This window comes from Macadamia integrifolia, unplaced genomic scaffold (assembly GCF_013358625.1).
Source record: "Macadamia integrifolia cultivar HAES 741 unplaced genomic scaffold, SCU_Mint_v3 scaffold746, whole genome shotgun sequence".
Classification (NCBI taxonomy): domain Eukaryota; kingdom Viridiplantae; phylum Streptophyta; class Magnoliopsida; order Proteales; family Proteaceae; genus Macadamia; species Macadamia integrifolia.
In genome coordinates this window covers 136900-208988 of record NW_024870530.1, presented here as the reverse complement: position 1 = coordinate 208988, position 72089 = coordinate 136900, and the positions used below count along the sequence as shown (strand labels likewise).

The 72089-nt window shown below is 40.7% G+C and overlaps 1 protein-coding gene and 2 non-coding genes across 11 annotated transcripts in view; 1 reads left to right on the top strand and 2 right to left on the bottom strand.

Moving 5' to 3' along the window:
- Positions 1–27234: 27234 nt before the first annotated feature.
- Positions 27235–27341, bottom strand: LOC122069877. The gene has a single exon (XR_006137575.1). It is a non-coding gene; the product is annotated as a small nucleolar RNA R71 (small nucleolar RNA).
- Positions 27342–45487: 18146 nt separating this feature from the next.
- On the bottom strand, positions 45488–45594 carry LOC122069876. The gene has a single exon (XR_006137574.1). It is a non-coding gene; the product is annotated as a small nucleolar RNA R71 (small nucleolar RNA).
- Positions 45595–68239: 22645 nt separating this feature from the next.
- The window catches only part of LOC122069875 (pentatricopeptide repeat-containing protein At1g63400-like), a 17289-nt gene continuing 13439 nt past the window's right edge, over positions 68240–72089 (top strand). For 7 of the 9 annotated variants that reach the window (XM_042633965.1, XM_042633964.1, XM_042633963.1 and 4 more), the window contains exons 1-3: positions 68241–68999; positions 69182–71335; positions 72087–72089. The exon at positions 72087–72089 is cut by the window's right edge and continues 253 nt beyond it. In XM_042633965.1, the coding sequence (XP_042489899.1) occupies positions 69281–71200 (1920 nt within the window). In that variant the 5' untranslated portion in view covers positions 68241–68999; positions 69182–69280 and the 3' untranslated portion in view covers positions 71201–71335; positions 72087–72089. Of the gene's footprint in view, positions 69000–69181; positions 71336–71967; positions 72037–72086 lie in introns of all 9 variants that reach the window. The other 2 variants (XM_042633961.1, XM_042633967.1) reach the window with 2 other exon arrangements.

Below are 72089 nucleotides of genomic sequence, written 5' to 3'. Positions count from 1 at the left end.
ATGGCCAACGCCTTTAATAAAAATGTGAAGCGCCATCACATAGAGGTGGGAGAACTTGTTCTTCGAGAACAAAGAGTCCCAATTCATGACCCAAGAGAAAAATTCATTCACTGTCAAAGAAATTCTACTAGGCAAAGCTATGAAACTCATAGACCACAATGGTGAAGAAATACCTGGACTGGTCAACATGGATCAACTCAAAAAATATTATGTTTGAAAGAGTGAAGAGCTTGAACTATGTCAAAGCTGATTCCTTTTGAGGGATACGTAGGCAACTTGACATGTGCAAGTGCGGTCTCAACCATCTAAAGGTAATAAATTGGTTCCTTGATTAATAACCGAAGTATCTTAAAATATCATCAAAGTTTGTATCCCCCAAGAATCCCCATTTGGCATGCAAGGCAATTAGGTATCTATCATTCACCTATAGCCCATCCACTCTTATCTAGGATTCTATCCCCTAAAAGAAAATCGCCACCTGACACCAGTTTATCAAGGCCAGTTTATTCCCCACCCTTGATCAATCAAAAACGAAGAGCTTGATGCAACAGTGGTAAAGGCTTGTTTGAGTAATTAGCTTATGAGTAATGCTTTGACAAATCATCATATCTCGATGTTTGTGATGGTTTTAGGAAAAGTCATGGGCTCGTTGGATGAGACGTTGAGGAAATGGACCTTAGACATGAGTATTCGGGCACTAGGATTGCTCGAATCGATGAATGTGTCATTTCTTAGCTGGATTGGTTGTGTGAAGCTACATCACCAATAACTCTGGCAGATGCCTCAACACTGAGATGCTAACCTGCATGTATTTCGGTTTGGATTAGTAGAGATCTGCCCAACTATTGAAGAATTCCATATTTGTATGGTATCTTCACCCAAAGGCAATTTGTTCCAACCATCTTTAAAGAAAGATTACTCAGAGGAAATTCAGGACTTCTTCGGATGGAAAGAAGAGAAATTGAAGCAATTTGTCAAGTATGGGAAGATTGACATTCTGAAGGTGGCCCTAATCTTCATCTAATATCTACCAATGGGAGGAATCCATCAATAAAGATTATAGGATGCTTATTTACTTTGCATGATAGCTTATTATGTTCTCCACACTCCTAGACATGGTGGGCCATCCGTTCTGATTGCGGTAGTAAAACAATTGAAGAAGGGAGGTGACATCATCCGTACGGTGCTTGCAGAAACCTTTAAGGGATTTGATGACATGAGCTATGGCCACAAATTCAGACTAGATCATTATCAAGGAAGTCCTACTATTTTTCAAATTTGGCTCCTCGAGAAATTAAAATTAATCAAGCCATTAAAAGGAGGCCCACTTGGAGCTCTTTGCTACCAGAATAAGAGGGAAGTTCCAGAATTCAACCTTATCATTGATTTTGAGAAGTACCTGTAGGAAATTACTGTGCAAGATATCGTATAGAGGTGCCCAGGGAGGCCACAAGAAGATTTTCTGATTAAGACCCCTGGCTACAATTATGTTAGGCTAATGGGATTAACTCACACGTCTTTTCATTTTCCTACATACATCAGCTGACAATATAGGCTCGAGGTGATGGACCCAGAGGAGCTAGTGAATTTTCACCCACCTCAAGAATTGTCTCCCCACCTTGTTACTCACCTATCCCATCTGTGGTAGGAAGATTGTTCCCCTTTTCGTGTAATTCACTTGGTAATAAAATGAGAAATATTTGGATTTTCATGTTGTCCCGATTATTCTAATTATGACTTGAGTTATGGAATTGATTATGCCTACACATTGCAAATAAACAAAAACAAAAAAGAAAAGATTTTCTTTGTACCAAAAGTAAGTTTTCATTCATAAGATGTTAAAATAAAATAATGAACAAACAAGGGGAGGGAAACAGAAAAAGGAAAATATACTTGTGTTTGTGTTTACAGGAAATACAAGAACAAATCCATATGGGTTAGAAATCATCATCTGAACTGTACTCTGAACCATCCCCATGGAAAACCGGGGAACCTCTGGGTCATGTCCTGAATCAATGCGTCCTGTTGTGTGATTTCTCGCTCAATGGAACTAACTTGGTTCTCCAAGGTGGCAATCCTCCCATCCTAAGGAATATAGGAAAGGATCAAGAAAAAGAATAATGAAAGAAGAAGGACAAAAGGAAGAAGGGGAAAGTATGAAATACCTTGGCAACAATTGTCTCGCACAGGCCATAATGGATGCTTCTGATCTCAGAATAGATCTTCGAAGACATGTGAGAAAGAGCATATCAGCCAAAGGAAGTCAAGAGTTAATTGAAGGATGATCAGATTCTCACATAACATAAGGAATGGGCAGCCCAAGGGAAGCGTCTACATCTGTGTTCCGCTCCAGAAGATGTGGGAGACTGGGGTTGGCCACGTTGGGATAGTTCCAAGCAAGGAAGCCACAGAAGTGGATGCTAGCAACTCTGAGAGTCCCACCTGCACTGGTAGAGGGTCCCGCTTGTGAAGGATCAATGGCACTGACTTGCGATCAAATAGTAGAATGGTCTACACGTCGTACTCTCCCCTAAATAAACATCATTCAAGACCAAAACAAGAACGAATTTGAAGGAAATACTCAATAAAGGGCAACATTCCAGTAGACCATTAGGATTAAGAGGGGTGCATACTGTCTCCTCCTCCAGGAAGGCTCTATAGTCCCTATCCTGGTTAAGAAAAGAGTCATCCCATACGCTATTAGCCAAATGCTTCATCTCATCTATTGGGATGATCTCAGGGCAGTGCATAGTGGGTGGAGGAAGACCGGGAGAGGGGTGTGACTCGATATCCGACCACTGGGGTACTACGCTCTCTCCCAAATACCAGACATGGCCCCAAATACCCTGAAAAAGGACTCAGTTCTCGGGCAAGTGTTTGGCCAATGCGAATACTTCAAAATCTGGGAATATGTGGTAATGAAATGGTCTCCAGGTGACCTGCAAATCCAAGGAAAAGTAAGTACAACACGAGATTGAAGGAATTTCAGTGTCAAACGTGGCATACCTCAGTGAGATCATTCAAAAGAGAATGAGTAGTGGTCCCCAAAGGATGGCATCGAGCCCTGATCACTTGATTGTCCTCCCACTTTGTGGCTAAAGTGAAGAAGAATGCATGAGGGTCCCTCAGTCTGGGAGCTATAGTCTCGAAGTGCTCAAAGCACCAGGGTTGTTTTAAGAGATTAAAGTAAGAAAGTGCAATCCAAATGAATGAAAGGAAATAGGTACAAGAAGGAAAGTTACCTGAAGAATGTAGCCTGCCCCCTTGAGACCCCTATCTCCATATGACAGTAAGTCTAGGGTCCATAGGAGATATACATAGGCAGCCCACCCTAGTCCCAAGAATCTACCTTACGAAGATCTCGGAGGAAGAACACTAGGTAGATATCTACTCCCCCTCAGAGGTCATTGAAAAGGCACTGACCCATAGCAAACAGCAAGAAAGAATGGGCCACCTACGACATATTTCTTGGGTTCTCCCCCAGATCGATTTTCCACCATCGGGCACTTATCTCCCCTAGATGGATGTGTGTCTAGCCAACCACAATGGTAATGTCGGTCAAGTCTACAAACTCCCTGATAGTTGGAATCTTTGGCAGGGTCATGGGTCCACCCCCCAAATGGTATGCCCATCAAGGCATAAAAGCACAGAGGTGTGATGGTGATCTCGCCAACAGGGAGATGAAAAGAATGAGTACTCGATCACCACTGCTCCATCAAGGCCCCCACTAGTGCCGAATTGAATTTTTGGGTCTCTACAAAGGCTAGCCGGCACAAGTATGATGCATCAACTACCTCCTTCACTCTTCAAGGAAGCATCCTATGCCATGATTGAACCATGTTTGGATTGCCATACAAGGCCAGGGTAGGTGGTTCCCTCCCCTTATGCTAATGGAAATAAAGAATGTATAAAAAAAAAAAAAAAGAAAAACAAAATAAGAATAAAAGATGATAAAAATAATGAATAAAATGTAAAGACTTACCCAAGAACCCCATACGGAGTTGTGGATGTGGTTCTGACTGTTGTGAAGAGTCTGCCTGGAGTACCAATCGGTCAAGCTCTCATCCCTGTGGGAAGAACTGTTGCAATTCTCAAGCTGGACTTCTCCCAAAGTCTTTCTCTTTCTCTTTTCAGCCATATTTTTAGAAATCATAAAAAGCCCCAGAATTTTCCCAATTTTTAAGAAGCCCCATAAAGTTTCCTAATTTGTAAGAAACCCCAAAAAGTTTCTTAGGCTCATAACCCTAGGTGGTGACTCCAAACCCCATTTGTATGATCTCGATCTCCGTATTGGACCATCATCAAAACCCCATCTCAAATAACAAATTTTACATTCTTGTGAAATTAGCCTCCACATATCTCTGAGCGACGTTATGGCAGTGCGGGGCCCGTAAGCAAAGTACACATGACACGAACCCCTCCCCTCACATGAAAGAGAAGGAAAGAAGAGAGGATGGGATGCAAGTCCATCTCCAGCCATTACCCTCACAGATAGCATCTAGTGTCAGAAGCTTGACAAGTCCCCAATGGAGTCACCACTGTGAGGGTAGTAAAAGAGACTTTCGGCATTCGACCCTCTCTCCTCCTTTTCTCTTTTTTTTAGGGTGGGGTGTGTCATGTGTACTTACCCGCGAGCCCCACACCACCGTATCACTGCTTGGAGATACGTAGGGACCTATTTCGTAAGAGTGTAGGGGGTCATCATTGAGATGGGTACTTGATGATGGTCTAATACGGGGGATTGGGATCATACAAAAGGGTTTTGGAGTCACCACCTAGGATTATGGGCTTAGGACCCAAGGGTGGGCCCAATTCCTAAGAAAAAGGCCAGATGGTACGTGTCAGGTTGTAGAGTTGGGAAGGTGTTAGGCATCCAATCTACCTGGTTCAACCGATCTTCCTACTAGATGCTTGAGAACGAACATTTTTCATAATTATTCTTATTCCACATGTATGGCTAGATTATCACACATATATACATAAATTGAATTTAAATAATTGTGTACACTAAAGCAAGGTCAATATAAAACCTACATTGTGCTGATTTGGGTGAAAAATTATACTTGACCATAACCCCTATTTTGGGTCAAGAGGGTTGGACCCCCTGATTAGTGTTGGCATGAGCTTTCTTGTGGATTCTCCAGGCTCAAGGGAAGATGGTCTTGACCTCCAACTTACTTTTTTTGAGAGATGCTGACTGTGGTAATATTCGGACAAAGTTTCAACTAGGAACAGTTACTTTCGGATTTGAATTTTGGCAGAGCTACGGCTAGGGAAGGCTACTTTTGGGTTTTAGTTGAGGTGGCACTTTGATAGAGCTTCCACTAGGGAAGGGCTATTTCTAAATTTTAGTTGAGGTGGCACTCCAATAGAGCTTCTTATAGGGATGGGCTACTTCCAAATTTTGGCTGAGGTGGTACTCCGACAGAGCTTCGATTGGGGATAGGCTATGGGAGGGCTAAGCTGAGGTGGCACTCTGATAGAGCTTCCGCTAGGGAAGGGCTATTTCTAAATTTTCGTTGAGGTGGCACTCCAATAGAGCTTCTGCTAGGGATGGGCTACTTCCAGATTTTGGCTGAGGTAGTACTCTGACAGAGCTTTCACTAGGAATAAGCTATGGGAGGGCTAGGATGAGGCATTCGAATGATTGAAAAACTTTTAAGGCCTAAAGAACACTTTAAAGATTCAAAGAACACTATAAAGATTGTTTTGAAGACTTAAAGAACCAAAGGCAAAGTTTCTCCTATAAAAAATTCACTCACAAAATTTTGGATGATTAAACAACTTTGAAGGCCCGAAGAACACTTCGAATGTTATGAAGATCCCTTCGAAGACTTGAGGAACTTCAAAGGGGGAGGGGAGGAGAGAGGGTAGAGCTTCTTTACAAATGATGCTCACTAGGAGGCTTGAGTGTGAAAAACCATAAGGAGGAGGGTATTTATAGATTTTTTAGGCCAATGGGGTGGAAATGGGGATTTCCTTGGCCAATGGGATAAAAATGTAGATTTTCTTGGCCAAAGGGGTAAAAAAGTAGATTTTTGGGCCAATGGTGTGAATAATGAATTGTGTTAACCAATGGAGAAAAATGTGTTTTTTTTCCAATAGAGTGAAAAAGATGCTTTTTTTTCCAATGGGAAGTTATGATGGAGGGTATACTAGTGGGGAAGTGCAGAGTACACAAGCGGGTGAAGAGGGAATCTCATCACAAATCCAGTCATTGGAGTGAGGATGTCGATGGCCGATGGGAAGCATGGGTGAGTGCAGGGCAACATACACGACAAGCGGGGGTGCCTGTCTGCATGCAGGGCCACCTACATGCACTAGGGGTGCCTGTATGCATGCGAGGGTGCCCAACAGTAGGCGGGGGTGCAAGGTGGTAGGTAGTGGCACGAGGTGACAAGCAGGGGTGCAAGGTGGCAGGAGGGGAACAAGGTGGCAAGCGGGGGTGCATAGCATTAGGCGGGGGCACTAGGTGGTAGGCAGGGGTGCGAGGTGGTAGGTAGGGGCATGCGAAGATAGGTGGGGGCACGCAAGACTGGTGCACGTAGGGTGCAAGGAGGGTGTATGCGGGGTGTGCAAGGCTATGGGCTAGTACATACGATGGCACGCGAGGCTGGGGTATGGGTGCTTGCATGGGTGGGATTTGAGTGCTTAAGGTAAGTTGTGGGTGCTTGCATGGGCAGGGTTTGGGTGCTCAAAGTGTATCTTCTGGGAAAGATTGCGGGAGATCCAAGGTCCAATTTTGAGACACCATATATCATTAGAATTGTGATTTCGAGTACTATCCATCCGTATGGTTTCTTTGGACCGGATTGCTTCGTATATGAGAAGTCATAGTTGGACCCTTTATTTCTCTCACATGGGATTTTTGGGATTTTTGGGTGAGTATGGAATGTTTCTGGGTTGGGTCACCTCAGTCAATTGTCATCTCTGTCGATCGAAAACGAGAGGTCACATCCACGATCCTTTAGTCATCATAGTTGTGGGAGGGTGATAAAATTCAATGTCTACAGTAGTATATGGCTTGCTTTACCCCCTACTTTGTTTTCTTTTGTGCTAGCAATGAGCCCATGGAATACTTACCCACTGATAAGTACAACAGAAGTGGTTCCCCTTCCACCGGTGGTGTCAATTCTAGTGGGTTCATAAGATATCCTTTTCTCTTATCGAAAGCTTGTTGGCAATGGTCATTCCATTCTATTGGCTGATCCTTCTTTAGGAACTTGAAGATTGGCTTGCAGATCATAGTCAGTTGAGCTCTGAACCTGCTGATATATTGAATATGACCTAAGAATTCCCGTATCTGCTTCTCAATGAAAGGTGTGGGCATTTCCTAGATTTCCTTGATCTTGATAGGGTAGATTTCAATGGCTCTTTCGCTCACCAAGAACCCCAACAATTTTTTCCGCTGCCCTGAATAAACACTTTGAGGATTCAACTTCAGATGATACTTCTTAATCCTTTCAAAGAATCGCCTTAGTGCAGGAATATGCCCTTGCCGATCTCTCGACTTTACTATCATATTGTCAACATAGACTTCCACATCTTTGTTAATCAGGTCATGTAGTATGGCCGTAGCTACTCTCTAATAAGTTGTCCCAACATTCTTTATTCCAAAGGGCATCACTTTGTAGCAATAAGTTCCCCATAGAGTGGTGAAGGCCATCTTTTCACGATCCCCTGGGTGCGTGCTCACTTGATTGTATCCTGAGAATCCATCCATGAATGATAGTAAGGCATGCCCTATCGTGTTGTCGACTGTTTGAGGTTTAAAAGTAACCGCAAGCGTACAGATCATTGTAGCTATGGGTCGAACACAAGGAGAGCAGCCACTTAATTTCTGGCTTCTTTTAGTAAGGCGAAAGTGTACCAATTAATTGTGATGATCTACTTCTAACTCCTGCCCTAAAACAAATTCATCTAAAAGCATCTTAATTAATACATCTAGGAATTTAAATACTTCAAACCATGCAGATAAAAAGTAAATAATTGAAAGTAAAAGTGTAAAAATAAAAACCAATAAAGTCAAAGGGCTGAAATAAAATAAAAAGGGGAATAAAGATAGAGAGAAGCACACAAGTAGGTTTCTCAACTTAGCTCGAAGGATGCACCACAAATAATGCAAGCTTCCCTACTTGACTGGAGAATAACTCTTACAAGGGCTTCACTACTTAGCTTTAGGGAAAGGGAGGCAAAGTAAATAACTGAAAATAAAGGCAATAAAAGAATGGTTCTATAGCTAGATAGGGGCAAAGCCAACGTATCATCTGGCCAAGGACCTTGGAGGAAAGCAAAAACAATAAAGTAAAACTGAAATTAAAAACCTAAGTTAAGAATGAATAGGTATCCAGAAGAGGGAATGAGAGGGTGGTGAGAAGACTTATGCAGAAGCTTACCTACCTGAACTTCAATAGTTGAACTTGAAAACTTGGTTGAGATTCAAAATACTACCATCCTAAAAACCAGATCTAGAATAAACCAAATCTGAAAATTGCTAGGACTAGAGAAGACAAATCTGAACTTGAAAAGAGATGCTCCACACTTGGTTCTTGTCACTTAGAACTAAACCTAGAACTAGAAATTAAACTTACAACTTCAATTGCATAAAATAATAGAAATAAAAACTTGCATTAACAAAGAGAGAGACTTGTATTAATTAAATAAACATCCATTACATAACTCTTAAACCAAAAAGTAAGAAGAAGACTAGAAGAAGAACTAGAGAAAGCCTAGAGAAAAACTAGAGAAAAGAAAACCCTAAAAGTGAAGTGCTAGAGAAAGAGAGAAACCCCAAAAAAAATAGTGTGCCCTCTCCCTCCTTTGGTTGATTTTTATTTATAGGGAATAGGGGAGAGGGGGTCCAATGATTAGGGTTTGATGAGGTAGAGGAGAGAGAAGAGAAAATGGGGAGAGAATCGTAGGAGAGGAGAGTCTCCAAAGAATTGGGTTTCCTAATTAGGGTTTGTTTAGATCTAAGGTGCTGATGTGGAGGAGAGAGGAGAGAGAGAGAATGATAGAAAGGAGAGGAGTCCAACAACTTGGGTGTGATTAGGTGGAGGAGAGAGAAAGAGAGTGAGAAAATCATAGGAGAGAGGAGTGTCTCCCACAAATTGGATTTCTTTCCTATTTTTTTCTATTTTTTTATTTATTTTTCTCTCTCTTAAACTTGTGCACAAACCCCTCTTGGCCGAATTTCTATGACTTGGACATTCTTCTAATTTTTATTGGAAATTTTGTCCATGCCCCTTGTGCTTTAAGTAGGTGGAAAATAAGAGATCTTCAACAAAATCTCCTAAAATATAGGAGAGAGAAAGTCTTCAACGCACAAGGGGGAGAGTGTGTCGTCCAAGGTGCGTCCCTCTTGCTTTGTTGGCATCTGAAATATTCTCTTGTACCTTGGGACAATTGCAGAAGGGCTGGGCCTGCATCTCGGTTCTCTTCTGGTCTATTATTCTTTTTCTGAATCAAAAAGAATAATCGAGTGTACGGGTGTCTAAACGAATGTGTACTTTTAAATACAACATGTACATTTTGCTCAGAATTTCATCCTCTTCGTAACCATAAAAATAAATAGGAGTTCTTTATGTGTAAAATTAAAGATATGGCGTCCTATAGTCCCTAAGACATTTAAAATACAAAACTTACAAAAAGAGAGTAAAACCCAAGGTAGCTCCATTCTAAGTATGTAAAAATGCATGCTTACATCCTAAGATTTCACATATAAATGTGCTCATCATCGACCAATACATCAATGTGAGGTAGTGGGAAATCATCTTTTGGGCTCACTTTGTTAAGATCTAGGAAAACTATGCACATTCGTACCCCGCCATCTTTCTTTGGAACTAGTACTATGTTGGCCAACCAATGGAGATACTTCACCATTTGTAGAAACCCTGGATTCTGCTATTTCATAACTTCTTCTCAGATCTTTTCACTCCATTCTGGGTACATTCTTTTGAGCTTCTGTTTGACTGGATTTGCCCGGGGGTAGGTTGGCAAAATATGTTGCACGATGTTGGGGTCTATCCAGGCATATCCTCATAAGACCAAGCAAAGACTTCAGTGAATTCCTTCAGAAGACTGATCATCTACTCTACTTCTTCATCATCCAGGGTAGCACCAATTTTTACTTCTCAAGGGCATTGGTCGGTTCCCAAATTAATAACCTGGGTACCCACGGATGGGTTGGGCTTTCTTTTGTTTGCATTATTTTATTAGATCATGATATTTACTAAGATCATCATTGAAAAAAGGAGGCAAGTCATACTCGGAATCAAAAATTTCATTCATGAAAGGAGTAATAGAATTGACATACATGGACTTTGGACTTTCCTTAAGAGGGAAAATAAACACATAATCATAAACAGAAGACTCAACAATAGAATCGACTATAAACTTGACAACTGACTTGATGCTTTTATCAGTGGTATTTCAGTTGGTTGACTCGGCAGCATAAGCAAACTTGAAGTTCTCTCCAATGCTTGTCCAGTTCAAGAGTGGTTCAATAAACTGATGGATGAGCAGATGTGGCAAAAGGGCCTTTTTCTTCTTCCAGGAAGGTCATTGCTATCTCTTCAGTGGTGCTGACACTCTTTTGTAGGTGCTTGCTTGTTCACAAAGATGAGCTGATCAACCCTATGTTCTTTGAAGCCAAACTTTCTGAGGGGTGAGAAGCGGTGGAGATTGCTCAACGCTCTCTCTATGAAATCTAGCTTTGCAAGCCTATTGATTAAGTCTATCCCTGCTCCTCGGTCACATCTCTGACCACTATCATGGACTTTTCCATTGTAGTTGATTCGACCACAGTACATGCAGACCATCATTCTTTGTGCTCTTCTTTGCTTTGCATACATGCTCTTTCCTCTGAAGGGCCTAGGCTTGAGCTCATGTAGCTCTTGAGCTCGTGATTTTTACAGAAAGGAACAAATGTTGCTCTTCAAATTAGTGGGAAGCTATAAACTCCAGGTGAGTCTTATCTTCTTTTCCCATTCTCTCTTTAGGAGGACCCTGGGGCTTGGTGCCTCTTTTTACTGGATTAATGTTGTAGCATTGCTAGAGGAAGACCCATTCTCAATCAATGCAATTTCTACTATTCCAGTAATGTAGCTGTCCTGATCACTTTTGTTGGTTTGTAGTTGTTAATTCATGAGTACCCAATCAAACTCGTCTTGGAAGAACACTTTGAATCCTAGTTGCATCTTTGCGATGGTTTCATCAAACCATGGCTCAACATTCCCATAAAAAGGAAAATCTTCTCCTTCCCTTACAAAATACCCATTAAGAGTGGGGTAATAAGAGGCAGATATTTTCTCGGTCATTCTTAGTACCCTTTGCCCCTTGCTGACATTGTTGCTTCCTGGTCCAGGGGTTTGAGGATTGTACCCTAGACAGCTTCTTTCTTTGCTCACAACCAAAGTAGATAGCCTTGGAACACCTTGCTGATACTTCCCTAGTCCCATTCTAGGCAAGTATTACATGTTTTTCACCATTCGACTCACTAGTGGACTCCAGAATGCTTCATAATTAGTTGAGATATGCTCCCCAAATGTCCCTTTGGTGAGGGCAGCACAAGTTCCTTCTGCTGAGTTGAATCTCTTTGGCCTATTCTTCTCCTTTTTCAATATTGGCTAAAGTATTCACTATATCTAAGTCCCCTGTGATAGTGATCACCTTCCCCTCATGAAGGAATTTCACTTTCTGATGAAGACTGGATGACACTGCCTTCACATAGTGTAGCTATGGCTTTCCTAGAAGCATATTGCAAGATGACGGTATGTTGATGATCTAGAAGTCAATATCGAACCTCACTGGGCCAATCAAAACAGCCATGGTAAGGATCCCAAGGACTTCCCTTTTGGTATTGTTATATGCTCACACAGTTTGGCCTGATGGCCTCATCTCTTCCATATTAGCACCAATACTCTTAGCTGATCTCAAGGGTAGAACATTCAAAGCAGACCCATTGTCAACGAGGACTTGATGAGCGATCTTGTTAAGTCATTCCACAGTTATGTGCAGAGTGAGGTTTTATTGGGTTCCTTTGGCTGGGAGCTCATAATCTAAAAACATCAGCGACTACACTGCATATGTTGCCCCTACTATTTGTGAGGGATGCATTAGATCTATCTTGATAGGCACCAGCACATTGGGGAGGGATTTCAAGACTGCTTCATGGTGTGAAGGGGAGGGCATCAATAATCCTTATATGGAGATGAGTTTATATTCCAAGGACATAGAAAGGAAACCAAGAGAATGTTGATTTCGGCGATCCAAGTACAAAAGTTGTTAGAAGAAGGATGTGAAGTGTATCTGGCACGTGTCTAAGATACAACAAGGGAAACTACAAAAATGGAATAACTGGAAGTAATAAAGGAATTCCTAGATGCATTTCGAAGGGATTTGTGTAGTGTGCCCCTAGATAGAGAAACTAAATTTTGTATTGATTTAGTACCAGGGGTAGCACTAGTATCAAAAGCACCCTACAGGATGGTTCCTGCTGAATTGAATTGAAAGAGTTGAAGGAATAGTTATAGGACTTGTTGAAAAAGGGTTTCATTAGACCCAGTGTATCACCTTGGGGAACACCATTCTTGATTGTAAAGAAGAAAGATGGAAGTTTGAGGATGTGTATTGATTGCCAGGAGTTGAACAAATTGACAATTAAGAACCTATCATGCCCGGTTTATATAGAACTAGACCGATGATCGGGTTTCCTCCAGGTAACCCAAAACCACTAGGATCATCTGATATAGTAACCAAAGCACAACAAGCACAAGTAATCATGGGATATAATTAATATAATACAACGGGAGTCTTGTCATGAATAATACTTGTAAATTCCCGTATACTCTTGATACTCAAATTTTCATACATAGTATAATTACATGTGGACCCGTAGGCATGATATTTGCACAAGAAATATCAATTTAACTATCGAGAGCATAAAAAGAGAAATATACCAAAAGAATCAAAAGAGTACAACAAGTAGAATCAGTTGTTGCCTACAACTCAACCCTCACATGGGTAACTGTCACCATAATCAAATCCTTCGGGGACCCACCAATCCCCCACTGGGGTTTTGTCGGTGGGACCCGGCATGGGTTCCTCTACTGAATAGCCTGTAAAATTAGCTAAAAAGATGTGCACACAAGGGGTGAGCTCATTAGCTCAGTAAATGAAAAGAAGGATGCACACAAATAATTGCAAATCAAATGATTCATTTTAAACCTATTTCACCTAAGCAATCATTAATAGGTCATAGGTTACATACTACTCACAACCACAGTGCGCATATGCCCCAGGTACGAGATGCTTTCTCCATCCCGCGATATCCCATAGGGTTGTCAGAGAAGGCCAACCGTGAGCACTTGAAAAAGTAAATCATGGCCGAACCACAACAGAAATGTAAATTATGGCCGAACCTAGCAGAAAAGTAAATCATGGCCGAAACACAGTAGAAATTAAAAGCAGTATGATTGGCCCTCTGAATATATTACCAAGGTTTCCAACTATCCTAATGATCAACTAGGCGTACTTCTAACCACCACGGCGGTTCACGACCAATGATTCCCCTCAGTGATAACTCAACACATAAACCCTATTGGGAAGAGTCGTAGCACGAGGGAATATGATATCCTAACTACATGCTCCTATATGAGATAGTACAACTACATAGTACTTCTGTGTCCCATTCCACGGTGTACCAATGTATTTGTTTCCAAGCCAACTACAACATCTATTTTATAAATTCCACATATATTTGGTAAATTGTTACCATGTTCCAGCATATGGTAAACCCAATCTCAAGATTTTCAAGCAAGTAACAAGCATAAAGAATTTAAGATACAATATGTTCAGTTCTAAATGCATCATTTATACATCAAGCATATGTATGGGAATGGCAATCAGAATGTCAATATAGTCTATGAATGCATAGGATACCAGAAACACTCCAAAAATAAGATCAAAGTCTGCTCCTCAGTTACCTATTTTCGTACAATAGTATATGCGCATGGTAAGGGTAAGATCCGACGCGGGAAAATGAGTTTCTCGAAACCTAGCACAGATAAGGAGTTTAAACTACATCCAATTTAAGACTATAAATGACGTAGGATATGGTCATACGTCAGATCTCATTTTGGATATAGGCGGGTAGGAGAACCCCCCTGTGCAAACTGTCCAGACTGGCGGGTTATACAGGTAGGTCTGGTACTTGCCGATAGACCCAGAGGAGACCGATGGGTCATGCTAGTAGGTTTGGTACCCTCCAATAGACCCAAAAGCACTGGTGAAACTAGTAGGCCACATCGGTGGGTCAGGCACCAGTCAGTCTTACTCATCGGTTGACCCAGAGAAGACCGGTGGCTCACATTGGTAGGTGTGGCACCTGTCGGTCCTACCTGCTGGTATTTTGTGGGTTTTGCTATTTTCCTTCCTTTCCTCATTCCACCTCTTGGAAACCCAATAGGATGGCTTCCACCACATTTTCCACACATTCTAAGCCTCATCTACTTGATTGTTCTATGGATCTTAGTCATCCTCAAGATTTGGAGAAAGAAATCATACCTTAACTTGAAAAACCCCAATCTTGGGATCCTCTTTCCAAACTCAAATGCCACTTCAATAACTCTCAAATCTTTGTTTCCTTTCTTAAATCATTCAAGGAAATCACACAAGGGTTTCATTATTCCCTAGATTCAACCACATACAAAAGGGTTTCATCACATCTCAAGGGTTTATGGTGTTACTTACCTAAATATGTAGATTTCAAGACACCGGTGACAATATCAGCAGCAAAAAAGTAAAACGTGGCTACGGAATCCAAGGGAAAGCCTTTTTCCCACTCTTCTTCTTCTTCCTCTTTTCTCCCAACTCTTTACTCCCCTCACTAACCTTTGCTGAAAATCATAAATGGGAGAGAGAGAAAGGTATAAGTGCTATTTATACCATGACCAATAAATATCTTCTAAGATCCATTTGGTTTTGCCCATTTATGGACCAAAACACATTAAATTGTGTTTTCGGGCAAAGTAGCTGACATCATCGGACGTATGAGACCTCATTACAACAAGGAGGTCGAAATACACATGCTCACCTAAGCTGGGCATGCTAGGGTCCATGTTGCCCATATAGGTGGGTCACATTGGTGGGTCTCGCACCTACCACTGACACACACCAATTGGCCAAACAAGCCAACCTTTCTGTATTTTAAAGGAAAACATAATCTTAACACGTACCTCACTCTCGCCACATGTTGTAGATTGAGTTCTTTTCATTTAAATATGATAACGCACCTTTCCTATTCATGCATGGCCTTGTGATTTGTGTAAGGGCAAGGCTTAGGCATACGAATCACTTCAGGTACTTGCCCAATCTTGTATAGCCACCTAGTATTTGACGTCACCCTTGTCATCATGTATTATAAGGCACTAGCGTCAACCCGTTCTGGTTCAGACCCTGTAAGATGAAACTGAACCAATCGATCAATAAACCAGGTTTAAAGAGCAGGGCTCTATAGAACCAATATCAACTCCCCCACATTAACCATTTGTTTGATCAATTGCAAGGAGCTAGTACATTCTCTAAGATTGATTTGAGGTCAGGGTATCACCAGTTGAAGATCAGAGATAGTGATATCCAAAAGATAGCTTTTAGGACTAGATATGGCCACTATGAGTTTGTGGTTATGCTATTTGGATTGACCAATGCACCGGTAGCTTTTATGGGATTGATGAATAGATTATTCCATGATATACTAGATCAGTAAGTGATTTTTTTTTTTTTTTTATGATATATTGATATATTCCAAGAGTAGAGAGGATCATGTCGTTCATTTGAGGTTAGTATTACAAGGGTTAAGAGAGAAACAATTGTATGCAAAGTTTAGTAAATGTGAATTTTGGCTATCACAAGTGAATTTCTTAGGGTGCATGTATTTTCTAGGGATATTGAAGTTGATCCTAGAAAAGTGAAGGTAGTATTAAATTGGGAGTCTCCTAAGACTATAAGTGAGATTCAGATTTTTCTGGCTTTAGCAATGTATTATAGAAGGTTTATTGAGAACTTTCAGATTTCTGCCCCTATGACTCGGCTGACTAGAAAAGGAGTCAAATTCCATTGGACTCAGGAATGTGAACACAACTTTCAAGACTTGAAAAATCGACTGGTGGTAGCTCCAGTACTTGTTATTCCATATGGTACCTCAGGTTTGGTGGTATATAGTGATGCATCCAAACAAAGTTTGGGATGTGTGTTGATGTAGAATGGAAAGGTAATTGCTTATGTATCTAGATAATTGAGAGATTATGAAAAGAATTATGCAACCTATGACTTGGAATTGGCAGCAGTCATTTTTTCTTTAAAGATCTGACATCACTTTGTATGGTCAGAAATGTGAGATCTATAGTGACCAAATGTTACACCCGTGCCCTAATCTGGTCAATTTTGAAATGTTATGACAGGCCTTGGATCAGAGATTAGAAGTACAATCGGGTTTTGGCTCATGCCTGTGCATTACCGAAGGGATAGAGATGACCTCACATGTTCATGCATTTCATGCCTATCTACTTGAGGGGATTCATACCTTTCAATCCCAACAGTAAGTGACCCAACTCCCCACACTTGATTTCCGACGTGCATCATAATTATCGAAAAGCCTTGGGCATGTCCAAGGGCAACCACCCTTGTGAGACCAACCTTGGGATAGCAAGATGTTAAGACAGCAGGCTGTCTTGACCACCAAAAACAAGCCACCGGAAGTAGCCTGGGTATGACTCTGGTGCCTATTTCCGATGGGTCCACTAGCTGCTGTCGAGGTTCCTATGCCCATGGATCCCGTCACTCACATTGTAAATGGTATCGGATGATCCCAAATCATCCTCCACACCTTCCTCTTGATGTGAACACCTTATGGACCTAAATATGTGGGTCCTCATGTCCCAAAACTCATTTTAACCCTATTGGTTCAAAAGAGGCCCAAGCCAAACAGACCCTTGGGCCAAACTTAAGTTATAAGTTGGGAAATGAGGATTCATTTCCTCATTTCCCTTGTGCCCTACATAAGAGAGGAGAGAAAGAGGAGGGGAAGAAGAAGAAGAGAAAGGAAAAGGGGATTGAAGGCCTACCTTGGTGTTGACTATCGTCTTGTTGCCAGAATCGCTGCTGGAGGTAGGTACAACCTCCCATACTACTCTCTCTCTTCATTTTGACCTAGACAAAGTTAGTAATGGATGGAATCTTGGTGTAAACACCATGTTAGGGTTGTAGGATGGGTGTTCTACCCTCTCAGTGTTGTTACTGACTAAACCAAGCCCAGTGAGCTCTAGCAACATGTAATGCCAAAAGACCAACTAGGGTTTCGATCATTCAATCGACGTATCTCCCAAACAGCTTGATGGAATTGGAATTTTCTTGGCTTAGAATGATGCTAGGAACATCCCCTACAAACTCCATGGAATAAATCTTGGTAATTGGGCCCGAGTCGGAAAGCCCCAAATTGGTTGGACTACCCAGTACCTCCACAGGAAACAGTCCACTGGATCCACTGGGTCTTCTTCCAGTGGTATATTTTTGATGAACATGTAGGCTTTACATGCTCTCTATTACCTCCACCAAAAATAGGTTTGATATTTTTGGTGGAAATGCCCTATTTTCGGTGGTTGTTTCCGGTGACATTACTGTCATTGGGAGACAGTGTCTGTACACTTTGGGGATGACCTGTGTTGGTCCCTCTTGATGCTTCCAATGTATACTAATGTACGATTCCCTTGTGTCTAGAATATTGATGCGCATGTGCCCCGAAGTCAGAATTGAATTGATCGATCGATGGCCATACTTGAACCCGAACATGATCGATCGTAAAACAGGTGAGGGATGGACTGTGTTTATTTTGTTAAATGTTTATTAATTTTTTAATTTCTCACATGCTTAGAATTATATATTTAATTGAAATTTTTATTTTACGATCATGATATGAATTGTATGGAAATGTATGATGGGATCCAGTGTGGCCGAGGTGGTACCGAGACTGTGATCGCCGTGTGCTTAGATGTGTGTGTGAGATAGAATCCAACATGGCCGAGGTGGTACCGGTGTCGTGATTGCCATAAGTATGTTGCATTCATACATTGATTATGTGCATTAGAGTTAGTTGTAGTCGCATGTTACACTTTATGGCCAAGGTCTCGCTAGTATCGTTTACCCTGGGACTACATTTGGAAATGGATACGCTTCATGGCCGAGGTCTTGCCGGTTTTGCATAGTCCATACTCAATTGCTATTTGCATGCTAGATTAGGTAAACGGTCTTGGGCTACACTTTGTGGCCAAGGTCTCTCTGGTATTGTGTAATCCATACTAACTATATCATTATGAAGGCATATAGTATATATGTGGTTAGGTATCACTCTCTATGCTATGCATCCTTGCCAACAGGGGTTGAGGTGTTGGATAACCCATTATGGTATGTTTGATGAGCCTTTCCGAAGTGCCACTCCCGCGGTACGATGTGATTGTTGCTGAGGGTGGAAACTTGTCCGTCTTGGCTGATGTGTTACCGGTGCTGTGACTTCCAAGAGGGGGTTATCAGGGATTTGCTGGGTGACCCATGGACATATACGGGGATCGGTAGGCTTCTAATCATGACTAGGGTTTGTATCGCTGCGTAGTCAATGTCGTTTCTGAGATGAAGGATACAGCCTAATACGCCGTAGTAGCATTTACCAGACTTAGCTTGTATTGTTAGGTGGATAATAAAGAAATGAACTGCATCACGAGCATCAAGGACTATGTGTTTAATTTCTGTAATCATGCATCATAAATATTGCTACTATTGACTTGCTTGGATGTGCTTGACCCCACCCCTCACTGAGAGAGTTGGAAACTCACCCCACGTATACACCCCTTTTTAGATGATGATGCAAGTATAGTGGTGCCGATGGCAGATGATCCAGTATCTTCTGGGTCAGAGTATGGTGTGAGTGACTAGTAGATGCCAGAAGCGGAGGAGCATGATCAAGACTGTACTAAGTTATCACACATATATACATTGACTGAATTTAAACTCTATATACACTAAAACAAGGACTATATAAAGTCTACATATGATAAGTTGGTTGAGAAACTGTATCTGAACTTAACCCCTATTTCAGGTCAAGAGGGGTGGGTCCCTAATTAGTACCAGCTCAGACTGTCTTTCGTGTTCTCTTGGCTCAGGGGAAGATGGTCTTGACGTCCAACTTCCTTTCTTGAGAGACGTTGATTGTGATGGTATTCAGATAGGGTTCCGGCTAGGAACGGTTACTTTTGGATTTGGATTCGGATAGAGCTTCGGCTAGGGAAGGCTATTTCCAGGCTTAGGATGAGGTGGCACTCCAGCAGAGCTTTAGCTAGGGATAGGCTAGGGGAGGGCTAGGCTGAGATGGCACTTCAACAGAGCTTTCGCTGGGAATAGCTATTTCTGGAAAGATTCCAGGGGCACTCGAATAGGGCTTCCACTAGGAACTGCTATTTTTGGAAAGAAACGGATTGACCTAAAAATGGATTAAAGAGCCCCAAAGCCTCGAAGAACACATTGAAGATCCGAATAGAGCTTTAAATCTTGACAAAGATCTCTTCATAGACCTGAAGAACCTCAAGGGGGGAGGGATTTCTATTTCTGGTAAAGCTCAAGAACACTCAAAGGGGGAGGCTAAGAACATACTATTTTTGGCAAAAACTAGACTAGACTAAGAACTTGGATTGAAGATCTTCAAAGTCCTAAAGAACACTTCAAAGATCCGAACAAGATTTTGGATCTTGACGAAGATCGCTCTGAAGACCCGAAGAAAATCAAGAGGGGGAGGGGAGGAGGAGAGAGGGTTTCACTACTATGGAGTGAGGTTGGGGTTTTTGGTGTGTAAAATCCAAAGGAGGGGGTATTTATAAGAATTTCGGACCAATGGGGAAGAGGGAGAATTTTTAACCAATGGACAAAACAAGGTTTTTGGACTAAAATGGATGAAGAGGGCTTTTATCCAATGGGTAAAATGGGTTCTTGGACTAAAATGGGTGAAGAGGGCTTTTATCCAATGGGTAAAAGGGGTTTTTTTGGGAGAGAGAATTCTTAGCGAAAAAGTGGGTTTTTGATCTCAAGTGGGTGGAGAGGAACTCTCTTTACCCACTGGGCCAGTGAAATACTGATCTCGGCCATTGACGATGGCACAAGATTGGGCCAAAGTGCACGAGGCAAGGCTAGCATGGGAGGGCAGGCAATGTGTACAAAGTGTACTAGTTGGGCACTAGGTAGCAGCCGTATAGGATGGGTAGCAGTAGGCACAGGAGCGGGCGGTAGCCAGTAGTGGCATTGGCAGCAACCTGGGGAGTGTAGGTTACAGCCAGTGGGGCTATGGGCAGGGTTATATGAGGGCATGGGCTATATTATGCAGGGGCACAGGCTCTGTCGTGTGGGGGCACGGGCTGGGTCATACGGGCTGGGCAGTAGTAGGCACTAGGCAGCAACCATAGGCTGGCTGGGCAGCAATTATGCTCTAGGCAGCAGTCATGGGCTAGCTGGGTAGCAAGCACGTGCTAGGCAGCAGCCAGAGCACAACCTGTGTGCTAGCTGGCCTGCTAGCCAGCTTGTACAGGATGCATGTGGGCTGGCCTGTTGGCCAGCACGTGCTCGATCATGAATTTTTCCAGCAACGATCATGAGAGATCCGACAGTCCAATTTTAACATGCCATATATCGTCAGAATCATATTTCTGAGCACTATCCATCTGTATGGTCATCTAGACCAGATTCCTTTAAATGTGAAAAGTCAAAATTGGACCCTCTTCTCTCCCACGTGGGGTTTCTAGGATTTTCAGGTAGAGGAATGTTTCCAAGTTATTTGGTTAGGTAGGGGATGAATTTTGGGTACGTAGGAGATTTTTCCAAGCTTCCAGCAGGCTTGCCAGTGTGTGCAACATACGTAGGAAAAAATATAATTTTCTAGGGGCGATCGTGGGAGATCTGACGGTCCAATTTTGACGTGCCATATATTGTCAGAATCGTATTTCTGAGCACTATCCATCTGTATGATCATCTTAACCAGACTCGTTCATATATAGAAATTTAAAATTGGGCCCCCTTCTCTCTCGCATGGGGTTTCAAGGGTTTCTAGGTAGGGGAATTTTTTTTGGTTTTCTTAGTCCTTCATCTTTGTTGATCGAAAATCAGAAGTCACGTCCAAGATCCACATTTCATCATAGCCGAAAGTGGGTGACAAAATTGGGTGTCTACACCACCTGTCCTAGTGGACTACTAGCTGGATCGACGAGCAAGGACCGATGGGCACCTGGTTTGCCACTCCTGGCCAGTCGGTCCAGGTAAAGCCCCTAGGCCGAGCGGTAAGTAAGGATCGGTGGGTAGCTAGCCTACCGCTCCTAGACTACCGGTCTAGGTAGAGTCCCTGGTTCGACAATGAGCAAGTATCGGCGGGTACCTTACCCGCTGATTGACCTACCAATCCGACCCGTCAGGTTTCGATTGGGCCCAAATGTTTTAGGTAACCTCCTTTGATGATTATAAATGTGTTGGGATCATCGTACTCCATTGGTTGTGATCCCAAAGTGAGTTATACTAAATCCAACATCTTTTATGATAGGTTGTACTTGAAACTCACATCATCGCACGTCGGATCTTCTTTGTACCAAGGGTGATCATTGTATACAACTAAGTAAGTGGGAAGAGGACATTGACTTATTTTTGGAGTATTTTTGCATCATTTCATTGATGTAGACTAGCCATGTCATCATTCTAATTGTGTGTAGACTAGTCATCTGTGTATGCCAATTGCATGCATTGTTTAATGCATTATAAAACTCATTTATGATTTGTTATTTTGTGATTTCACTAACTAAATGCTTAATTCTTGTCATGGATTATGAGGTGGATGATTTAAATATTGACATGTGGTGCATTGATAGATTAAATGTTGTAGCCGGCTTGAAAACAAATGCATTGGCGGCCCATGGAATGGGACACGGTGGCACTATGCAATCGTACTATCTCATATAGAAGCATACGGTTAAGAATGACATTTCCTTGTGCTCTAACCCTTCCCAGCAGGAGTTTAGGTGTCGGTTATATCACTGGGGGGAAGCCCGAAATTGTGTACCAACGATGGCCGTTAGAAGTACGTCCAATTGATCATTAGGACTGTCGGCAACTTTGGTGATATAACAAGAAGGCCAATCGTACTTCTTTTAATTTAATGCAGGGCAAGGCCTGTTTTACTTTAATGTCACTAAGAAATAGTAATTTTCTTTAATGTCACTTAGGAATAGTATTTTACTTTTCTGGTACCCACGGTTGGCCTTCTTCGGTAACCCTATGGGCGTATTGCGGGATGGGGTTTGTGGCTCGTACCTAGGGCATATGCGCACTGTGGTTGTGAGTAGCACATGACCTATGATCTAGAATTGTTGTCTAGGTGGATTAGGATAATAAAATGAACTTGCATGCATATAGGTTCATTTGTATTATGAATGATTGCTTATTCTTTCTTTTCACTTACTGGGCTAGTGAGTTCATCCCACATGCACACCTTTTTTAGATGATCTTGTAGGTTACCCGACTAAGGAGCTAGAACCGAGACCCACTGTGGAGTTTTCAGTTGAAGACTGGTGGGTCCCAAAAGATCTTGAAGTTTCAGTTGACCTATGGAGTTGTATTGCAGGACAGCAACATTGAATACCAACCAGAGATTCCTTTTTATTATTTTGTGATGTTACCCTTTTAGTGCTTTGGATATTTAAATTGTGTTTCTTGTACATAAATATCACGCCTACGGGCCCATATGTAAACGTATTATGTAATACGACATGATCCCATGAATCCAACTCTAGTAGACATTGAGCCAACATGAGACTCCAGATCATCCAAGTGAGTAGTAATCTGAGAAAATCCTTTGTCCACATGCTCTAGCACTGCTTGTAGAGTCAAGGAATCTGGAACAAACACAAATTGAAATTAATTAGAAGAAGATAGTAAACAGTATAAGAAGAAATACAAGTAGACTACATAAAGGAAATAGTTTGATGTTAGGTAAAGAATAAAAGAAAATAGATAAAGTGCAAGAGTTACCTCTGGATGAAGTAATAGGTTGAGATGGATCACGAATAGTCTCAAAAGAAGCCTGAGTATGGAAGGAGGTGTGACCAGCCTGATGAGCCACCTCGGTGGTAGGAATGGTACAATAAGTACTACCCTCTGGATTAGGTATGGATGGGATACCCAAATTTACGAGATCCTCTTCTATGAATCCGAGATTAGCATCCATCCCACTAGTATGGAACTCACGAAAAGGGTTCTGATGCCCTACCTCCTCCTCTCTAAATTGTACATCTCCCTCATGATGTTCCTCCTCATCCTTGTGTATATTCTCTTCATGTTCATCCCCATCTTGAGGCGCATTCTCATCACGTCCATCCAAGTTTTCTTCAGCCATGGGTGCTTCCAAATTACTACCCACATGCTCATAGATACTCATTTTCTCCAAGATGGCACAATCAAAAGGAATGGCATGGGTATTCATCATCTTTTCCTCAACCTCTAAGTTAATACCCATGTGCCTGAAGACCTTGGTAACTACCTTACCATAGAAAAGATAGCCATCTGTTGGACGATGGGCATGAGCTATCATCTGCATCATTGTTATGTAGGGCAAGCTGATCCTCTCCCCAATGTACAAGCAGAAAGCAGTATATGCTTGCATCAGAGAGACTTCGTTGAAATGGCCATGAATTGGGAGAAGATTGTATTGTACAATCCTACACAATACTTTATGAGTGGGCCTCCAATTTGCAAATTTAGCCCAATTTTCCATACCATCTTTAGTGATATTAGCCCTTAAAAAAGCCAACTCCGTACTCTTGAAAAAGCCCTTGGAAGAAGTCCAAGGTGGGCAAAAGATCTTGGTACCTTTGGATGAAACACCGATTATTTTCCTAAACTAGGTTGAAGTGACAGCATTGTCGTGACCACATATTCGGCTTTTTACCCTAAACCCTCCAATATGGAGATGCTTGCCGGTAAGGTTGCAAAAGAAAGTGTGTACCAGCCGCAGATAAACTTCCTCCTCCACATTTAACATGGCTTCCCACCCTAAAGCCACAAACCTCTCTTGCACTCAAAAAGCTAGAAGGTCATATACTCTTATTGGCTGCTCTACAATGATGGCCTTAGAGCTAAATAGTCCCCAATTGTTTTGATCCACAACAGTTCTAAACCAATAGGGGTCGAAGTTCTCCACTTCTGCTATGTGAAATTGAGATGGAGAGAGAGTGATTCTGCTTCCAAATGCGGTAGAGAAGCCACAAGAAGAAACCTACAACATGAGAAATGTAAATTCAGGTAAGAAAAGAAAGTAATGGATTCTTGAAACCTTGGGAAAAATAGAAAACTTTAGCACAACACAAAAAATTTATAAAGAACTATAATGGCTCAATAAAACTTTTCTAAAGAAAAATGTAGGAAAGGAGGAGATCATTTGCCACACTTGAGAATAGGAAGCACATGCAACAAGTAAATTGATGAGCACATTTATGTTTGAAATCTAGGGTATAAAAGAATGCATTTTACATATTTAAAATGGAACCTTGGGTTTTACTCTCTTTTTGTAGGTTTTGTATTTTAAAGGCTTTAAGGACTATCGGGTATCGTATCTCCAATTTTACATTTAAAGAGGTCCCATTTATTTTCATGGGTACAAAGAGGATGAAATTCTAAGCAAGATAGATGTGTTGTATTAAAAGTACACATCCATTTGGTCACCCGTACAAGTGATTATTCTTTTCAGACCAGAAAAAAGAATAATGGATCAAAACTGAACTGAGATGTAGAACCAGCCCATTTGTAGTTGTCCTAGGTATACAAGGAATATTTCAAATGCTAACAAGGATAGATGGACCCACCCTTGAGTGATTGAAGTTTCTTTATTGGTAATAACAACTACCTAGCATAGTTGGTGAGTTATGGTGTGCAAATATCCCTTGCTCACCGGGAGGTCTCAAGTTCGAACTTCTTGGCTGATATTTTTTGGGGATTTTTTTTTTAGATTTTCTCTCTCCTACTTACCTACTTAAAGACAAGGGGCATAGAAGAAATTTCCAAATAAAATAGAATATTTTCCAAATAAAAGCAAGCATAGAAAATTCGGCTAAGAGGGTTGTGTGCAAGTTTGAAGAAGAGAGAGAGAGAAAATATAGGAAAGAAAAAAGAAAAAGACAAGGAAATAAGAATATTACCTATTTTTTCTCCATTCTCCTCTCTCCACCTCACCACAAAATCATCCAAGAGGATCCACCCTTGGACGTCCTCCTCTTTCCTCTATTCCTTATAAAAGGGAGTCCACCAAACCCTAAAGGGGTGTCCCTCTCTTCTTCTCTTCTTCTAGGTTTTCAGTTGTGCTCTCTTTTTCTCTTTAGATCTTTGTCTTAATTTTTTTATACAAGAACTTTTGTAATATTTTTTATTAATGCAAGCCTTTTATTTTATTATTCAATTTATTCAGTTGTAGTTTTAATTTATAGTTCTAGGCTTAGTTCTAGGTGACAAGAACAAGTTGTGGAGCATCTCTTTCAGGTTCAGTTTTTCTCTTCTAGATATGTTTTCTCTAGGCCTAACAATTTCAGATTTGATTTTGTTTAGATCTGGTTTATAGGGCTTATAGTATCTCAAATCAATCAAATTGTCTTAATTCAAGGATTGAAGTATGGAAGTTCAGGTAAGTAGGCTTCTACAGTAGTCTTCTCACCCCCTCTCATTCCCTCTTCTTTCTACCCATCATTCTTAAATTAGGTTTTTAATTCTCAATTTTACATTATTACTTTCCTTTCCCCTAAGGTCCTTAGCTAGTTGGCTTTGCCCCTTTCTAGCTATGGAACCATCATTTTACTTTGATTATTTATATTGCATCCCTTCCCCTAAAGCCAAGTAGAAAAGCCCTTGTAAGAGTACTCTCTGATCAAGTAGGGAAGCTCATATTATTTATGGTACATCCCTTAGGCTAAGTAGAGATACCTACTTGTGTGCCTCTCTCTAGCTTTTTTTCATTTTTTATTTTATTTGTTTACTTTTCAGCACTTTTACTTTTAGTTATTTGCTTTTTAATTGTGTGGTTTGAGTATTTAAATTCTTAGGTGAAGAATGTTTAGGTCGTTCAATTTTTAATGCAATTTTAATTCTAATTTCTCTCGTTGTGTTGGTTAGGATGTTTTTAGATGCATTTGTGTCAGGACGGTAGTAGAAGTCGATCACCATAATCAGTCATTACACTTTCGTAATACTAAAATATGCTAAAAATAAAGTGGTACTCTCCTTGTGCTCGACCCATTAGCTACATTGATCCGTATGCTTGTGGCTACTTTTAAAGTTCAAACAAGTTTTTAGTGCCATTGCTAGGGAGACATTTCCATGTTATTTTTTATTTTCTTTTAGTAAATTGGTGTGCTTTGTTTGCTTTGTTTTATTTTTTCTTTTCTTTTATTGAATTCCTGAGAAGAACAACCTGTAACAATAGTTGTATCGATGGAGGTCACCAAGCCTCATAGTATGATAAAGATAGGTTTTTCCTTGTAGCAGTACCTTAGGAATTTAATTAAGCAACCTCGGATCCCTGCCAGTAAGCTCGAAAAAAGCTAAAAAAAATTTAAAAATCCCAAAAAAAAAATTATTTTCCATTCTTTTATTCTAGTCTTATTCTAGTTGTGGATAGTGCTCTGTTGCATTAGTGCTAGGTGGGTACTTAATACTGAGAATCAGTTAGAAAGAAGAGATCCAACAAGTAGTGACCCTACACCTATACTCTCATCAATACCTTTCAATATGAGAGACCAACAGCAAAACCCTCTACCTAAATCTCTGAAAGAAAGGTTCTACCCTGTTAGGGCAGACCAACCTTTCTGCATATTTCTACCACAAGCCCAGAATAATAATTTTGAGCTCAAATCTCAGTACATCACTATGTTACCCCACTTCCATGGGTTGCCCTCTGAGGATGCATACCTGTTCCTTAGGGAATTTGAGGAGGTTTGAGTTTTGATTAAGGTCCAACAATTGCCTGATGATACTATAAAATTAAGGTTCATAACTTTGGCGCTCAAGGACCAAGCTAAGAAATGGCTCTATGGTCTACCTACCAATTCCATTACCACATGGCATGGGTTTACTGTAGCCTTCCTTAAAAAGTTTTTTCCTTTGCATAAAACCAATAAACTCATGAGTGACATTCTTCAATTCAAGCAGAAACCTAGTGAGTCATTCTCCAAATTTATGGAGAGATTTAAGGACCTCCTTCATGAATGTTCTCACTATGGAATTGATATATAGCAACTTTTTCAAATCATTTATGAGTGTATTGATTATTAGTTCAAGCAGTTGTTAGGGTCTATGCGCCCCAAAGGTTTTACATCTGTATACGACGCTTGGAACTTTTTTCTTAAATTGGCTGAGAAAACCAAAGAATGGGAGTCTACTCAAGAAATTAAGAGGAAAAATAAGGGTTACCTTGTAAAAGGTGTTCCCAAAGAGGCTCAACTTGAGAGTCTTATCAAGAGACTCGAAGCCATAGTAGTCAAAGAACCTACCCAACTAAACCAAATAAATCATTCTGTGCCTATGTGTAGTTGGTGTCAATCTCCCATGCATGCGATGGAGGAGTGCCCTAATATTTCTCGTATAAATGGTTTTAATATAGGCCCTGAAAATTTGAATGCCATGTCCTAAAACAACCCTTATAGTCACACCTATAATCCAGGATGGAGGAACCATCCTAACTTCTCTTGGAATCAAGCCAATAATCAAGTAGGTCATAATTTTCAACCCTTGAGTCAAGGGCAGTTTGTTCCCCAACAAGCGAATCAAAGGATCATGCCCCCCAATCAGTAGAACAATTTTAGGATTCCCACTCAATCTGTTATTCCACTACCTCCTGTAAATCAACCTACAAGATTCATGAGAGGAGGTGATGATTTGCCTAGGCTTTCTTTTTTAGGAAAAACCATGGAACTTCTCTTAAGTACTTTCATGACAAGCCAACATAACATGGAGAAGCAAATCTCCCAAATTGCTAATGTTTTGCATGAAAGGGAGAAAGGGAAGATTCCTAGTTAGCCTCAACTAAATCCCAAGAATGTGAATATGAATCATTAACAAGTTCCAAATTAGTTGAATTCAATTCAAAAAAGTCCACAACAAGAGCCCTCCAACCAATGTAATGTTGTTTATGCTCTTGGGAGTGGCCGAGAGTACCAACAGAGTGTTCCTAAATCTTTCCCATCTATTACTCCGGTTAACTCTCCTTCTGTTGAGGACACCAGTGTGCCTTTTATTCCAAGTTCGTCTAATGAACCTAAAGCAACTAAAGATGATTTTGTTGAGGAAACTAAATATGATTCTTCTGAAAAAGGACAAAATCCTTGCAGTGCTTATGTTCCTCCTGTCCCCTTTCCTAATCAGTTGGTAAATAAAAAGAAAATTCCTTCCATGGAAAAAATTTAGAAGTCTTCAAAAAGGTATAAGTAAAGATCCCTCTTTTGGATGCCATATCCCAGATCCCCGCCTATGCAAAGGTCTTAAAAGATTTGCGTACTCACAAATGTCACTAGTGTGCCCAAAAAGGCATTCTTAGCAGGCAACATTAGTTCCATAATTACTCAATCTACAGCTACTAAGTATAAGAATCCAGGGAGCCCTACCATAGCTTGTGTCATAGGCAACACCTACATTGAGATGCCTTACTTGACCTTGGCACAAGTGTGAATCTTTTACCTTACCATGTGTATAAGCAAGTAGGATTGGGAGAATTGAAAGCCACTGGAACTACTCTTCAGTTGGTAGATAGATATGTTAAGATTCCTAAAGGGATGGTTGAGGATGTCTTACTTAAAGTTGGGGAATTTTTATTCCATGTCGATTTCATTATTTTAGACACCCAACCAGTTGCCAACATTCAGGACTAGATACCAATTATTCTTGGTAGACCATTCCTTGCGACTAGCAAAGCCATAATTAATTATAAGAACGGTACCATGAAACTTTCTTGCGGTAACACTTTTGTGGATTTTATTGTCTTTAGGTTGGGTAAGAAACCAAATCCCCATTAGAAGGAAGTTCATATTCTCCAAAAAAATTTAGATTCCATTGAGACATATTTTGATATTTATTTTGATTCTGAATTTCAAGAGTGTATGGAACAATTGGGTGGTTTTAATGATGGAATTATGTCTGAAGTTTGGAGTCTCCAACCACCTATAGAGCTCTTAGGAGCCCCTTCCAATTCCATTCCCAAACCTTCTATAGTGGAGCCCCCTAAGCTAGATCTTAAGGAGTTGCCATCTAATTTGAGATATGCTTTCCTAGGGCCTGACCAGACTCTTCCTGTAATAATTTCTTCAAATTTGACTTCTAGCCAGGAAGAGGAGTTGCTTAAAGTGTTAAAAGATAATAAGGAAGCCCTAAGTTGGACCATGGCTGAAATCAAAGGAATTAGCCCTTCTATTGTTCAACATCATATTCACTTCATTGAGGGATCCAAACCTTTAACGGAACCCCAGAGGAGAGCTAACCTAGTGATGAAGGAAGCCATTCAAAAAGAAATTCTAAAGTATATGGATAATGGGATCATTTATTACATTTTTGACAGGGGCAACCATTTTTGCAATAGATCATTTGAGGCCCTCATGAAGAAATATGGGATCACCCATAAGTTGAAGCCCTTTATTGTATTGTCATCTTCTGCTCTAGAAGAGGTCATGGATCTTCATGAACCTCTTTACATAAATGACTAACTTTTACCCAGGTATAACCCCCTTGCATTGTCTTTCCTTTTAATTCTTTTCATGCATTGAGGACATTCTATGACTTAAGTGTGGGGGAGGGAAACTAGTGTTTCTTTTGTTCTTGCTTTTTTCCCTTTTTTTGTGTTTGTTTTTCGTTTTATTTTTGAGCTTGCTGAGGATGAAGTCCTACTTTGGTTTTTGGCTAATGACCATATCATTCGGTTGCTTGATGTATGAAAGTAATAATTTTGATTATGGTACCCATCTTGAACTTATAAAAACCCTGTTAAGAAAAAGAAACAAGCATGTGTCTCGAGATGGGACTTTCTTTTGAAAAATAAGAAACCCTTATTTTATGGTGTTGGACCAAAATTAAGTCTGTGGGTTTCTTGTACTCTTGATTTGGAGTTGAGACCTTTTTAGATTGGCATGAGTTAACAAATACACAATTTTAAATGAAGTGTGGAAAGTGATGCAAAATGAAAAAAAAGAGTTGATTTCCTCAGAACTAGATAGGGCATTGCGTCTCAGGAAGCATGGTATCTTGATCGAAATTCTTAGGGAGGAAACTTTTGGAAGAACTGTAGCATTATTGTCTATGTGGGCATATGCAAAAAGCAAAGGTATATGGTAACTTGGGTGTCTGGTGTTTGCTCCACCATTGCATTCAGGTCAATAGTAGTGGAGTAGGATAGAGTTTATTATGAAAAAAATAATAATAAAAAGAAAAAGAAAACCACACAGTAAGAAAGTATGTGTAAATGTCATCAATGCCTTGGTAACATGTTTACTCAAAAACACTCCAATGCCTTAGTCCTTGGTTCCCTGTTACTTCACAAGTGGTCTTGCCTTAAGATAAGGATGTTTTGGAAGAGACAAGGTGAGTTCCAAATTAAGAAATATGCTTGTGCCAGAAATTGATATGGGGTAATTAAAATTCAAGTGTGGGGGTCCCTAGATCAAGTGTAAGAGGAATTATCTTTGCTCCGGATTGGCATGGCCCTACCTTTAGCCAAGGTTGGGATGTGTTTTTTTTTTGAATTTTGGGTGTATATTCACTGCAAACACCTACGAGACATAACTCGTCCACTGGGGGTGACCTAGGGGTTTAAAGGCTTGTTGCACATGCTAAGTGCAATCATGATTCCTACGAAAGTTAGTCAGGTTTTTATTTTTTTATTGTTTTTCTTTTTGTTTTGCTCAAGAACTAGTAAAGTCTAAGTGTGGGGGAATTCTGATGAGCACATTTATGTGTGAAATCTAGGGTATAAAAGTATACATTTACATATTTAGAATAGAGTTACCTTGGGTTTTACTTTCTTTTTGTTGGTTTTTTATTTTAAATGCCTTAAGGACTATCGGGCACTGTATCTCCAATTTTACACATAAAGAAGGTCCATTTCATACATCAGTATACGTTGAAAACATCGGGAGGGACACACATAGGTCACCCTTAAAGGGTACAGACACTGTCCCTAAGTGATAGTACTGTCATCGAAAACAGCCACCGGGAATATCAGTCCTATTTCTGGTGGAGGTGATAGAGAGCACATAAGGCTCCGTGTCCACCAGAAATATGCCACTGAAAATAGACCCAGTGGATCCAGTGGGCTATTTCTAATGGTGGTTCAGGGCAGTCCAACGATTTTAGGGTTTTTCGGCTCAGGCTCGATCATCGGGATTTGTTCCATGGAGTTTATAGGGGATGTTCCTAGCATCATTCTAAGTCAAGAAAATTCCAATTCCACCAAGCCGTTTGGGAGATACATCGATCGAAAGATCGAAACCCTAGTTAGCCTTTTGGTATTACATGTTGCCAGAGCTCACTGGGCTTGTTTGAGCCCGACAACAACACCGGGAGGGTAGAACACGCATCCTAGCTCTATCTAGGTCAAAATAAAGAGACAGAGAGAGGTATGGGAGGTTGTACTTACCTCCGACAGTGATTCCGGCAACAAGGCGGCAATTAGCACCAAGGTAGACCTCCAATCCTCTCCTTCTTCCTCTTCTTCTTCCTTCCTCTCCTCTTTCTCTCCTCTCCTATGTTGGGCACAAGGGAAATGAGGAAATGAATCCTTATTTCCCAACTTATAACTTAAGTGGGCCTTAGGGTCTGTTTGGTTTGGACTTCTTTTGAACGAATCAGGTTAAAATGAAATTTGTGGCACGAGGACCCACACATTTAGGTCCATATAGGGCTCACATCATGAGGAAGAAGTGGAGGATTATTTGGGATCATCTGGACTCATTTACGATGCGGGTGATGGGAACCATGGCCATCGAAACCTTGATAGTAGTCGATCAACCGATCGAAAATAGGCACCGAATCCAGGTCCAGGATGCTTTCGATGGCTTATTTTTGGTGGTCAAGATAGTAAGCTATCTTGACAACTTTCTGTTCCAAGGTTGGTCTTGCATGGTTGGTTTCCCTCGGACATGCTCAATGCTTTTCGGAAATTTTGATGCGTGCCGAAAATCAAGTGTGGGGAGTTAGGTCATTTACCTTCTGGGATCGAAAGGTATGAATCCCCTCTAGTAAGATAGGCAAGTGATGCACGAACATGTGAGGTCATCCCTACCCCTTTGGCAATGCGCAGTCATGAGCCAAAACCTGATCATACTTTAGATCTCTGATCCGAGGCCTATCGTAAAAATTTCAAATTAAACCAAATTAGGGCACAGCTGTAACACCCCCCCACCTTACAAGAATTTTGTCCTCAAAATTGAATATACCTAGAAAATCAAACAATCCAGGGTATTACTTCATCATTTCATCTTCTCGCTCCCAGGATGCTTCCTGTTTGGGGTGGTTCATCCATTTCACTTTGACGAAGGAAACAGTGTGGTTGTGAAGAACATGGTTCTTCCGATCAATGATCTTCTCTAGATACTCCATGTAGGAAATATGCTGACTAAGGAGGTCAGTGGATGGGATCGCATAGTCAACTACCTTGCCACCCCAAAGGTTATCTATTGGGCAGTCTAGCTGAACGTCCTCCCCACCTGTGGGCACTACGATGAGGTATCCGTATTGCATGACTATGTGACTTACTACATATACATGGGGGTGCAGATACGTCTTCTGATGAGCACATTTATGTGTGAAATCTAGGGTAGTAAAACATGCATTTTACATATTTAGAATGGTTTTACTTTCTTTTTGCAGGTTTTATATTTTCAAGGCCTTAAGGACTATCGGGAGCTATATTTTCAATTTTACACGTAGAGAGGTCCTATTTCTTTCCATGGTTGCGAAGAGGACGAAATTCTGAGCAAGATGGACGTGTTCAATTAAAAGTACACATTCGTTTGGTCACCCGTACAAATGATTATTCTTTTTCGGGTCAGAAAAAGAATAATGGATAAGAACTGAACCGAGATGCAGAACCAGCCCGTTTGCAATTGTCCCAGAGGTACAATGAATACTCCAAATGCCAACAAGGATCGATGGACCACATCCTTAAGTGATTAAAGATTTGTTTTTGGTAACAACAACTACCTAGCTTAGTTGGTGAGCTATGGTGTACAAAATTCCCTCTCTCACCAAGAGGTCTCAAGTTCGAATCTCATGGTTGTTTTTTTTAGAGAATTTGTTGAAGATTTCCTGCTTTTCACTCACTTAAAGCACTAAGGGCATGGAGGGGATTTCCACATCAAATTAGAAGCAAGCAAAATCGTGGAAGCAAGAAGAGAAGAAAAAGAAAAAAAAAAAGGAAAGCAAAATCGTGGAAGCAAGAAGAGAAGAAAAAAAAAGGAAAGAGAAAAAAAGGGGAGAACCAAAAATTGTCCAAATCTTCTCTCTCCTCCACATCATCACCAAAGATTGTCCAAATCACACAAAGGAAGAAAAAAAAATCGTCCCTAGGAGAGAGAAAAAAAGAAGAAAAATAAATTAGAAAAAAAGGAAAGAAAATAAGCAAAAAATTATAGGAAATTTCTCAAAATTTATTTCTCTCTTCTCTCTCCTCCATCTTAGCACTTTTGGACTCAAAAGATCTCACAATCAATTGTGGGTTTCTCTCTTTTAGGAAAGAGAAAATTGTTACCCTACCTCTCCATTCCCTATAAATACAACTCATGTAAGAGGAGGAGACAATTCATTCTTCTTCTAGTTTTTTTTAGTTGCTCTCTCTCTCCCTCTCTCACTCTTTGGTTCTAGTTCTTCTCTATTTTTGCTTTAATCACTTTTGTAATAGTTTTTTTTATGTCAATTAATGCAAGCACTCTTTTATTTTTATTCAGTTCTTTTTATGTTTATGATTTATGCAATTGAGTTGTAATTTTTTAAGTTATAGTTCTAGGCTTAGATCTAGGTGACAAGATCACGAGCCGTGGAGCAATTTTTTTTTCAAGTTCAAGCATTGATTCAAGTAAGTAGGCTCCTTCAGTAGTCTTCTCTCCCCCCTCTCATTCCTTCTTCTGACTACCCTTTCTTTCTTAATTTAGGATTTTTATTTTCAGTCGTTACATTATTGCTATCCCTCTCCCCCAAGGTTCATGGCTAGTGTATGTGTTGGCTTTGCCCCTCCTAGCCATAGAACCATCAATTTATTGCTTTTATTTTAATTGTCTCCCTTTCCCTAAAGCCAAGTAGAGTAACCCTTGTAAGAGTGACTCTCTGGTCAAGTAGGGAAGCTCATATTATGATGCATCCCTCGGGCTAAGTAGAGAAACCTACTTGTGAGTCTCTCTCTAGCTTTATCCCCTTTCTTTTACTTTATTTTTATTTCAGCATTTTTTTCCTTTATTTATTTTTTTATTTTTTTATTTTTTATTTTAATTGCGTGGGTTGTTTATTTTCAGTTATTTATTTATTTAATTTTAATTGCGTGGCTTGCGTCTTTAAATTCTTAGATGACGAATGGTTAGGACGTTATTTTTAGGACGGTAATTAGAATTAGATCACAACCATTAATCAGTTCACTTTCGCATTATTAAAAGAAATAAAAAAAAAGTGGCTGCTCTCCCTGTGTTTGACCCGTAGCTACACTGATCCGTACGCTTGTGGTTACATTTTAAATCTCAAACAGCTGCCCACTGCCTAAGGGGGAGAGATGACCTCATATGTTCATGCATCGCTTGTCAGTCCAATTGGAGGAGATTCAAACTTTCCAACCCCAGCTGGTAAGTGACTTGACACCCTACACCTAAATCTCAGCAGCACCAAAATTATTGAAAGACCATGAACACGGCCTAGGGCAACTACCCAGGCAAGACTAGCTGGTGGACAGCAAGCATTCAAAATAGGTTGTGTGCTGCCAGAAATAGCCTAGGCCTGTTTCTGTTGGCTGTTTCAGCTGACCAATCAGGCTACTGGTTGGGTTTCGATGCCCATGGGTCCCGCCACCCACATCGTGGACATCCCTAGGTGATTCCAAATCCTCCCCCACACCTTCCTTATGATATGAGCACCCTACAGATCGATATAGTCAGGTCCACATGCCCCAGAAGTTGGATTGACGCATTTGGACCCGACTAAGACCAAACCAAATAGGCCCTAAAGCCTAACTTACCATATAAATGGAAATGAGGAATTTATTTCATCATTTCTCACTTATACAAATCGTGGGAGAGGAAAGGAGGAGAGAAAGGAAGAAGAGAAGAGGAAGAAGGAGAGGAAGGACTCACCTTGGCTCCCAGCTGTCCGCTCTATTGTCGGAGGTAAGTGTAACCTCTTCTACCACTCTCTCTCTTCATTTTAAGCTAGGGGAAGCTAGGTATAAGATAAATCTTAGGTCACAAACCCTCTTGAGCTCGGGGATTGCGTATTTCACCTCACGATGCCATTGCCAAGCTCAAATAGAGTCCGGTGAGCTCTGGCAACAAGATTGAGCAAATGACCACCTAGGGTTTTGATCCTTTGATCTACGTATCTCCCAAATGGCTCGGTGGAATCAGGATTTTATTAGCTCATAATGATGCTAGGAATATCCCCCATGAACTCCATGGAATAAATCCCAGTGATCGGGCCAGAGCCGGAAAGCCCTAATTCACACGGGCACTTCTGTACTGCCAATGGAAACAAGCCACAAGAAAAATTGGGTCTATTTTTGGTGGGCTACTTTCGGTGACTACCCGAGCCTTAGGAGCTCTCTGTGATGTCCACCAAAAACAGCACTGATATTTCTAGTGGGCAATGCCTATTTTTGGTGACAGCACTATCACTATGGGACTTTGTTTGTACCCTTTGGGGGTGACCCATATGGGCCCCTCCCGATGTTTCTGACACGTATTGATGTTTAGTTACCTTTGTCCCTAGGACAGTGATGTGCACATACCCCGAGGCCATAATTGAATTGAAGGACCGATGGCCATACTCGAACCCTAATCCGCAAAAGCCTAATCAAGGTGAGGGATGGTTGCTTTTATTTTTGGAATGTTTATTTATTTAGAATTGCACACATGTTTAGATTTTTACATGTTTAATTATATTTCTCACATGATGACGATGTTCCATCATTTGATACATATTTATGAATATGATATGGAATGTTTATGGATATATATGGGAGGATCCGGTGTGGCCGAGGTGGTACCGATATCGTGATCGCCGTGTGGTTGTTGTATATATAAAACAGAATTTGGTGTGGCCGAAGTGGTACCAGTACATTGATTACTGTAAGTTTTTTGCATTCATGCATTGATTATGTGCATTAGAGTTAGTTGTAGTCATAGATTACACTCTGTGGCCAATGTGTTACCGGTATCGTGTACTCTGGGATTGCATCTGAAAATGGATACGCTTCATGGCCGATGAGGATACTGGTGTTGAGTAGTCCATACTCGACTGTTATTATGCATGCTAGATTGTATCTGTGATGTCAGTGCATATGCAACACCATGAGGTGTTGGGCCTTTTTTTGTTATTTTGGTACAAATTTTTGGATGGTATACTTTTAAACTAGAAATGTATAAGTCTCGGATATTTGTAAATAGATAAACTTGGTTATGGATAATTAATTTATCATTAGATGTTCCACATTTATTTATGATTCCGCTATATTACTCTGATTCGACTGTTATTAGTTAGTTTGTGTTTTGAGATTGTGAATCGTTAGGGTAATGCTATCAGAGATCCTGGTAGGATCATAAGATGGGTAAGCTTTTTACTCACACCACCAGTATTCCTACATGGTATGTTGGGTCTACTAGAAGTGGGGTGTGACAGTGACCCCCCTGTGCGACCCACCTATAGGGAAATGTGGGCCCCAGCAAGCCCAAATTGGGTGAGCTCGCGTGTTTTGGGCTCTCTATCATAGTTAAGTCATGTGTGTCCGATATTACTAGCTACTTCACCCAGTATCGCAGTTTAATGCTACTATGGCCATAGAATGACAAAACCAAATGCACCTTAGTAGATATTTATAACCCAAGGTATAAATAGCATTTACTCCTCTCCCATTTATTATTTCAGCAAGGGTTGGTGGAGCTGAGTAAAGAAAAGCGAGAAAATAGTGAAGAGAAGGAAAGAAGAGTAAGGGAAAGTGCTTCCCCCTTGTTGTCGATGTCGTACCTTGCCATTTCATCGTCGGAAAAGTGATCGGTGCTTTGAGATCTGCAATTTAAGGTAGGTAAGTACCATAACCCCTTGAATATGATGAAACCCTCTTGTGTGGTAAATCAAACAGTTAATAGGGACTCAATGTAATTTCTTTGAAGGTTTTAAAAGAGGGGAAACCAAGATCTGAAAGAATTTTGGTGACATTTTGAGTTGGGGAAAGGATCCTAAGTTATTGGGATTTCTTGTGCTAAAGGTATGGTTTGTTCCCAAAATCTTAATTTGAACCTAGATCTATGTTATGTTCAGGTGGATGAAGTCTAAAATGTGTGGGAAATGTGATGGGAACAACCCTCTTGGGTTCCCAAAGGGAGGGATGAAGAAGAGAAGTAGAACAGCAGAACCCGCTGGACACTGGTGGGTAGCGCCGGCGGGTAACCAAACCCACCAGAACCCCCCAGTCTTGCATGGGCTTCGGAGCCTACTGGTGGGTTAGACCAACGGGTACCTAGACCCGCCAGTATAACCCATCGGTCTTGGTTGGGCTCTGGGATCCTACCAGAGGGTAGGACCGGCAGGTACCCAGACCCGCTAGTAGCACCCACCAGTCTTGGGTTAGCCCCAGGTTCCTACCGGCGAGTAGGACCGGTGATTACCCAGACCCATCGATAGCACCCGCCGGTGTGTCTGAGTGTTGTTTGCCTGGGCAGCTTGCACAGGTGGTCCTCCTACCCACCTGTATGACCCACCTATTGTCCAATGAGCTCCATTCAAGCCTGAATTCATCGACAACCTCCTTTAATTTATTAAACACATCGTGACCACGTCTATCATTGTTTTATGGTCTCGAAACGGACGTATTCTAAGGTTCCTTTTTATGTTAGGTTTCGAGACTTTCATCTTCGCATGGTGGATCTTACTCGTATCGTGTGTGCATATTCTTGTACGTGAATTGGTAAGTGGGGAGCGGGCATTGATTTTATTTTTGGAGTGTTTATGGCATCGTCTTCATTTCATACATTATCTTGCCATTTATTAATGCCATTTCCATGCATATGCTTGTCTACTAGTGAATGCATTTAAGAATAGTTATGTTGTATCTTTAAATTTCCCAATACTTGTTACTTGTTTTGAATTATGAGCATGGATTATTCGATTGTTGGATGATGATGATTAGTGGGACATATGATAAATTGCTAGATTAGATGTCGTAGTCGACTTGGAAACGAATGCATTGGTGCACTATGGAATGGGACACGGAAGCACTAAGTAGTCATACTATCTCATAGGGAAGCATGTGGTTTAGGATTGACATTCCCTCATGCTACAACCCTTCCCAACAAGGGTTTAGGTATTGGGTTAACACTGGGGGAAAGGGTCGATCACGGACTGTCGTGGTGGTTAGAAGTACGCCTGGCTGATCATTCAGACATCTGGAAACCTTTGTGATATATTCAGAGGGTCTAGTGTACTACATTTATTTTTCTATTGTAGTTCAGCCACGATTTATTTTTCTACTGTGGTTCAGCCACGGTTTACTTTTCCTAGTACTCACGACCGACCCACTCCGACAACCCTATGGGTGTATCGTAGGATGGAGAATGCATCTCATACCCAGCGCATACATGCACTTTGGTTGTAAGTAGCACGTAACTTATGACTTAGCAATGTTGCTTAGGTGGATAAACCTAAAATGAATCTCATGTATGTAGGATCATTTGAAATGTGATTGTTTGTATGCGTCTTTCTTTCCATTTACTAAGCTAGTGAGCTCACCCCTTGTGTACACACCTTTTTAAATGATTTTACAGGTTTCCTGGTAAAAGAACAAAAGCTGGGGTCCAGTGACGAATCTCCAGTGTGAGATTTGGTGGGTTCCAGAGGGATTTGGGTGCTGTGCCAGGTGCCCGTGTGAGGGCTGCATTGCGAGGCAACAATAGCTATTTCCAAACACAACTCTTCTTTTTCATTCTTTTAGTGTATTCCCCTTTTTGTGCTCTAGATATTTAAATTGTTACTTCTTGTGTAATTATCATGCCTACAGGCCCACATATAAATATACTATATATAACAATTTGGGTACCAAGAGTAAGTGGGGAATTTATAGGTATATATATGATGAGTCTTCCGTTGAATTAAATAATTATATTTCCATGATTGTTTGTGGCATGCTGTGTTGTGGGTTACTGCATCAGATGATCTTGGTGGTTTTAGGTTACTCGGGGGTAACCCTGTCACCGGTCTAGTTCTATGTGAACTAGAGGTGCAAGTTTGGCCCTGACAGCCCAGACCCGCCCTAATCCCGAACAAGTACTGACCTAAAAATTTTGACCCTAAGGGCCGACCAAGCCCTAAAATTTTTGACCCTGAGTTAGGGTCAGGGCGGGTAAGGGTTGATGTCTTTGGCCCGCCCAGCCCGCCCTGAATCCGACCTTGATTTTTTTACCCTGACTTTTGGCCCTGGTTTTGGCCCTACCCAGCCCTGATTTTGCCCCTGATGTTGACCTTGGTTATGACCCTATTTGTGACCGTGATTTTAACCTAATTTTATATATTATTTCACATTGAGTCATTGACACGTCAAAACTCCAATATATCTTCTCACAATCTCACCGATCTCTCTTACCTTTTTTACCAATAAAAAAGATCTCTTTTCTTTTTTCTACCAAAAAAATTCTATTCTAGTAATTATTATTAATAAAATGAAAAATAATTAATATATTTTTTTAAATTACCATCTTAAATCAATATGTAATTGTTGATATGAATATTTATTATCGACTTTTATTATCAATATATATATAAATATTTAGTACAGTGAAAATTGATGGAAAATCATTTTCTACCAATCTTGTTCCTTCAACCTGAAGTTTTTTTTTTCACTCTCATCAAGTGGAGGTTTAGTTATCTTGCAGTTTGATGATCTCTTTGTTTATCATGACAAATAATTGAAATTTTTTGCATTAATTACTTTCTTAGGATGATCTCCTCGTTGTTTATCATAATAGTTAGAGTTATTTGTATTATTTAAATATTTGCTTTAGGAGGTTCTCTTCATAACAAGTAATTTATAACTTTGTGTTTTTTATCTCCCCTTTATTATGAATATTTTTTATTTTTAAGTTATTTCATATTTTGTAGGGTTAGGGTCAGAGTATACTCGGCCCTAGATGGCAAACTAGGGTCAGGGTCAATCAGGGCCATCCTGGCCCTTGATGGCAAACCAGGGTTAGGGTCAATCAGGGTTAGTGTCATCCTGACCCGACCTTGAAAAATCAGGGCCAATTAGGGTGGGTAAGGGTTGGGCTAAACCCTGAAGGGTAGGGCCTGGGTTGAAGTTTTGCGGCCCTAAGGCAGGGTTAGGGCGGGTTTGGGCCCAGTTAAGGGGACTAAGGGTTAGGCTAGGGTTTTAAGAAGCCCAACCCAACCTGGCCCTATTGCACCCCTAATGTGAACGAGGTGTGACAACAGTGGTATCAGAGCTAGATGCTCTAATCACTCACAGCTTGCAAGTCCGAACCCTGTAGAAATCTATAATAGGATTTGGGGTTGGGTAAATATAAAAGATTCCACATAAAAGCTATAATTATATAAAAGTTAAAATCTACATCATATTGCATGTATGAAAGAAAAAATACAAAGTTTCAAAGACAAAAGAGAAGAAGAAAAAGAAGAAGAACAACAAAAAAAAAAAGAGAAGTTCCCCAAATAAGATCACATAAAACCATCACAACTCACTACACAATCAATCGTCATCTAAATCAATAACTTCTTCTTCCGGGACCTCGAGTTGATGTTGAGGCGACAATCATAGTAATCAAAGCGACGGTTCACCAATTCCACCTCCTTTTGGAGTTGTTTAAGGCTCACCGCCATCTTCGTGGAGACTGAGTCCATGGCGATGAACATGTACCTGATATCTATCTCCATACTTACTTGGGACTGTCGGGATGTCTCCTCATGGCAGCACTCTCCTCCTGGTTCTTCAAGATCTGCTCTTGACCTGCCTAAAAGTGCCATTAACCGGTCCATCATACTTTGAAAATCAAACGCCCCACCGGTAGGAGGTGGTGCTACATCAAAGGGATCCTCAGCCTCCATTGCTTCTTCCTCATCCACTTTGGGGACATAATCATCGTCCTCATCATCATCTTCCTTTGGAGCCACTTCCTCCTCACCAACATCCATTACCCCATGCAAATCTATCTTGTGTAAATTCCATTCAGGTAAACTTATCCAAGGGGAAATTTCCCTCCTCACCCCTTAGATCCACATGGAAATATTGAAATATCCTTATGAGAGACCGGGCATAAGGGAAGTTACCGTCAAAAGGATGTGCGGTGTGGTACTCCATGGTCTTCATAATGATGAAGGGAAGGCATATGCGAGAAGCATTCGCAAGGGCCATGTAGATGCAGTAAGCCATGTATGCCCCCATGAAGTTCACTTGGTTCTTTTAACCAGCTCTAGGGAGCAAGTTGAACTGGACCAGGCAGTTGAAGACCCGTACATTAGGAATAAACGTAGTCTCAGACTCAGGGCATACTACGTTGCCGCAGATGGTCTGGTAGATGTGGCTCTATAGCTTTTGGTCTATAAAGGGACCCAAAGCCTTGCCCCTAGGAGGACAGTAATACCAGTTGCCCTCCATGGAGATGCCCAGAATCTCCACTAGCAACTCGATGGGAAGTCGGATATCATGTCCCATCACTCAACTAGTGAGGGCATACACTCTACCATCATAAGAGACCTCGAGGTTGCAATAGAACATCCGAACAAGCTCGAGGTAGCATGGTGAGTCGACAAAAAGCATAGATTGCCAAACCAGAGCTGTAAACTTCTCTAGCAGCCGCACCCTAGAGAAGTCCTCCACTACCACAGATTTCTCCATTAATACGGGCTTTGTGGAGAATGTGGACCAAGATACAGCCGCCTTTAGACTCCAGAAAATCTGCTCATCGTAGTCTTCTGGATCCACCGGTGCATTCCTCCTCGAACGAGCTCTGTGTGTAGAGGAGCTCAAGGCTGCACTTTTCCTTTCTAACTTGGAGCATTTCTGCTCCATGATGGGGCAGCATCTTCCTTACCCTCACGTGATGACATTTTGCAAAGTGCATAGGAAAAACATAAGAACCCGACAAAGATTTCAAGAGGAATTGAATTAAACAAGGGATAAAAAGGAAGAATCAATGCAAATAGGACCATAATAGAAGGAAAATTGATATGAATGGCAACAATCCAAAATGACACTTATACTAAGTACATTGTAAGGAGCAATGTGTATTGAATGATGAACAAGGAGGAAAGACCACTAAAGTGCTAATGCCATTGTCATAATGTGCTCATATATGATTAATAAATTGAAAGAAAAATGAGTGGACAAGTACAGTGTAGTGATGATGAGCGCATTTATATGTGAAATCAAGGGTAGTAAAACATGCATTTCATATATTTAGAATGGAGCTACCTTGGCTTTTACTCTCTTTTTGCAGGTTTTATATTTTCCAGGTCTTAAGGACTACCGGGCACTATATCTCCAATTTTACACGTAAAGAGGTCCTATTTTTTTTATGCTTGTAAAGAGGAAAAAATTCTGAGCAAGATGGAAGTGTTCAAATAAAAGTACACATCCGTTTGGTCACCCGTATAAGTGATTATTCTTTTTGGACCAGAAAAAGAATAATGGATCATAACTGAACCAAGATGCAAAACCAGCCCGTCTGCATTTGTCCCGGGGGAACAAGGAATATTACAAATGCCAACAAAGATCAATGGACCACACCCTTAAGTGATTGAAGATTCATTTTTGGTAACAACAACTATCTAGCGTAGTTGGTGAGTTGTGGTGTGCAAAATCTCTTGCTCATTAGGAGGTCTTAAGTTCGAACCTCTTGGCAACCATTTTTTGGAGTTTTTTTTGAAAGATTTTCTCTCTCATACTCATCACCATCAATTCAAGCAAGGAATAGAGGTCGGCCAAGGGGGTTTTTTGCGCAAGAGAGAGAAAAAGAGGAAAAAAAAGGAAGAAAAAATATAAAGAAATAAAAAAAAAAAAAGAAAAAAGGAAATCAAAATCATGGGAGATCTCCTCTCCTACGATTCTCTCTCTCTCTTCTCATGCCTCCACATATCACACAAATTCAGCCAAGAGATTGTGCACAAAAGAGGAGAAAAAAAAAATAGGAAAAGAAGGCAAGAAATAACAAAAATACCCCACTTCCTATTTCCTCTTCTCTCTCTTCCCCTCCACCTCATCAAAATCGTCCAAGGGGATCCACCCTTGGACGTCTTCCTCTCTCTCTCCTATTCCTTATAAAAGGGAGTCCACCAAACCCTAAAATGTTGTCCACTTTTGCTCTCTTTTTCTCTAATTTTTAGTTGTGCTCTCCTTCTAGTTCTGGTTCAAGTTCTTCTTAGTTTTTCTTACTTTAAACACTTTTGTAATTGGTTTTATTTCATTAATGCAATGTCTTTTATTTTTAGAGTTCATATTATTAAAATTATTCAAAGGTGTAATAATTTTACCTTCTAGTTCTAGACTTAGTTCTAGGTGATAAAAACAAGCTGTGGAGCATCTCTTTTAAGTTCAAGTTTTTCTCTTCATGATCTGTTTTCTCTAGGCCTAGCAATTTCAGATTTGATTTAGTTCAGAACTGGTTTTTAGGCTGGTAGTATCTCAAATCGATCAAGTTTTCAGTTCAAGGATTGAAGTTCACGTAAGTAGGCTCCTTCATAAGTCTTCTGACCCCCCTCTCATTCCCTCTTCTTGCTACCCATCATTCTTAATTTAGGATTTAAATTTCAGCCTTCACATTATTGCTCTCCCTTTCCCCCAAGGTTCATGGCTAGATTATACGTTGGCTTTTCCCCTCTCTAGCTATGGAACCATCCTTTTATTTTGATTAGTTATATTGCATCACTTCCCTTAAAGCCAAGTAGAAAAGGCCTTGTAAGAATACTCTTTGGTCAAGTAGGGAAGCTCATATTTTTTATGGTGTATCCCTCGAGCTATGTAGAGATACCTACTTGTGTGCCTCTCTCTAGTTTTTTTCTTTTTTATTTTATTTATTTACTTTTCAGCACTTTTACTTTCAGTTGTTTGCTTTTTAATTGCGTGGTTTGAGTATTCAAATTCTTAGATGATGAATGGTTAAGGTTAGATGTGAATGGTTAGGTCGTTTAATTTTTATTTCAATTGTAATTCCAATTTCCCTATATGTGTTAGTTAGGACGCTTTTAGATGCATTTGTATTAGGTTGGTAGTTAGAAATAGATCACCATAATTAATCTGTGCACTTTCGCATTACTAGAAGAAGCCTAAAATAAAGTGGTTGCTCTCCTTGTATTCGACCTGTTTGCTACATTGATCCGTACGCTTGCGGTTACTTTTAAAATTCAAACAAGTTTTTGGCTTCGTTGCCGGGGAGACAATTCCATGTTATTTTTTGTTTTTTTTTGGTAAATCGGAGTGCTTTTTTTTCTTTTTCTTTCATTATTTATTAAATTCCTGAGAAGAACAACTTGCAATAATAGTTGTATCAGTGGAGGTCACCAAGCCTCACTGTATGATAAAGACAGATTTCATCTTGTAGTAGTACCTCAGGAATTGTGCAACCCCGGATCCCTACCAGTAAGCTCCCAAAAACTTCTTTCCATTCTTTTGTGCTTGTCTTACTCTAGTTGCGGGTAGTTTTATGTTGCATGAGTGTTAAGTGGGTACGTAATACTAAGAATCGGTTAGAAAGAAGAGATCCAACAAGTAGTGGCCCTATACCTATACTCTCCTCAATATCTTTCAATATGGGAGACCAACAGCAAAACCCTCCACCTAAATCTTTGAAAGATAGGTTCCACCCTGCTAGAGCAGCCCAACCTTCCTGCATAGTTCTACCACAAGCTAAAGGCAATAATTTTGAGCTCAAATCTCAGTACATCACTATGTTGCCCCACTTCCATAGGCTGACCTCTGAGGATGCATACCTATTTTTAAAGGAATTTGAAGAGGTATGTGTTATAATTAAGATCCAACAGCTTTCTGATGATGTTGTTAAGCTTAGGTTCATCACTTTTGATTGAAACACCAAGCTAAGAAGTGATTGTATGGGTTACCCACAAATTATATAACCTTATAGGAACAGTTCACAAATTGTCTTCCTTAAGAATTTTTTTCCCAACTCATAAGACCAATAAGCTTAGAAGTGATATCCTTCAGTTTAGGCAAAAGCCTAGTGAGTCATTTTCCAAACTTATGGAGAGATTCAAGGATCTACTCCAAGAATGCCCTCACCATGGTCTAGACTTATGTCATTTATATCAAATAATTTATGAGGGTATTGATTACCCAACTAAACAAATGATAGAGTTTATGTGCCCTGGGGGATTTATAGCATTTACAAATGAAGGAAAGGCATGAGAATTCTTACTTGACTTAGCTGACAAAACCCGTGAGTGAGAATCAACCCAAAAAAGTGAAAGGACCATAGGAGGGAAAGGATATTTTGTGGATGGGTAGTGGCCAAGGAAGCCCACTTGGATAGCCTAATCAAAAGGATTGAGGCTAATGTTCCTAGAGAGCCATCATTACTCAATATAGTTAAGATGTGCAATTGGTGTCAGTCCACTGGACATGTTATGGAAGAATGCCCCAACACCTCTTGTGGCACTTCCAATGAAAGTGTGAATGCCTTATATCAGAATAATCCATTTAGTAACAATTACAATCCAAGGTGGAGAAATCACCCAAATTTCTCCTGAAACCAGGCCAACCAAGCAAGGCCTCCCAATTTCCATAATCAAGGTCAATCTAGACCCCAAAGGCCTCCCTTTGCACAATAATCTTTTGCCCCAAATACTTTTTGTAGGCCAAATGTAAGACCTCAAGCTAGTTTCCCTAGGCCCCCTCTCTTATCATCTTATCAGCAACCCCCTGAGTTTACCAACACTAGAGAGGCAAGTAGAGTAAGTGATTTGGAAAAGAACATGGTCCTCCTCATGATAAGCCATCAAAATCTTACAAGAGAAACCTCCCAAGTTGTTTCAATTTTGCGTGAGAGGGAGAAAGGAACTTTGCCCAGTCAACCAGAGCCTAACCCTAGGCATCATTAGCCTGTTAGTTCACAAGCACCGCCTAATGCATCATTGAATGTAGTACAAGGTCAGACCCAACAAGGGCCCACCAACCAATGTCATGCTATTTATGCCCTTAGGAGTTATAGAGAGTACCAATAAAGTGTTCCTAAATCTTTCCCATATATTACTCCTGTTAATTCTTATTCTGTTGAGGATACAAGTGTGCCTCTTGTTCCAAGTTCATCTGATGAACCTAAAGATTCTTCTAAAACTAAAGATGATTTGGTTGAGGAAACCAAACATGATTCTTCTGAAAAAGGACAAATCCCTAACAGTCCTTATGTTCCTCCTGTCCCCTTTCCTAATCACTTGGTAAACAAAAAGAAGTTTGCTTCTATGGACAAGATTTTAGAAGTCTTCAAAAAGGTAGAAGTGAACATCCCTCTTTTGGATGCAGGATCCCAGATCCCCTCCTATGTAAAGGTCCTGAAAAATTTGTGTACTCACAAACATATCACTAGTGTGCCCAAAAAGGCATTCTTGGTAGGTAACATTAGTTCCATAATTACTCAGCCTATAGCCGCCAAGTGTAAGGATCCAGGGAGCCCTACCATAGCTTGTGTCATAGGCAACACCTACATTGAGTAAGCATTACTTGACCTTGGCGCAAGTGTGAATCTTTTTCCTTACCATGTGTATAAGTAACAAGGTTTGGGAGAAATGAAACCCACTGGAACTACTCTTTAGTTAGCAGATAGATCTATTAAGTTTCCTAAAGGGATGGTTGAGGATGTCTTACTTAAAGTTGGGGAATTTTTATTCCCTGTTGATTTCATTGTTTTATACACCCAACCAGTAGCCAACATTCAGGACCAGATCCCAATTATTCTTGGTAATCCATTCCTTGCAACTAGTAATGCCATAATTAATTGTAGGAATGGTACCATGAAACCTTCTTTTGGTAACACTTATGTGAATTTTAATGTCTTTAGGTTGGATCAGTAACCAAATCCCCATGAGAAGGAAGTTCATATGATCCAAGAAATTCCAGATTCCATTGAGACATATTTTGATATTGATTTTGATTCTGAATTTCAAGAGTGAATGGAACAATTGGGTGCTTTTGATGATAGAAATATGTCTGAGGTTTGGAGTCTCCAACCACCTATAGAGCCCTTAGGAACCCCTTCCAATTGCATTCCCAAACCTTTTATAGTGGAGGCCCCTAAGCTAGATCTTAAGAAGTTGCCATCTGATTTGAGGTATGCTTTCCTAGGGCCTGACCAGACTCTTCCAGTAATAATTTCTTCAGATTTGACTTCTAGCTAGGAAGAGGAATTACTTAAAGTGTTAAAAAATAAAAAGGAAGCCTTAGGTTGGACCATGGCTGACATCAAAGGAATTATCCTTTCTATTGTTCAATATCATATTCACCTCATTGAGGGGTCCAAACCTTCGATGGAACCCCAGAGGAGAGCTAACCCAATGATGAAGGAAGCCATTCAAAAAGAAATTCTAAAGTGGATGGATAATGGGATCATTTATTACATTTTTTACAGGGACAAGCATTTTTGTAATAGATCATTTGAGGCCCTTGTGAAGAAATATGGGATCACCCATAAGTTGAAGCCCTTCATTGAGTTGTCACCTTCTGCTCTGGAAGAGGTTATGGATCTTCATGAACCTTTTTACACTGATGACTAACTTTTAATAAGGTATGACCCTCTTGCATTGTCTTCGCTTTTAATTCTTTCCATGCATTGAGGACATTGCATGACTTAAGTGTGGGGGAGGTAAATCAGTTTCTTTTTGTTTTTTATTTTTGTTTTTTTTTTCCTTTGCTTGTTTTTCTTTTGTTTTTTTGAGCTGGCTAAGGATGAAATCCTACTTTAGCTTTTGGTTAATGATCATACCATTCAGTTGCTAATTTATGAATGTAAGAATTTTTTATTAGGGTACCCATTTTGAACATATAAAAACCCTATTGAGAAAAAAGAAAGAAGCCTGTGTCTCGAGATGGGACTCTCTTTTGAAAAATAAGAAACCCTTGTTTTACGGTGTTGGACTATACGTAAGTCTGTGGGCTCCTTGTACTCTTGATTTGGAGTTGAGACCTTCTTTTTAATTTGGTATGTGTTGACAAATACATAATTTTAAATGAAGTGTGGAAAGTAATATAAATGAAAAGTAAGAGTTGATTTTCTTAGAACTCGACAGGGCATTGTGCCTCAAGAAGCATGGTGTCTTGATTGAAACTCTTAGGGAAGAGATTTCTGAAAGAACTCTAGCATCACTGTCTATGTGGGCATATGTAAAAAAGCGAAGCTACATAGTAACTTGGGTGTCTGGTGTTTGCTTCACCATGTCATTCAGGCCAACAGTAGTGGAGTAGGATAGAGTTATTATGAAAAGAAAAAAAAAAACCACACAACTAGAAAGTATGTGTAAATGTCATTAATGCCTTGGCAACATATTTGGTCAAAAACACTCCAACGCCTTAGTCTTGGGTTTCCTATTACTTCACAAGTGGTCTTCCCTTAAGATAAGGATGTTTTGGAAGAGACAAGATGAGTTTCAAATTAAGAAATATGATTGTGCCTGAAATTGATATCGGGTAATAAAAATTCAAGTGTGGGGTCCCTTGATTAAGTGTAAGAAGACTTATCTTTGCTCCGGATCGGTATGGCCCTTACCTTTAGCATAGGCTGGGATTTCATTTTCTTCCAAATTTTGGGTGTATATTCACTGCAAACACCCACGAGGCACAACTCGTCCACAAGGGGTGACCTAGGGGTTTAAAGGCTTGTTGCATATGCTAAGTGCAACCGTGATTCCTATGAAAGTGAGTTAGGTTCTTTTTGTTTTTGTTTTGCTCAAGGACTAGCAAAGTCTAAGTGCGGGGGAATTCTGATTAGCACATTTATATGTGAAATCTAAGGTAGTAAAACATGAATTTTACATATTTAGAATGGAGTTACCTTGGGTTTTACTCTCTTTTTGCATGTTTTATATTTTCAAGGCCTTAAGGACTATTGGGCGCTATATCTCCAATTTTACACATAAAGAGTCTTGTTTCTTTTCATGCTTGCAAAGAGGACAAAATTCTAAGCAAGATGGACGTGTTCAATTAAAAGTATACATTCATTTGGTCACCCGTATAAGTGATTATTCTTTTCGAGCTAGAAAAAGAATAATGGATTAGAATTGAACTGAGATGCAGAACCAGCCCATCTGTAATTGTCCTAGGGGTATAAGGAATATTCTAAATTCCAACAAGGATCGATGGATCACACCCTTAAGTGATTGAAGATTCTTTCTTAGTAACAGCAACTATCTAGCGTAGTTGGTGAGTTGTGATGTGCAAAATCCCTTACTCATTGGGAGATCTCAAGTTCGAACCTCTTGGCTACCTACAATTTAGGAAAAGATAAGAAAAAAAAAAGAAAGAAAATAGGAAAAAGGAAATCAAAATCGTCGAAGATCTCCTCTCCTACAATTCTCTCTGTCTTCTCTCTCCTCCACCTCATCACACAAAGTCAGCCAAGAGATTGCGTACAAAAGAGAAGAAAAAATATAGGAAAAAAAGGCAAGAAATAAGAAAAATACCCTACTTCCTATTTCCTCTTCTCTCTCTCTTCCCCTCCACCTCCTCAAAATCATCCAAGGGGATCTACCCTTGGATGTCTTCCTCTCTCTCTCTCTCCTATTCTCTATAAAAGGGAGTCCACCAAACCCTAAAGGGTTGTCCTCTTTTGCTCTTTTTATCTCTAATTTTTAATTGTTCTCTCCTTCTAGTTCTAGTTCAAGTTCTTCTTAGTTTTACTTACTTTAAACACTTTTGTAATTTGTTTTATTTTATTAATGCAATGTATTTTATTTTTTGTGGTTTATGTTATTCAAGTTATTCCCCATTCAATTGGGATAAGGCTAAGTTGTGTTGTTATTGTTGTTGTTGTTGTTATTCAATTTATTCAAAGGTGTAATAATTTTAATTTCTAGTTCTAGGCTTAGTTCTAGGTGACAAGAACAAGTTGTGGAGCATCTCTTTCATGTTCAAGTTTTTCTCTTCATGATTTGTTTTTTCCAGGCCTTGCAATTTCATATTTGATTTAGTTCAAATCTGGATTTTAGGGCTAGTAGTATTTCAAATCGATCAAATTTTCAATTCAAGGATTGAAGTTCAAGTAAGTAGGCTCCTTCATAAGTCTTCTCACCCCCCCCTCTCATTCCCTCTTCTTGCTACCCATCATTCTTAATTTAGGATTTAAATTTCAGCTTTTATACTATTGCTCTCCCTTTCCGCCAAGGTTCATGACTGAATTATGCATTGGCTTTGCCCCTCTCTAGCTATGGAACCATCCTTTTATTTTCATTACTTATATTGCATCACTTCCCCTAAAGGCAAGTAGAAAAGCCCTTGTAAGAGTACTCTCTGGTCAAGTAGGGAAGCTCATATTATTTATGGTGCATTCCTCAGGCTAAGTAGAGATATCTACTTGTGTGCCTCTCTCTAGCTTTTTTCCCTTTTTATTTTATTTATTTAATTTTCAGCACTTTTACATTCATTTATTTGCTTTTTAATTTCGTGGTTTGAGTATTTAAATTCTTTGATGACGAATGGTTAGGTTAGATGTGAATGGTTAGGTCGTTCAATTTATATTTCAATTGCAATTCCAATTTCCCTAGATGTGTTGGTTAGGACGCTTTTAGATGCATTTGTATTAGGTCGGTAGTTAGAAATAGATCACCATAATTAACCTATGCACTTTCGCATTACTAGAAGAAGCCTAAAAGAAAGTGGTTGTTCTCCTTGTGTTCGACCCACTAGCTACACTAATCCGTACGCTTGCAGTTACTTTTAAAATTCAAACAAGTGACCAAGTGAACATCAAGGTATCATGATTTTTGAATGCACATTTCACAAATAAAAGCCAAGAAGTGAGAGCATTTACTTAAAGCATAGATTCATGCAAATGCTCAAGCTAGCATCAATCCATGGCATTAGACAGAATTCCAAGAGAAGAAAAAGGAGAAAATTCCTAGAGAAGAGCATAATCCATGACATAGCATTAAGTGGAATTCGACAATAGTATGTAAAAGAAGGTTCAAATGCATACAATTATACATATCATAGCCCTATTGAAGTCAAAACAATGAAAAACCCCCCAATTTCTTCATAAACCCCAGCCTAGGAATAGTGAAATTTCTTGCCAAGGAGTGATGGGTGAATCATATATGTAATGTGACATTCTCATCATTATAATACAACCAAATGAGAGTGAATAAACTCATTTGGGTCATACATTGGGCAAGGAAAGGAGAGAGAACATAAAAACCCTGAAACAGTAAAATTGGGAAGAATAGGGTTAAGCCATTGATGAAAATGACAAATGTAGTGATTGAAGAAGAGAATCATGGATAAATGACATACTCTCATGCTACATTCATCCTAGTTTTGAAGAATCAAAAGAAAAACGAAATTTAAAGGATATAATACAAGAACAACCGAAACTCCACAGTTCAAAAGAGAAAATCAAGAGAAGAACACTTACTTGAAGTTTTGAGGATTGACGGTTGAACAACTTGAGCAAAATGTAGAAGCTTCTCAACCCTTTCCTTGATGCTTCACTGCATTTGAGAGGAGTAGAGAGGAATGAAGAGTGAATGAAATGAGGGCAAGAAAACCCTCTTAACAGTGCCTCGCTAGCTACCCACGGGTCTTGAATCCAGCCCACTTTGCCGGTAATACCCACCGGTGTGGGATTTTTAGGTCAGAATGCCCCGAAATTGTGAATTTTGTTTCTCACCCCTAGTAGACCCCAAATTCGCAAGAATTATAAGTGGTTGTGCAAGGGATTTGGGTGTATTGTCATGTGTGGTGATTTTTATAATAGTGGGTATCATTATGGATGCGTACTACGATGATGGAATGCAGTATGATAATGTGATCTGAGGCATGATGTGTATTTGATTTTGTGCATGCACGTGGATAATGTAGCACTAAATCAATACTTAACTTTGATGTAATTCAGGTACAAAGCATCATGGTATGCACTAGATCCAGAGGTAATGTACGAGGAGTCCCTCGTGGTCCCCAACTTGTTGGATGACCACCAAATCCTTGGGGGCTTCGACCCCCGGGTGGGCCCTAGGCAGGAAGAGATAATAGGGGACCCACTAGTGAATGAAATTCCAGATCCTCCTCCCATTATCACTCCAAATGATGTTGCGGCTCTTATTCAATAATCGCAACAAGCATTTCAGCAGCAACTACTCCAGCAATAGCAAACTTTTATGAATGCTATGCATCAATAGTTGAACCCTATGCAAAAGGGTCAGCATCCCCATGTGGTGACCATTCCACAAGAACTGCCCATTGTGTCGAGTACTGGAGTTCAACTGGGGGTACATCTTCTAGGGCACCACCCTTAGATACACTAGGGGTACACCACCTAGGGTACCACCACAAGACCCACTAGGAAGCACACCTCCCATGGTGACACCGCGGTTCCCACCGTTTGGCACTACTCGATATATGATGCACCTGTTGTATCCATACTATCCGGTTTATCCACCTTATTTACCACCGACAACTACTACCACAAAGGCATTGGAATCGTTTAAAAAGCATTTGCCACCTATCTTCACTAAGCTGGGAAGTGATCCCTTAGAGCCGGATCGATGGATCCAAGAAATTGAGAAAATATTTGAGGTGGTGGAATGCAAAGAGGCTCAGAAACTCATCTATGTAGGCTTGCAGTTGAAGAATGAAGCCAACTCATAGTGGAAAGCTTCCAAGATCACCTTGGCGGCAACCCACCCGGAACCAACTTGGGAATAATTCAAGGAATTTTTTTATCAAACTACTATCCCAAGAGCTTCAGAGATCGAAAGGAAACAGAATTCATGGCATTGACTCAGGGGAACAAGTCCGTCCTTGAGTACCAACAACAATTTGAGGACTAATTTTATTTTGCTCCTCCACAAATGAAATCAGATGAGGAAAAGGCTAAGAAGTTTTTAAAGGGATTGAAGGTATCTATTAGTATAGTATAGGGGGCCATGGATTTGACAAATTATACCCAGATAGCACAGAAGGCTAAGACCATGGAGGACAAGCAGAAGGGGGAGTCTTCCACTACACTAGGGCTCTGGAAGAGGTTTAACCCTTATGCAGATTCGAACAACCTGAGTAAGAGTTTCTGTGGGTCATATAATTATAGTCCATCGTATCAGCAGCCGTACAAATCATTGGGTTATATGCCCCGACCAGTTGGTGGATTGGGTACCACCTCTTTCCGCCCGAGTACTAGTATAATGCCTACAGCCCTGAGGCCACCTCATCTTTCAACTGCACTAGGTTAGATACAGAGAGCCCTAGTACCAATGCAAGCATTCCAAAACCATTGCTATGTCTGTTATGTAGTTGGACACTTTGCTAAGGATTCCCCATACAAGCCAGCTGTTATACAGAATCAGCCCCATGTTTATAGACCCACATTGGCTCAAGGGGGCCAACCTAAAGGAAGGATGTATGCATTGTCAACCAAGGAGGTTGAAGCCAGCCCCGATGTAGTAGCAGGTATCCTATCTATCTCAGGTGTACCAACTTATGTATTATTTGACTCTGGAGCATCACATTCTTTTATATCTAAAAGATTTGCTAGGAAGATTGATATTCACCTAAGGCTCTGGAGGGTATGTTGATTGTTAGTACACCTACATGAAAAGTAGCATAGTTAAATGAAGTGTATGGACCATGTTCAGTTGAAATTGGTGAGAAGAAGCTAGATGCCCAGCCTATCAAATTCAACATGCAGAATTTTGACGTCATATTGGGCATGGACTAGTTGTCAGCTCACTGGTCGAACGTGATGTGCACCGAGAAACAAATTAAGGTGGTGAGTGATGAAGGAGAAGAACTTATGTATCAAGCAAATAAGGTGAAGTGACCTAAAGAGATTCTCATCTCAGCCCTACAAGCAGTGATATTACTAGAAGACGGATGTCAGGGCAAGATGTAGAAGCGAAGGTCACACCATTAGAGGAATTGAAAGTAGTTAGGGAGTTTCCCAATATCTTTCCAGATGATCTAACCCAGCTTTCGCCTAACAGAGAGTTAAAATTTGCTATTGATTTGGTTCTTGAAGCAGCCCTAGTGTCTAAAGCTTCATACAGAATGGCACCACCTGAGTTGAAGGAGTTACAGACACAGTTACAAGATTTGTTGGAAAATGGGTTTATATGCCCAAGTGTTTCTCCTTGGGGTGCTCCAATTTTATTTGTCAAGAAGAAGGATGGGAGTCTGCATATGTGCATTGATTATTGGGAATTGAACAAATTAACCATCAAGAACCAGTATCCGTTGCCTCGCATTGATGACCTCGTTGATCAACTATAAGGTGCTAAGGTATTCTCAAAGATTGATCTCAGATCTGACTATTATCAACATAAAATAAAAAGCAGTGACATACCCAAGACGACCTTTAGGACTCGGTATGGTCACTATGAATTCCTAGTGTCATCTTTCAGGTTAACCAATGCACTGGCAGCTTTTATGGATCTAATGAATCGAGTATTTCATGATGTTCTTGATAAGTTGGTTATCATTTTCATCAATGACATTTTGATCTACTTGAAGACTGAAGAGGAATACGTAATGCACTTGAGGCTAGTACTTCAAAGATTGAGAGAACAGTAATTGTACGCAAAATTTAGCAACTGCGAGTTTTGGCTCAAGCAAATTGGATTCCTAGGACACATAGTGTCTAAGAATGGAATTGAAATAGACCCAAGTAAGGTAAGGGCAGTAGTGGAGTGGGAAGCACCCAACAATGCGACAGAGATTAAAAGCTTCTTGGGATTAACGGTCTACTACCAGCACTTCATCGAGAATTTCTCTCGAATTGCAGCTCCAATGACTAGTTTGACGAAAAAGGGTGTGAAGTTTGAATGGTCTAAGGAGTGTGAAAATAGTTTCCAGGAGTTGAAGAGACGATTGGTGTCAGCACCAATGTTGACAGTTCCAGAAGGCACGGGTGGAATGACGGTCTACACCAATGCTTCCAAGATTGAGTTGGGTTGTGTTCTCATACAACATGGTAAGGTGGTGGCATATGCATCTAGGCAACTGAAGGAGTATGAGAAGAACTACCCCACCCATGACTTCGAGCTGGTAGCAATCATCTTTGCCTTAAAGATCTGGCGCCATTATTTGTTCGGGGAGAAGTGCGAGATATTCAACGGTCACAAAAGTCTGAAATACTTCTTTACCTCGAGGGATCTGAAAATAAGGCAGAGGAGATGGCTAGAACTTATGAAAGATTATGACTGTGATATCCAGTACCATCAGGGTAAAGCTAACATGGTGGTGGATGCATTGAGTTGGAAAGCTCAGACTATATCACTTGTATACTTGGCCACCAGCCTACAACTTAAGTAAGAAGCAACATTGATGGAAGAAGTCCTTTTATAAGAGGGAGCGATATTGGAGCTCGATCATCAGCCAGATAATATTAAGTAGCTAACTCTATCTCTGGCGGCCCTGCAAATACAACCATCTATCAAGCAGGAGGTGAACATGCAACAACCCTTTTATCCTAAGTTGCAGAAGATTAGAATTAGGATTCAAGAGCAAAGGGTGGATGATCTTGATTTCACAATTGCCAGTGACGGAGCACTATTGTTTTGGGGCCGGTTGTGGGTTCCCAATGACTTGGAGATACAGGATAAGATAGTAAAGGAAGCACATAGCTCAGAGTACACGTTTCACCTTAGAAGCACCATGATATACAAGGATCTTAAACAAAGTTACTGGTGGCCAGGGATGAAGATTACTATAGCCCTATATGTGTCGCAGTGTCTCACGTGTCAGAAGGTCAAGGCGGAGTGGCATCGACCATATGGCACCCTTCAGCCCCTCCCAGTACCAGAGTGGAAGTGGGATATGATTACCATTGACTTCATCACTGGGCTACCTAGTACACCCAAGGGGATGGATGCAATCTGGGTGATAGTTGACAGGCTTACCAAGGCTGCTCATTTCATTTAAATCAAGACTACCTATTCCATGGACAAGTTGGAACAAATTTACATGGATAATGTAGTTCACTTGCATAGGGTGCCGGTGAGTATAGTATCAGACAGAGACCTAAGGTTCACATCTAAATTCTGGAAGAGGCTCTAGCATGCTATGGGAACACAGGTGAACCTAAGTACTGCCTTCCATCCACAGACTGACGGGCAATCCAAACGAACCATACAAATACTATAAGATATGCTCAAGGCCTGTGTGATGGAAATAAATGGTAGTTGGGAGGAAAACATATCTCTTATAGAGTTTACTTATAATAACAGTTATCAAGCCACCATTAGAGTAGCACCATATGAGGCATTGTATGGCAGAAGGTGCAGGACACCCTTATATTGGGATGATGTGGGAGAATGTTGAATGCTTAGGCAGGAGGTGATACAGATGACATGTGATAAGGTTGATGTCATTTGGGAGAAGATTAAGGAGCCCAATCATTTCAAAAGAGCTAGGCAGACAACTGCAGAAAAGACATTAAGTTTCAAGTGGGGGAGAAAGTATTTCTTAAAATCTCTCCTACCAAGGGTTTACATAGGTTCCACAGGAAGGGCAAGTTGAGTCTGAGATATATTAGCCCATTCGAGATTTTGAAGCAGGTTGGCTCCATAGCATACATGTTGGCCCTTCTAGCTTCACTTAGCAATGTTCACAATGTGTTCTATGTTTCAATGTTGAAGCGGTACATCCATGATCAATTGCACGTGCTAGCCATGGAACCAGAATACTTGGAAATCGATATGACTTATGAAGAGCAACCTACTGAAATGCTGGATCGGAAGATTAAAACCCTTCACAACCGTTCCATTACTTTTGTAAAGGTGAGATGGGAAATCCAAGATAAATACCCTCATCTATTTGGACTACCAGGTAACTTCAATTTTGAGGATGAAATTTTTAAAAAGGGGGGTAAATGTAGAGCATTGCTCCCTAAACCCAGTTTATTGACCGTTGGTTCGGTTTGGTCGTGCAGGTTCCGAACTGTCAAGGGTTGATGCCAGTACCCTATGGTGTATGACAGCAAGGGTGACATCAAATGCGGGGTGGTCGAACAAGATTGAACTAGTACCCGATGTGGTTCGTATGCCTAAGCCATGCCCTTGCACGTATCATAAGGCTATGTACGAGTGGGGAAGGTATGTTATCGTATATGATGATGGGAACTTGGTTCACGACAAGTGGCGGAAGTGAAATACACATTGAGAACCCATTTCCCACCGAAATCTAGCAAGGTTGGCCATGTTTTGGCCAATAGGTGGGTGGTTACTGGTGGGTGCGACCCCCCTCTGCGACCCACCTATAGGGAAACGTGGGCTCCAGCAAGCCCAACTTAAGTGAGCATGCTTGTTTTGGGTTTCCTGTCATAGTGCAGTCATGTGTGTCCAATATTACTGGCTACTTTGCCCGGTATCGCTGTTTAATGCGGTTCGGGCCATAAAATGACAAAACCAAATGCACCTTAGTAGATATTTATAACCCAAGGTATAAATAGCATTTACACCTCTCCCATTTATTATTTCAGCAAGGGTTGGTGGAGAGGAGTAAGGAAGAGGGAGAAAAGAAGGAAGGGTAAGGTAAAGTGCTTCCCCCTTGTTGTCAACGCCGTACCTTGCCATTTCATCGCCGGAAAAGTGATCGGCACCTTGAGTTTTGCAATTTAAGGTATGTAAGTGCCATAACCCCTTGAATATGATGAAACCCTCTTGCGTAGTCAAATCAAAGAGTTAATAAGGAGTCTATGTAATTTCTTTAAATGTTTTAAAGGAGGGAAAACCAAGATCTAAAAGAATTTTGGTGACATTTTGAGTTGGTGAAAGGATCCTAAGTTTTTGGGATTTCTTGAGCTAAAGGTATGGTTTGTTCCCAAAATCTTAATTTGAACCAAGATTTGTGTTATTTTCAGGTGGAAGAGGTCTAAAATGTGTGGAAAATGTGATGGGAACAACCCCCTTGGGTTCCCAAAGGGAGGGATGAAGAAGAGAAGTAGGACAGCAGAACCCGCTGGACATTGGTGGGTAGCATTGGTAGGTAACCAGACCCACCAGTGTGACCCCCTTGTCTTACCTGAGCTTTAGATCCTACCGGCGGGTGCCTAGACCAGCCGGTATAACCCATTGATCTTGGCTGGCCTCCAGGGTCCTATCAACGGGTAGGATCGGTGGGCACCCAGACCCGCCGATAGCACCCATCGATCTTGGGTTAGCCCCGGGGTCCTACCAATGGGTAACACCATGAGTACCCAAACCCATTGGTAGCACCCGATGGTGTGTCTGAGTGTTGTCTGCCTAGGTAGCTTGCACTTATGGGTCCTCCTACCCACCTGTATGACCCACCTATGGTCCAATGAGGTTCATTCAAGCGAATTCATCGATAACCTCCTTTACATTATTAAACGCATCATAACCACGTCTATCATTGTTTTATGGTCCGGGAATGGACGTATTCTAAGCTTCCTTTTTATGTTAGGTTTCGAGACTTTCGTCTTCGCATGCCAGATCTTACTCGTACCAGTGTGTGCATATTCTCGTACATGAATAGGTAAGTGGAGAGAGGGCATTGATTTTATTTTTGGAGTGTTTATGGCATTATCTTCATTTCATATATTATCTTGCCATTTATGAATGCCATTTCCATGCATATGCTTATCTACTGTTGGACGCATTTAGGAATGGTTATGTTGTATCTTTAAATTTCCAAATACTTGTTACTTGTTTTGAATTATGAGCATAGATTATTTGATTGTTGGATGATGATGATTAGTCAGACATGTGATGAATTGCTAGATTAGGTGCCGTAGTGGACTTGGAAACGAATGCATTGGTGCACCATGGAATGGGACACGGATGCACTATGTAGTCATACTATCTCATATAGGAGCATGTGGTTTAGAATTGACATTCCCTCAACCCTTCCCAATAGGGGTTTAGGTGTTGGGTTATCACTAGGGGGAAGTGTCGGTCACAGACCACCGTGGTGGTTAGAATTACGCCTAGCTGATCATTAGGACAGTTGAAAACCTAGGTGATATAATCAGAGGGTCGAGCATACTGCATTTATTTTCTACTGTGGTTCGGTCATGATTTACTTTTCCACTGTGGTTCGGCCATGATTTACTTTTTCGAGTACTCAAAGCCAGCCCTCTATGACAACCCTATGGGTGTATCGCAGGATGGAGAACATGTCTTGTACCCGGGGGCATACATGCACTGTGGTTGTGAGTAGCACTTAACTTATGACTTAGTAATATTACTTAGGTGGATAGGCCTAAAATGAATCTCATGTATGTAGGATCATTTGAAATGTGATTGCTTGTATGCGTCTTTCTTTCCACTTACTGAGCTAGTGAGCTCACCCCTTGTGTACACACCTTTTTAGATGATTTTGCAGGTTTCCTGGTAGAAGAACAAGAGCCGGGGTCCACTAACGAATCTCCAGTGGGAGATTGGTGGGTTCCAAAGGGATCTAGGCACAGTGCCGAGTGCCCATGCGAGGGCTACGTTGCGGGGCAACAGTAGCTATTTCCAAACATAACTCTTCTTTTTTATTCTTTTGATGTATTCCCCTGTTTTTGCTCTAGATATTTAAATTGTTACTTCTTGTCTAATTATCATGCCTGTGAGCCCACATATAAATATACTATATATAACAATTTGGGTATCAAGGGTAAGCAGAGAATTTACTAGTATATATATGATGAGTCTTCTGCTGAATTAAATAATTATATTTCCATGATTGTTTGTGGCTTATTATGTCGTGGGTTACTGCATCAGATGATCCTGGTGGTTTTGGGTTACTCGGAGGTAACCCGATCACCAGTCTAGTTCTATGCGAACGGGGCATGACACTAGATTTCCTTCCGATGTGAAGCATAAACCTCGATCATTCCCTGTATGTCATCACTATCAAGGTGGGTGACAAAATTGGGTGTCTACAGCCGGGAAGAGTAACTAGCCTCTCTCCAAAAGGGACTCCGGTCAAGGCATAAAAGAAGAAAAGGGGTGATAGTGATCTCAGCCACTGGAAGATGGAAAGATGCGTGCTCAGCCACCATCACTCAATGATCGCCTTCATCAACTCGGTGTCCATCTTCTTCGTCTCTAGGTCCACCAATCAACAAAGGCAGCAGTTTTGAATCCGATGCTTTATCCTAATGTTAAGATCCCTATACCGTTCTCGAACCTTGTTTGGGAATCCTTACCTTCTTAAGGTGGGAGGGACACCGTTAAGGTACTCCTACAAAGGAATTAATAAAAGGAAATAAATATAAAACTAAAATAAAAATAAAATGGAAATTACATGAAGAATGTAGGACTCACCCAAAGGCCCTATGCAGTGTTGCAAATATGCTTTTGGGTGCCCCGCACAGTACTGTCAATGCACCAGGATGTTGGCTCCTCTTCTCCCTCGGGTGCTGGGTGTCGCCCAGATAGCTCCTCCAAAATACAACACGTATGGGTCCTCTTTTTCCCTCACTCACTCATGATTTCAAAAAATTAGGAAATCTAAAAAACTTAGAAATTCTGGAAGTGACAGGTGAATGAGTCAAATGAGGGACCACCCCCTTATATAACTGGGCCCCTTTTTTCTCGGCCCTGCGAAAGTTGTGGCGGCCCCATGAAAATTCTCTACGGAGGGAATCATTTCTAGCCCATATTTTCAAAAATTAAAATTTTAAATTTTCAGAGAAACTGTCTCCAACTCAAATTTAAAATTTCAATTTTTGGAGGAGGTCGCGTGTAACACCCAAACAAATCAATTTGCGTCATCCAAAGGTCAACCAACTCAGATTACCCGGTCCTGTGGTCCCAGGTGACCCAGACCAAACCAAATCAATTTACCTGTTCACACAGTCCTAAGTGACCAAGACCAAACAAAAATCAATATTCCTAGTCCAGAGGTCCCGCATGACCCCCGACCAACTCAGATTACTTGGTTGCACAGTCCCATGTGACCCCTGACTAACTCAGATTACCCAGTCCCATGGTCCCAGGTGACCCAGACCAAATCAAGATTACCCTGTCCCGAGGTTCCAGGTGACCTAGACCAAAAATATCAAATTGCATGTTGCTAACATTTTTATAGGGTTGAAGCATCAGAAGTTTCCTTTCAATAACTGCCAATCTAGGTAAAATCTTACACTTTCTGTAGTTAAATGATTTACCTGATCATACGTTACATCTGCACCTCTATCATCCTTGAGCAAGATGTCATCCGGGAACTAGCCTTTACAAGTCGAACATCTACCGAAGTAAGAATTTGAGAACTAGCCTTTGCAAGTCGAACCTTTGCTGAAGTCCTAAGTCCAAAAACTAGCCTTCACAAGACAAACCTATGTCTGAGCATCCAAAGAAAGAGGGATACAAGAAAATCAAAGTTTTGGAGAGAGAAAGCCAAAAGTTTAGTTGTTTCCACTTCTAAGGTGTTACATGGATGGTTGTCTCGTTAGGTGATTGCTGAGGTGTGGGCCCTTTTTGTGTACATTTAACGTACTAGGGTTTGAGCAATTCTCTTTAAGGTCTGAGGTCTTACACTGACCTCTTCTTTTGTGGTTTGAAAGCCTTCTAGTACTTGGAATATGAGTAACAAGTGCATGTAGGGTCAACCCTCCCCTCTCAGTAAAGACAGCTGCTACCCAATACTCATTAGTGCTGGCATCCTATTGTGTCTCATCTACACTCAGTCATAAAATGAGTAAATTTAGGCTTCAAGTATAACATTCCCCCCTCCTTACAATAAATTTCGTCGTCGAAATTAAACGTACCTAGTAATCTAAACATTCCAAGGTATTTCTCCTTCATTTCATTTTCACGTTCCCAAGATGCTTCTTATTCCGAGTGGTTCCTCCACTTGACTAGGACGTAGGAAACAGTCTGGTTGTGGAGAATGTGATCTCTCCAGTTAATGATCTCTTCTAATTGCTCCATATACCTCCAATCAATGTCAAGTTCTAGAGGTACATGTCATGCCCCGTTCACATAGAACCAGACCAGTGACCGGGTTCCCCTCTGGGTAACCTAAAACCACTAGGATCATCTGATACACAGTAACCACATCATAGCAAGCCACAAGTGATCAATGGAATATAATAATATTATACAACGGAAGTCTTGTCATAAATGATTACCTATAATTTCCCATATACTCTTGACACCCAAATTGTTATACATAGTATAATTACATGTGGGCCCGTAGTCATGATATTTACACAAGAAATAGCAATTTAAATATCGAGAGCACAAAAGGAAAAATATACCAAAAGAATAAAAAAGGAGTACAGTCAATAGAATCCGTCACTGTTACCCTGTAACACAACCATCACACATGCAGCCTTCCCTGTGTTTGAGTTCTTTAGGGACCCACCAATCCCCCACTGGGGTCTCCTCAGTGGGACCCAGTATGAGCTCCACTACGGAGTAACTTGCAAAATCATCTAAAAAGGTGCGTACACAAGGGGTGAGCTTACTAGCTCGGTAAATGGAAAGAAAGACACACACAAGCAATCAAAATCAAATGATCCTATATGCATGAGATTCATTTTATTCCTATTAACCTAAACAAACATTCTAGGTCATAGGTAACGTGCTACTCACAACCACAATGCGCCTATGCCCCGGATTCGAGACGCATTCTCCATCCCACGACACACCCATAAGGTTGTTAGAGAAGGCCCACCATGAGCACTCGAAAAAGTAAATCGTGGCCGAACCATAACATAAAAGTAAATCGTGGCCGAACCACTGCAGAAATTAAAAGCAGTATGATTGGCCCTCTGAATATATCACTAATGTTTCCAATTGTCCTAATGATCAGCCAAGCATACTTCTAACCACCACGGCGGTCCACGATCGACACTTCCCCCCAGTGATAACCTAACACGTAAACCCTTGTTGGGAAGGGTTGTAGCATCAGGGTATATGAAATCCTAATCACATGCTCCTACATGAGATAGGACAACTGTATAATACTTTCGTGTCCCATTCCATAGTGTACCAATGCATTTGTATCCAAGTCGGCTATGACATCTAATCTAGAAATCCCACACATGTTCGGTAAACCGACATCATAATCATCACATGATAAATTCATTCTCAAGATCTCAAACAAGTAACAATGCATATAGAATTTAAGATGTAACATGTTCCGTTCTAAATGCACCATTTATTCATCAATCATATGCATGAGAATGGTAATCGAAATGTCAATATAGTCTGTGAATGCATAGGATGCCAAAAACACTCCAAAAATTAAGATAAAAGTCCTCTCCCCACTTACCTATTTTAGTAGAAGAATCAGCACTCGCGGTATAGGTAAGATCCGGAGTGAGAATATGAGTTTCTTAAAACCTAGCCTGGATAAAGGGTTTAGAAATGCATCTGAGTTTGGACTATAAGTGACGTAAGATATAGACATGACGCGTATAATAGTGTGAAGAAGGTTGTTGGCGAGTTTGAGTTCAATCGGAGCTCATTTGAGCTACAGGTGGGTTCTCCTACCCACCTGTACAGTCTGCCTAGACCGGTGAGTCATACTGGAGGGTCAGGCACTCGCCGGTCTTACCTGCCGATAGAACCAGAGGGGTCAGGGGTGACTGGTAGGTCACATCGACGGGTCAGGAACCCACCTGTAGAACCCGAGGGGGCAGGTGTGACTGGTAGGTCACACGGGTTGGTCAGGAAGCCACCGGTCTTACTCGTCGGTAGAACCTGAGGGGGCAGGTGCGATTGGTAGGTCTCACCGGTGGGTCAGGCACCCACCAGTCTTACCCGCCGATTCTCTTAAATTTTGTTGTTTTCTTTCTTTCTTCCATTCCAACTCTTGGAACCCCAATAGGGTGATTCCCACTTCATTTTCTACACATTCCAAGCCTCATTTACTTGATTGTGCCATGGACCTAGGACATCAACAAGATTTGGGGAAAGAAATCATACCTTTACTTGGAAAAACCCCCAAATCTTGGGATCCTCTTCCCAAACTCAAATACCACTTCAATAATCACCAAATCTTTGTTTCCCTCCTCAAATACTTTAAGGAAATCAAACAATGGCTTCATTATCCTCTAGATTCAAACATATACAAAGAGGGTTTCATCAAATCTCAAGGTTCATGGTGTTACTTACCTCAAAATGAAGATCTCAAGTCACCGGACACTATTCCGGCAACGGAAAGGCGAGGTGCGGCTCTGGAATCCAAGGGGTTCCTTCTCTCCTTCTTCCTCTTTTCTCCCTCTTCTTTACTCCTCTCACCCACTTTTTAAAAACCATAAAATGAGGGAGAGAGTGTTATGAATCTATTTATACCCTAGTGTTATAAATATCTTCTAAGGTCCATTTGGTTTTGTCCATTTATGGACCGAATCGCATTAAACCATGTTTTTGGACGAGGTAGCCAACACCATCGGGCATATAAGACCTCACTACGACGAGGAGGCCGAGACACACGTGCTCATCCAAGCCAGGCATGCTAGGGTCCACAATACCCTAACAGGTGGGTCACACTGGTGGGTCTCGCACCTACCAGTGATACTCACCAGTTGGCCAAACAAGCCAATATTGCTATATTTTGGAGGAAAACAGAGTCTTAACATGTACTTCACTCTCACCACGTATTGTGGACCAAGTTCCTATCATTCAATATGATAGCGTACCTTTCCTATTTATATATGGCCTTATAATATGTGCAAGGACACGACTTAGGTGTGCGGATCATCTCGGGTACCGGCTCAATCTCATCTGACCACCCCGCATTTGATGTCACCCTTGCCGTCATGTACCACTAGGCACTGGCATCAACCCGTTCCAGTTCAGAACCTACAAAACCAAACCGAACTAACCTATCAATAAACCGGGTTTAAAGAGCAGGGCTCTACAGCACATGTGTCAAAACATGAGTTAGATTAGGAATGTACTTCTTAAGCATGGAAACATGAAAGATATTGTGAGCTCCTTCCAACTTGGGTGGCATAGCAACTCTATATGCTACTGCTCCAACTCGGTCAAAAATTGAATCTGGTCCCATGTATCGAGAACTTAGTTTTCCTTCCTTGCCAAATCTCCTCACTTCTCTCATTGTTGATACTTTTTAGAAATATTTTATCACCAACTTCAAATTCTAGGTGCTTCCATCTGACATCAGCATAGCTTTTCTATCTGGATTGAGCTTCCTGGACCCTCTCTCTGATCACATCCACTTTCTCACAAGTGGCTTGTATTAGTTCAGGGCCCAAAATTCTTCTCTCTCCAACATCAACCCAATACAGGGGTGTCCTGCATTTCTTACCATAATGAGCTTCATAAGATGCCATACCTATAGTAGCCTGATAGTTGTTATTATAGGAGAACTCTATGAGTAATACATATTGATGTCAATTGTAGCTCATATCCAACACAAGCCCGTAGCATATCTTTTAAAGTTTGTATGGTTCTCTCTGACTACTCATCTGTCTATGGATGAAAGGCTATGCTGAAATTCAGATGTGTCCCCATTCCTTTCTGTAAATATTTTCAGAACTTAGAGGTAAATCTGGAATCACGGTGGGAGATATACTAGCTAGTACACTGTGAAGTCTAACAATATTGTCAACATACAGCTAAGCAAACTTCTCCATGAAATAAGTGATTTTTATAGGAATGAAGTGTGCTACTTTAGTTAGCCAATCCACAACTACCCAGATTGTGTCATTCCCCTTCTGACTACGAGGTAGTCCTATGAAAAACTCCATCGTGATATGCTCCCACTTCCGTTCTGGTATTGGTAGGGTTTGCAGTAAACCATGTGGTCTTTGTCTCTCAACCTTAGTTTGTTGGCAGTTTAGGCACTTAATTACATGAGTGGCTACGTTAGCTTTCATACCATTCCAAAAGTAGAATTTCTTCAAGTCCTTATGCATCTTTCTTCTACCTAGATGGATTGAGGAGAATGAATTGTGTGCTTCCTTTAATATCATTTCCCTCATTTCTTCATCTTAGTTATGCAAAGTCTATCTTTGAACTTGAGGACTCCATTTTTAGTCAACTTGAAGTCCAAGTCCTTCTGTTTTCCTTTTTTTTTTTTTTTTATATCATTTTCTTTCTTTTATAGATTTTCATCTGTTAGCTGGGTAGCTTGAATTTTCTCTATAAAAGAAGGTCGTATCATTAATGTAGCCAGGGTTACTCTTACCTCATTCATCAGTAACTCCAAACCCATTCTCCTGGCTTCTTCAATTAACTGCTCATTCATAGTCAATGTTGCTAGTGACAAGGTTAGGGATTTTTTGTCAAAGCATTACACATTGGCTTTCCCAGGGTGATAATGGATGGTGTAGTCATAATTTTTCATTAGCTCCAACCATCTTCTTTGCCTCATGTTCAGCTCCTTTTGGGTAAAAAAGGTATTTCAGACACTTATGGTCATTGTAGATCTCACTCTTTTTACCATACAAAAAGTGGCGCCCAATTTTTAATGCAAAGATTGCTGCTGGTAGTTCCAAGTTACACATGGGGTAATTCTTTTCATAGCCTTTCAACTGTCGAGATGTATATGCTACAACTTTACCATTCTACATTAACATACAGCCTGAGCCCGATTTGGATGCGTCACTATATACTACCATTCTAGAGTTTCCTTTTGGAATAGTAAGCACTGGAGCTGACGCTAGTCTCTATGTCAATTCTTGAAATTTTTTTTTCACATTCTTTAGACCATTCAAATTTCACTCCCTTCTGAGTTAGTCGGGCCATAGGAGCAGAAATGCGTAAAAAATTTTCTATGAACCTTCTGTAGCACCCTGCTAGCCCTAAGAAACTACGAATTTCACTTACATTCTTGGGTGCTTCCCAATCCAATACAACCTTCACTTTTCTAGGGTTTACTTCAATGCCCTTTTTTGAGACAACATGCTTTAAAAAGTGTACTTGGGAAAACCAAATTTCACATTTGCTGAATTTTGCATATAATTGTTTCTCTCTAAACCTTTGTAGTGCCAAACTCAAGTGGATAGCATGTTCTTCCTTGCTCTTTGAGTTGATCAAAATGTCATTAATAAACATGATGACGAGACATAGGTTTAGCAGCATGGTCTAAACAAGCACCGACGACTCTGGTTTGGGACTAGATGATCGGCTTAGCCCTGGCCGAGCTACATTCTTGATTAGGAACTGTTACCTAGTTCGGATATGGTTTGGCGATTGACATAAGGGATGGGACTAGTTACCACACGAATAGCCTACAATAGTGCAAGAAGAGCGATGGCACATGGGTAGCCACACCATGTCTTAACTACTACTGGTAGCGCGAGATAATATTAGAGCCACGATTGAGCGGCCATCCTGAAGACCCAAGACCAGCACAAGAACAACAACAAATGATGCAGCATCAGGCACTCAAGATGGGTGGCTTAACAATCGTTACCAAACCCAGGTCATGCGGATAGGTGGGTTGGCAACCAAGCTACTAAATCCAGGCTGCTCGGCGCTCGATGAGTGCGGGATTCCTTAAAGGAATGCACCCCTTCTCCTAATCCAGTACGTAACTTCCAAGAAATACTAGACCTATCCTAATTAGGAAAGGATTCTTAATAAGCCTTGAGTCCTCCCTCGGAAGGATATCTCCCAAGATACGCGAGATGTGTGGAGCTTTCATAGTTGGGATGTCTTCCTGATTCACTCTCCTCATATGACTCACTACTTATGGACTCTTACCGGGGCTAGGAAACATACCAAATTGAGACTCTCTCTCTCTCTCTCTCTTGTCGTCATTCCTCAGCTATAAATACCCAAGTAAGCCACCCTTTAAGGGGATCGACACTTTTTCCATTCTTACTAGAATTTCTGTTTGCAAATATATCTGACTTAGACATCAGATCAGACCATTGTTTACTCTCTTGTGTTTCTCCTCTATGCAAGTTCCACGAACAACTTAGGATGATTTCTCGCCGCAACAGAAGGTAAGGTCATTTGCCCAAACTTTCGCTCTCTCAGTAATCAAATGGGTCAGAGAAGAAGAAGACCGATAATGTTAATCTTGGTAGCAGGTCAAATCTTGGGTGAAATGTAGGGCTTTGTCCTCAAGAAACGCTCTGCAAGTAAAATCAGAAGCTTGGGGAAGATGATGAAGAGCTTGTACGTATCGAATGGAAAGGAGGAAGTTTTGGGAGCCCAATAGGCATTAGTTCGGTGTGATTCTAGATGATTCTTACTATTTATATGGATCTTGGATTTAGGTGTTTCAACTTTGAGATTATCTATTTAGATAAAACCTCCCCAAGAATCAGTTTTTAGTTTTAAAATGTGATTCTAGTGGATTCATCCGTCAACGGTCAACCCATAATCGCCTTTTAAAGTGTAAGCAGACCATTTTAAAAAACTCCACATATTTATGTAACCAAACACATCCTTGAAGCTCAAGTCCGTCTCCTCACCTCGTCCCCTGCTTCTCTTGCCACTCCAGTTCAGTGGGGAGCCATTTGCAGAGCTTCTTGAGCGACCAATAAGGGGCAGAACCTGCAATTCCTCGAGTCTCTCTTTTGCGTTTTGAGCGATCTGACGGGCTAAGACATGCAGTTTCGGTGAGTTTCTTCTCTCCGCCCTCTCTAGATGTATTATGCTCACGGAGTGCGAATTTTCTAAAGTTCAAATCTCTTTTTTTTTTTGGTCCCTCAAGTTCTGTTTATTCGGGTTGATTGGTTTTGAGTCATTCCGGGAGCAGAAGGCCATTTACTGACAGTTTGAATACCTTATACCTCGCCAGGGCATTGATGCGTTGCGGCTTGCAAGATACGGAAGTCGTCCGTGCGGGGGGTTTAGAGGAGTCCAGTTATGAAATTTTCGTTTTATTCTGATAATAAAAATGAAAATCATGGCTTTAACCGGAAGGTACTTTGTTACTATATCAACGGCATCTCATAGATGTCGAAATCAAAGCCAGCCGCGTTCCTGTTGTTCTGTTTCTCTGCGGTCGAATTTCTTTGACGAACTTGGAGGTATAGACACTGACAATGCCATTGTATCCTACTGTAAATCCGGCAAGATTGATGAAGCCATCTCTCTACTTCGCAAGTCACTGGAGGCAAGCTTCAAGCCCTCTGTTACTTCTTGTAATATGGTTTTATCTTCTTTGGTTAAAGCTAGCAGATTTGAAGCTTGTTTGTCTACGTATAGTTTCATTAGGAATTGCAGAGTTTCGCCAGATTTAGTGACATTGAACATAATCATGAACTGTTACTGTGAAACACATCAGAGTGATGTTGCCCACCAGGTGCTCGACGAAATTCAGGCTTGTTGTTATATACCTACAGTCATTACCTATAATACCTTGATCAAGGGGTTATGCAAGGAGAGTAGAATTAGTGAAGCCCGACAAATTCTCCAACAAATGAGAGAAAAAGCACCGAGTCCCAATGGTCGGACCTATTCAATCCTTATTACTTCTCTTTGTGGCTTGAAAAGATCAGAAGCTGGCTTGGAATTGCTCAGAGAAATGCTGCGATTTGGTTTGAGACCAACTCTGACTACGTATAACACGGTTTTAGCCGGTTTGTGTACGGAAGGTGGGATTAAAGTGGCAAGAACGCTTTTTAATAAGATGGGTAAGCTGGGTCTCATACTGAATGTAGTAACATACACCTCACTCGTAGATGGATTATGTAAGGAGAAGTTATTGGGTGAAGCCATGAAGCTTTACTATGAGATGTCAGAGAATGGTTTATCTCCGAATGTTAGAACTTATACAACGTTGATTCATGGGCTATGCATTGAAGGGTATTGGCAAGAAGCTACTGAGATCCTTCTTGAAATGCTGGGCCATGGTATCAGTCCTAATGTCATTACTTGCACAGGGGTCATGAGTGGACTCTGTAAAGAGGGGCATATACAAAAGGCTTTGAGGTTTTTGGATCTGATGATTCAACAGGGTTTAGAACCTAATGAGTTTGCATACACTACTTTGATTGATGGCCTTTGCAAAGCGAGGAGAGTAGAGGATGCATGCCAAATTTTCTCTGGCATGAAGGAAAGAGGACTTGGAAATAACATTGTTGCTTACAACGTATTAATTAAAGGATTCTGTGAAATTGGAAAATTGGAGGCAGCTAGAATGCTCTTCCAAGAAATCACGAGCAGAAGTGTCAAACCTGATGTCATTACTTATAACACCTTGATCGATGGTTTTTGCAAGAACTTGCAGGTCAAGGATGCAAAAGAATTGCTGCAGGATATGGAAGCTCAGGGTCTTGAACCAAATGTTGTAACTTACAACACATTGTTGAATGGTTTATGTAGAGCTGGTAATCTGGAGGGGGCTGTGGATCTGGTTGAGGAAATGACCTGCGGAAAACAAAAGTGCAATGTAATCACATATAATCCAATCATAGATGCAATGTCTAAAGCAGGAAGACCTCAGGATGCAGAAATATTACTTCGATACATGGGTGAGAAAGGGATTGCAGCTGATGCTGTGACATATTCTACCATTCTAAACGTGTACTGCAAGAATGGACAGTTAACTGATGCAAAAAGGGTTCTTAGAATGATGGTGGAAAAGGATATTTGCCCAACTGTTGTCACCTACAAATTCATTTTGCATGGATTTTGCAACAAAGGGGAGATCAGTGAAGCAGTTAAGGTGCTTTATGAGTTTGTTGTAAAGAAATTTCTTTATCCTACTATTGCAGTTACTCTTTTCCTGGAGAATGTTGCTAGATTTAACCAGCTTGAGAACTTCTCTTCTTTGCTCCCAATCATATGTGGGAAAGAGGAGAAAGATCGGTAGTTGTGTTGGCCTAATGAATGTTTTACGTGAGGAGGCTGCAACCAATTGTTGGAGAAGAGAAAATCTGTGTTTGCCATCCTGTTTCATTGGACGAATTCATTTAATCTAACTGGCGATATCGTCATCTGGCAACAGGTGAATTCTAGCACCTCTGGTATTTGAATTTGGCTGTCAGTGTTGATTCTTTCATTCTAGTCCTTGAATTCAGTTTGACAAATCTTCCTTCGGAGTTGTATTTTAGGTTAACTGTTGGTGATAATTTTAGAGGATTTTCTTTTGGACCATTTTGTTGTTTGGGTTAATGAATCTATTGAGGATCCTTAAGTTTGCTGCTGACATGGCAATATCTCTGTTTCCTCGCCTTCCTTTTTTATGCAATATGAGATTTTTCAGATTTGATTATTTAGTTTATGAGAAGATAAAAATTGTTTGAACTCTTAGATGGTGCAGTGTCGCAGTTTTCTTCCTGCCTTTTCACTTTTTGTAGTGGATGGTTGAATGCACACTGTAGAATGAAACCATGTGTCAATTAGTTACTGCTTCTTGGTTCATTTTTGGTGTTGATTTCTTTGGTGCTTGCTGATGGTTCTTAATTTGAAATTGTGTTTCATTTTATATATTATTTTCCTCGTCACATTCGTTGAATTGAACTGTGGGTTGCGTTCAATACTTCATTCTCAAAATCTGTGTTTTTATAATATTAGTATCTAATGAGCATATTTGCAAGAAGTAGTTCTTGTATATTGATATAGTTACATCTTCAACAGTTTATATTCAATGAATGGTAACATGGAGTTTACTAGCTGGCTCGGCTGCGTACAAGTGCTTTTCTTTTGGTGGGTTCCTTCATCCGAGCAAGCTCTAATATTTGTACTCCTTTTGTCAGATG